This window comes from Chenopodium quinoa, unplaced genomic scaffold (genome assembly GCF_001683475.1).
Source record: "Chenopodium quinoa cultivar QQ74 unplaced genomic scaffold, ASM168347v1, whole genome shotgun sequence".
NCBI lineage: Eukaryota > Viridiplantae > Streptophyta > Magnoliopsida > Caryophyllales > Amaranthaceae > Chenopodium > Chenopodium quinoa.
Genome location: NW_018742204.1, coordinates 16,391,663 through 16,463,751, shown reverse-complemented (window position 1 = coordinate 16,463,751; position 72,089 = coordinate 16,391,663). Strand labels below are relative to the sequence as shown.

General features: G+C 34.8%; 5 protein-coding genes across 7 annotated transcripts in view; 2 read left to right on the top strand and 3 right to left on the bottom strand.

Annotated features, from left to right (window-relative positions):
* Positions 1–4,798, top strand: part of LOC110720200 — a 4,833-nt gene extending 35 nt beyond the window's left edge. The window contains exons 1-9 of the mRNA XM_021899211.1: positions 1–276; positions 366–463; positions 1,547–1,719; positions 2,508–2,601; positions 3,174–3,284; positions 3,383–3,472; positions 3,772–3,857; positions 3,962–4,026; positions 4,344–4,798. The exon at positions 1–276 is cut by the window's left edge and continues 35 nt beyond it. Of these exons, the coding sequence (XP_021754903.1) occupies positions 42–276; positions 366–463; positions 1,547–1,719; positions 2,508–2,601; positions 3,174–3,284; positions 3,383–3,472; positions 3,772–3,857; positions 3,962–4,026; positions 4,344–4,450 (1,059 nt within the window). The 5' untranslated portion in view covers positions 1–41 and the 3' untranslated portion in view covers positions 4,451–4,798. The remainder of the gene's footprint in view (positions 277–365; positions 464–1,546; positions 1,720–2,507; positions 2,602–3,173; positions 3,285–3,382; positions 3,473–3,771; positions 3,858–3,961; positions 4,027–4,343) is intronic.
* Positions 4,799–5,723: 925 nt separating this feature from the next.
* LOC110720193 (piriformospora indica-insensitive protein 2-like) lies at positions 5,724–9,352 on the bottom strand. The gene is made up of 2 exons (XM_021899206.1): positions 8,582–9,352; positions 5,724–7,189 (listed from the first exon to the last, which is right to left on the bottom strand). Exons 1-2 carry the CDS (start codon positions 8,798–8,800, stop codon positions 5,918–5,920), a joined length of 1,491 nt encoding a protein of 496 aa, XP_021754898.1. The 5' UTR covers positions 8,801–9,352; the 3' UTR covers positions 5,724–5,917.
* A 3,789-nt stretch (positions 9,353–13,141) lies between these two features.
* LOC110720178 (protein CROWDED NUCLEI 2-like) lies at positions 13,142–22,390 on the bottom strand. 2 transcript variants are annotated; one of them, XM_021899193.1, is made up of 8 exons: positions 21,826–22,390; positions 20,032–20,241; positions 19,462–19,715; positions 19,072–19,342; positions 18,908–18,991; positions 15,938–18,030; positions 13,709–13,889; positions 13,142–13,630 (listed from the first exon to the last, which is right to left on the bottom strand). In XM_021899193.1, the coding sequence occupies exons 1-8, from the start codon at positions 22,117–22,119 to the stop codon at positions 13,343–13,345; spliced, it is 3,675 nt and encodes a 1,224-aa protein (XP_021754885.1). In that variant the 5' UTR covers positions 22,120–22,390; the 3' UTR covers positions 13,142–13,342. The 2 variants fall into 2 exon arrangements, with proteins under 2 accessions (XP_021754885.1, XP_021754887.1); XM_021899195.1 differs by lacking the exon at positions 21,826–22,390 and adding an exon at positions 19,816–19,892 and having other exon boundaries at positions 20,032–20,124.
* A 1,613-nt stretch (positions 22,391–24,003) lies between these two features.
* On the bottom strand, positions 24,004–34,644 carry LOC110720164 (oligoribonuclease-like). Of its 2 annotated transcripts, none has more exons than XM_021899187.1 (9): positions 34,452–34,644; positions 34,117–34,235; positions 32,496–32,639; positions 30,112–30,188; positions 28,319–28,400; positions 28,055–28,110; positions 26,941–27,027; positions 25,519–25,609; positions 24,004–24,456 (listed from the first exon to the last, which is right to left on the bottom strand). In XM_021899187.1, exons 2-9 carry the CDS (start codon positions 34,205–34,207, stop codon positions 24,344–24,346), a joined length of 741 nt encoding a protein of 246 aa, XP_021754879.1. In that variant the 5' UTR covers positions 34,208–34,235; positions 34,452–34,644; the 3' UTR covers positions 24,004–24,343. The 2 variants fall into 2 exon arrangements, with proteins under 2 accessions (XP_021754879.1, XP_021754871.1); XM_021899179.1 differs by having other exon boundaries at positions 34,117–34,230.
* A 3,963-nt stretch (positions 34,645–38,607) lies between these two features.
* LOC110734869 lies at positions 38,608–40,817 on the top strand. The gene is made up of 4 exons (XM_021915019.1): positions 38,608–39,696; positions 39,829–40,277; positions 40,420–40,529; positions 40,621–40,817. The coding sequence occupies exons 1-4, from the start codon at positions 38,608–38,610 to the stop codon at positions 40,815–40,817; spliced, it is 1,845 nt and encodes a 614-aa protein (XP_021770711.1).
* The last annotated feature ends 31,272 nt before the right edge of the window (positions 40,818–72,089 follow it).

Genomic DNA, 72,089 nt, shown 5'->3' with positions numbered 1-72,089 from the left:
CACCCAAACTACCTTATTACAGTTGCAGACTTCATTCTCCAATGGTGATGACAACCACCCACGCTTTCTGCGCCATTTCTTCTCTCAAAGCATTTCGACATTCTCACTCCAATTCCCCCAAATTTTCTCTTTCTTCAAATTACTGGACCTCACTCAATTCTCATCCCCAATTTCCAATTTCAAACCCTAATTCCAATTTTCTACCACCACCATTGTCATTGTCTTCGTCATCAATGGCTTCCACTGTTCGAGCAATCTCTTCCTCCGCCTCCGTTGGTGAGCTCCCCTTTCAATTATTGTTCTGAATTCGACAATTTGCTGGAAATTAAGAAGTTTCAATTAATTGACACTTTAATGTTAATCAGGAACATCATCATCATCGTCTGTGGTAGTTGGTGAGAATGATTTGTTAATCGTCGGACCTGGTGTTCTTGGTCGCTTGGTAGCTCAACAATGGAGTCAGGTATAATCGCCATTTCTATTGCATTCTTACCTCGTATTTGTTTCTTATGTAAAATATTTACTCTAATTTCTCAAGAACTGATTAAGGCAAATTAATACTTTGTATGTGAATTGTGGTATATTTTGGCTTGATTCAACAATACTTTGGTAGCGAATTGTGTACACTACACAAACTTGTAGTGGGCTACTGGCATATTTGATGACAGTTTTAGTAACTATGTTTATTTAATCACATATGATTCCTGGATAATAGATGTTCATCTTGCTGGATTCTGAATTGTAAAGGTACAAAAATTACTTAGAATTTATGGCCATAACCCTTAACGCCCGTTTGGTAAGTGATAGTAAACATTGGTAATGATTTTTCGCCTTAAATTGTCTCCACATATTTCCATTGCCATTTGGGGTGATATTGGGTAGTTTTGGGCATTTAGCTACGAAAACAAAAGTTTGGGGATGATACTGCATTTCCATGGATATAAGGATGTCATTTATCATGTCAAATACTCTTAAATTCATTCCCGTAACCAATTTCTGTTACCTACTACCAAAGAAGCCATTGCTTCCAAAAACAAATCACAATTGTATACCAATCCAAGACAAAAATAAAGGACGTGATAAAATTGAGGCATAGGAAAGTTAGGTAGCTATTTCTGGAGATTAAGCTACCCAAGGATTTTTCAAGAAGAAAGCTACTGCTGTGAGAAGAGTATATTTTATATTTATAAGGTTTATCGGAGACTGGTGTAATCTTGTACACTAGTTTCAGACTTTGGATTATCGGCATTTTAGACTTATTATTGTTTAAAAAGGAAAACTTTGGATTATTCAAGGTTGTTTTTCCCTTTAATATTGAATAAATGATATTTTGGTTACTTTATATCAAATCCTTGCATGTGCTTGTGAAAATTTGACTCTTATTTTTTGGTACTGTAGTTAATTGTTTGGTTTTTCATTTTGGCAAGATATTGTTATAAGATAAGTGTTCATAGGAATGATGAATGACAATTCAAAGTTATTGTGTTTTCGATATCCATTTATAGAAGAGGAAAATTCTGATACAAGTGGTCATTATGGTGTCTAGGATCATCCAGGATGTCAAATCTACGGGAAGACTGCAACTACAGATCATCATGATGAATTGATGAATATTGGAATAACTCCTTCAGTGAAGGGAGCTATGCTACCCTGTCAGTTTCCGTATGTTATTTTTTGTGCTCCTCCATCAAAGAGTCCAGATTATGCAGGCGATGTTAGGTAAGTGTGTACACCTTGAATTTCAACATCCTATTCTATGATGAAGTGATTGTCTCATAATGAAATCTATGTCAAACCTAAATCTAAGGACATCAGCAAAGGATATAATGTCAAAGACTAAAAAGAGTGAAGATAAACAGGACGAAATTGGATCTGGCTTTAATGCTAGGCTTAATCTACTTGAGGTGAGATAAAATTGGATCAAATCTAATTTTTAAGATCGTATCCTGTATTATAAATAATTAACATAGTCTACTTGTCTGCTGCCTTGCAGCCCTAAAACACAAACCATCCTATAACCAAATATTTTGTCATGCCAGATTACCAGCACAAACATAATACATGTACAATCAGTTGCATCAAGTGAATGCCTGTGAACAATCAAGTCCCATATGTCGTTATTGAACATGTTGCACTATTGAACATCTTGACCTTCAATCCAGACCTAACAGAATAACATAATTCCTGTAAAGTTTCCAGCTTGTGTATGTTGCTCTATTGAACATCTTGAGTCTTGAGTTCTTGACCCACACTCTGCACAGGTAATCATACGACCCAATATGCTCTCATTAAGTGATTCCCTAGGATGAGTAGGATCTAAGGCATTAATGTTACTGTGTTTTGATTAGCAAATTTTATGTTCATCATGGGCCAACTCTTTCCATTACTAAATAACTTTTTTTTTCTTTGTTTCTTTTTACTTGTTGATATGCTGAAGTAAATGAATTTACAACTACCTGAACCTTATATAATTGCTGTGCCAATTGTTTCCATGGCATTGCAAGCAGGGAAGCGGCATCAAGCTGGAATGGCAAAGGATCATTTGTTTTCACTTCAAGCTCTGGACTAGTTGACTGTACTGACAATGGGGATTGTGATGAGGTGTTATATCTCTTGTACTACATTGCTGTTATCATCATATGAGCTAATTTTTCTATGTCAAGATTTGTTGTTGAGATATATGACTCTTATCTAATCTCTTTTTTTAAAGGAAAATACCTCTACATACCATTTGCATATTGATCCAGAACTATGTATTCATATACATCAAGATAGCCATGTTTTTCGTATCATATTTTTTTTTCAACAATGCTTTCCCAGCTGTCCCCATGGATTATTCTTTCCCGTTTACATCATTCCAGTACATTTCTTGAGTGAAGCAAATTCCTCAACGTGGATTGATGGAAGAACACAGCCGTTTAGACTTGTGTTAATTGCCTAAAATGCAACAAGACTTTCTTCAAATTATTCAATATAGTCCCATTTCATTAGAGAATGTTGGCCCAGGCCTCAGCTAACAATAGCGACTGGAATATATTTGTCCATTTCTTGCAGTTTTTATATGTCATTAGATTTAGCTCTCGGATTTTTGAACATTTCAATTTTCTTGCATTTAGGTACCTTTCATATTTCTGATTTTAACGGAGTCTCTTTTTTTCTTGATGGTTTTACAGGAAACCCCTACTGTACCAATGGGAAAGAGCCCTAGAACAGACGTCCTTCTAAAAGCAGAGAACGTTGTTCTAGATAATGGTGGTTGTATTCTTCGATTGGCAGGACTCTATATATCCTTTATCAATTTCCTTTTATAGATCTGCTGATTTGCATTTCTAATTTTAAGTATATAATAATTTAAGTTGTTTATAGCCTCAACTCTTAATACAAAGCTGATAGAGGTGCTCACACTTATTGGTTGAAGCAAGGAAAGAGTGATCTTCGTCCAGATCACTTTGTCAACCTTATTCACTATGAAGTAAAACCTTTAACTCGTGATAACTTCTGCTTTTTTCAATCATGCTATCATCATAGTTTAGTGATTACTTTTTTGATGCATGGTTACATTAAATTTTGAATATCATAGGATTCTTATTTTTTAACTTTATCGATCATCGTCTATCAATTGAAGGTTCATGCTTTTTGGCATACTGACATTTTGTATGCGACATGAGATGTATTTTAAACACTTATAGGTGCAAGTGCCACTTTATACTGTATTTTGCTTTGGTACCCCTTGCTCACTTCACACTTTTTTTTTTGGTAATTTCCTGTTAGGATGCTGCATCACTAGCAATTGCAATCTTGAAAAAGAATTTACGTGCGAGGGTCTTCCTAGGTTGTGACAATCATCCTTTGTCAAGGTATTCTCCTTATCTTGGATCATCGTAGCATTCTGCTGTACTGATCTATGATTCAGTTGTTTTCTTTTCCTATTCTTGTGAATTTACCATTCTATACTGTGCAGGCAAGAAATTATGGACCTGGTTATTCAGAGTGGAAAATTCAGTGGGAGGTTTGAGGGTTTTACAGGTAATGGGACTTGGGACAACAAGCTTCAATGGTTGATGTCTAAAACTAATACAGTAAATTGCAAAAATAATATTTCCCCAATAAAGTCTATACAAGTAGCTATCTTCGTCTCACCAACTGAAAGAGATTGTATCAAATCAGAACGTTTATTTCCTCTTTGCTTCTTTAGATTTGTGAAAATCAGATTTGGTTGTTTATTGACTCCCCCCCCCCCCCCCCTCTTAACTACCGATTAAGGTGGCAGCTTCAGTTGCCTCTTAGCAATTATGCACTCTGGAAAGCCTTGTTTAACTAGTATCTGGAATTTCTTGTCTCAGGTGCAAACGATTCACTTGGTAAAAGATTGAACAACTCTAAAACTCGTGCTGAAATTGGCTGGGAGCCAAAATACCCGAGCTTCGCTGAATTTCTTAAAGTAATGTAAATGTCACCAAATGACCAGAGATGATTACACAAATATGAAGCAGCTTCGTTTCCCTCACTTGATCACCATTTCTTGCTGACTGGCTCCCTTCTCTTTTTTCATTTTGCTTGGCTCTGAATGTGGTCATAGCACTGTTTTGATCTCATATTTTGGTGTTAAAAGTGAGTTTTTGGGGGTTGGTAGATAGGATTTCTGATGTAGTAAAAAACAAGTTGATTTTTGGAAGGGAAAAAAAAAAAAAAAAAAAAAAAAAAGCTACAGAAGTGTTTAAATTTGTTGGCATTCATGTATTGGACTTGATTTATGCGACTTGTTTCAGTATGACTAATGCTTTCATTTGCATACCAAGAAAAAGACTAATGCTTTCATAGTTTCAAACAGATGAGTTAGGTAATATAGCTAACCGTGAATTTAAGGTGCTTAAGTTATAGGAAGCCTACAACTTTCACTCTTGTTAGCCAGTATTAAATTGGGTTAGAACCCTTGCAAGAGTTTAAGACTTCTGCCGGAAATGATTTACTCACCTAAAAGTGATTTTGGGAAACCTTTCAGTGAGACGAGTACAAAAAGTTGTGCTCTCACAATAAGTGTATCAAAATCAGCTCTTTCACCCAAATACATTGCTTGATAAATGAATAAATTATCAATGGTAGAAATCAGTGAAAATAACCGCAGATTAATTTAAAGATTGAAACTTACTTATACAGATAGAATTTGATTGTGACTAAATAGCCTAACCAAATTTGTAAAATAAAACAAGGGTATTATCAAATTGTCTGTACTTGGAATTAAATCTAGTAAACCAATCATTAAAAAGTTTGGCATTATATACGGCAGGCTTTATCGAGTATCTGCTCATGCAATAAAGGCCTTTTGTGCAGCAGAAGCCTCCACGATGATCCATGGTCCCCTACTCTCTTGGAGCGCCTAATCATTTTTATCTTTGCCAAGAGGCCTTACACTACAAGGGTATTTTACACTTGCAATACTAGTCTGTTTTCAACTTGTCACATTTTGTATGTTTGATAAACAATTCTACTGTAAATTATAATCTTAGTTATTCTAGACTGCCTTCAAACAAAACGTATGAAGAATTTGTAACAAGCCGACATCATGGCATGTACGCGACATGTGCTCATCGAGTCATTGTGTGTCATACTAAGTCGTACATGCATTGGGCATATTGTATCGGGTGTACAATAGATGCTTTGGGCGTAGACTTGAGCTTAACGTAAAATAAAATTGAAATAATTGACAGCAAGATAGAAGCAAGTACTCATCAACAATAGAGCATACGTGTGATATGTCTTGTTTGACTTAAAATACTCTGTAGCAAGAGAATATATGTTAGTTTCATCATTTATGACATGATAGAGATCAGAAGAAAAAGCATACTTCTACATTTTCCCTTTTTGTTTTTGAAATGGTTCTATTTTTCCCTTAAGCATCTAATCTAATCTTCCTAAATTACAAGAAATAATTCAATAACGTAACTATCATTAATGACTCTACTAGAAAACTCCACCAAAACCCTTCAATTTTACAGCTTGACAGTCCCAAAGAGGATATAATATCCGGATTTAAGCTGTTAGATGCAGTTGTTGAAGGGATCCAAGCTGCATGTTGTCGTAGAACATTACCATTCTCACTACTCAACTCGTATTTCATAGTCGTGTTTACAAAGATGTCCTCCGACTTACAAGGTTTCACACCAATCGGACTATGCCTGGTTGACATTAGCCCACTCGTGTAACATAGACTTGGGTTATTCCAAGCCCCAAATCTCCTCCCTAGTCTTTGATAAAAGACCTCAGAAAATTTCAGCTCCCCAGTCAGATTATTCCCATTAACATAAACTGCACTTACACCAGACATATTTGCAATTTCTGAAGGCAGATAACCTGTAAGATGGTTGTTACCAAGGCCCACATATCTCAGCTTCTTCAACTTTATCATAGACTTAGGAAATTCACCTGACAAACCCAAATTTGAGAGGTCCAAAATCATTAAATTTTGCAACTTCTGCCAATCAATTTTACTAATTTCACCTCCTATTGGATTATCAGATAACACTAATTCTTGTAATGACTCCAATTCTTCAACTGATTTTGTCAATCCACCAGTAATATTGTTGCCTCTTAGATCCAACAGAGTTAAATTCTTCATATTGCCAATATTACTAGGAATATCACCCATCAACAAATTGTTGCTTAAATCCAGCTTTAAGAGTGAATTTAGGTACCCAATTGAGGTAGGAAGGTACCCAGATAATGAATTCCTGCTCATATCAAGGATCAAGAGCTCCTTCAGACTGCCAATAGTCTCAGGAATTCGGCCCGTAAAGTTGTTCCCAGAAAGGACTAGTCTCTTCAAATGCACCAAGTTGCCTATATCTGTTGGCAATGTTCCAGTAATTCCATTTTCGATCAACACCAAGGATTGCAGCTGTTGGAGATCACTAAAAACAGTAGGCAGTGATCCAATAAGGCTAGGATTCGAGCGAAATTCCAAGGTTTCTAGTCTTGTAGCCAACTTCTCCCAGTTGTTAGTAGGTAAGGTGATCAAATTTTGAGGAGAAATGAAACAATTGTAAAAAGATAGAGATTTTAGATACTTAAGTTCAAAAATTTGTGGTCTAAATTCAGGGTTTTTGGTACATGTAAGAGAATTGTCATGAAGAGGTCCAATACTCAGATCAGTAACATACCAAAATTCATTGATGAGATCACATGAAACACCCTGCAGAATAGAATATCAGAAAAATGTTACCAAAAAAAGTGGATATTTTTGAAATTATTTCAACATTACCATATTTGTGTAGCAAGTTCAATAATGTAAAATTTTAAATGTAACCACCACAAGAAATTGACATGTTTCACAAGAATAGAATAAAAATTAAAAATCACCTTTAACTGTATAATGAACCAAAGTTTGGAAATTTGCATGAACAAAGTAATGGATTTTTTTGAGTTTCAAACTTAGTAAAGTTGGAAACTTTTGAAAAATAGCAAATTTTTTACTTCTTTTTCAAAGATATGAAATAATCATTGCACAATATAACACCCAAATGATGAAAAAAAATTCATCTTTTTTATGATGATGAGTTTGTACCTTAGAAACAAAATTGGCATAAGAGACTTAACAAAAGAAATAGAAAGTAGGGACTCAAATTATATGAACAAAATTGGAAAATGAAAAAAGCATAATCAAGGATGCAACTACATGTTAGTGTTACAAACATTGCACATGCGGGCATCCATAAACCTTATAATTGGGGTGGTTATTTATTGCCCCTTGTGCATGTCACTATTCTTATGCATGTCACTATTCTTGTGTTACTCAATATCCTAAGTTCCTAACCACTTATTAAAACCCTATTTCTATGAAAAATCAAATTTTGAAATGAATTAAGTTGGATTTACTGCGTAGGTAGAAGGTACTAATCCGAACTTGTTTGATTAGGAAGAGGTTATTAGACAAAAGTCGATAAAATTAATGCTAATTAGGGGCTACCCCTCTAATCCTCCATCGATATTGAACTCGTCACGTTATTAGTGAATAAACACTATCAACTTGATAATTAATTTCGGATAGAGTAGTATCCCTAATAATATTTGCAAACTCCTAGACACTTTGGGGCTATGAGATAATATTAAAAGTTTGATACTCTATGTTACAATATTTTTGATCATTTACAGGAGGAACAAATATTTTCTCTTTTAGTGTTCAACAAATTTTAATAATATTCCAAAATGTGAAAAATTAAGTGAACATAGAAGGTTCACCAAAAAAGAAGGTTCACCAAAAACTGTACAAGATACTAGTCAAGATTAAAGAACAAGCTTTCATAAAACTTCCACACAATATATTGGTATATTTGGTAAAGCCCAAAAAATTACTCAAATTAGTGAACAAACAACAGTGTTTTATCATTCTAACTCCATTAATATACAAAAACCAATAAAAATGTATCACAATACACATAAAATCAAGAAATAATAGCAAGATATGACAACATTGAAGTACATACATATATTTAGTAGGTAAAAGTACATTATACTCTTCCAAAAAAAAATTAATAAATATGATGATAATGCTATAAAATACATTAAATATATAAGAAAATAATACCTGAATAGGAGTCCAACCACAAGGATCAGGATAAAGATCTGAACCATTCCATGAATTACCCACAAAACCTTGAATTGCATTGTAAAGTGCTTCTTTCTCTGTTTTCTCCATTATTGCTTCTTCATCCCCTGTTTCTTCTCCATTGCACCACTCACTTTCCATGGAAAATATGAGGAGGGAGAAAATCACAAACCATAATTTTCTCAACAAAAAATTCATAATTTTTTTTATTTACTAAAACCCAGCAAAATTATGGATTGAAAAGTAAAAAAGAAACAAATTTCCTCTGTTTTTTTTAATAATTTGAGACCTATTTTGGTGCAAAATTAGAAAAACCCACATGGGAATTGAATAAAGATAACATTTTTATGAAATGAAATGGGAGAATAACTCACTGGAGAAAGAAAAATGCATATAATATGGTTATTATTGAATAAAATGAGGGAGGAAAAAAAAAAACAGAAATTCAGAAAACAGAGGAAGAAAAAACAGAGGATGTTTCACAAAAAGATGTACTCAACTAGAAAAGGCACTGAAGTGTAAGGAAGAAGAAGGCTAAAAAGCAAAGAGAAGAAATAATGCACAGTTTTCAAAGGATGAAAATGAAATTATAGCAAATAAATGATAATTACTTTGTAATAAAAAGGGGATAATTAATAGGGTAAAAGAGGGGGTTGGGGCTATGAAAATGAAAGAAATGTGGTTTTTGAGAAATGGAAAATAAACTTTAAAAGTGTACTACAGTGTTGTTGTTTTCTTTAGGGCAGACTTGTGATCTTGTTTCAGAATGCCTATATATCTCTTCATTTATGTTTTGTTACTATTCCCCCAAGGAAATTAATTGGTGGGAGGAGAGAGAATGTGAACTAATTGTCTAATTTGTACGAGAATAGTTAGTATGAGTAATTATTTTGTTGACTAGGGTATAGTGGTGGTTCTCTTGCAAAGTTATGACTTAAAAGTAAATAATTTAAGGTTTACACCTAAAAGTAAGTGTGTTTTAAAACTATAACTCTTATTCGTATTAAATAAAGAGTAACACTGATCGACACGTAATTTTGTGATTCAAGAGAAAGAGAGGAATTAAGGCTATTAAGCTTCTACAAGTATTTTTATACCAGTATAAAATATAACCAACTTCTACCTTGTCCTCTATGATGTAGTAGAAGTATTACGGATGATATTTCATTGGATTTCTAAGCTTGATGTAAGTTGATTATTTTAGTAGAATGAGCTTTATACTTTATTTCAATTTGTAGAATGGGATTTTACAAGACAATGTATACTTTCTACCCAATAATGTTCGACCTAGTGATAAGCATTTGATCTCATGACTTAAAAATATATACATAGTACTTTCATGTAATCAAATTCCACCATTGACTTTTTTTAGGAGTAAAATCGGAGTTCATTAGATTGTCAATTTGGTAAAATCTTTCTCCTTTTACAACATTAAAAGTACATAAAGTTAAGTTCCTACCATTTTAGCAATAAGTATTATACAGTTGTATAAAATTGTACACAAAAGAGTAATTACTAATTAGATTTACATTAAAGCAAATTTAATTGTATTAGGGGGAGTAGGGAGGTGGTGAGGGGACCAATGGACCACTTGGTTTGTTTGCCATGCAAAAACAAGGAGATAGATGCAAATGTAGTTATTAGATCAAACACAGGACAAAGGAGGGATTTAAACATTGATAAAGATTGGTATTTTCTTTTATTTTGGGCCGTTTGAGCTCTTTAACAATATCAAGGCAGCAGTGAAAACTTTTGGAAACCAGAATCTGAGCATATATTGTAAATATATGGTCCAACCAAACTAGTTTTTTCATGTAAGGTTTGAGTAAGAGTTTTATAGAGTGCCAAACTGCCAACTATATTTCCAGCTTCAATCTTTTGATATTTTTATATAACCATGAAATTTATTTTTGGACCAAAGATATGGTGTGGAATGTGGACCAAAGGTATGTTTTTTAAGGAAGATTGACAAGTATAATTATAAATTAAAATTACTACCTAATTCTAATTTTAATATATTTGACAGTTAAAAAAAATATAAAAGGTGATTTATTTTGTTACTTTTTATTACCTGTAAGACTAAACTCCGATTTAAAAACCTGTTTTTATTTTTTATTTATTTATTATAGATGTCAATTAATTTAGTTGGTAAAGTCATTGGGGATCAAAATTTGGGATCAAATTCCTTCTACATTACTACCAGTCTACCATTGCATCTTCACACAAAAATTTAAAAAAAAAATAAAAATAGATAAATCAATGTGATAGGTTTGGTGGTGGATGGGATGGGTGGTAACACTGGTAAAGTTGTTGCCTAAGCAAGTAAGCATTGGTGAAGTTGCAACACTACAATTATAAAACAAAGACAATGTACAGTTATGATGGTAATAATGTGAGGAGTAATTGTAGCATTTTTCTTTAGGGCAACAGTAATTATAAACACATTTTTTTTTTTAGTATGAACAAGGGGAATATGAATTGTTACATACTATTGGGTGTGACGGGTGTGAGTATGAAACATGTCAAGTAAAAAGAAATACTACGGATTAGTTCTTTTCAACTTATTTCAGATACTTATTCAGATTTTTGTTCAAATTGAAAGTAATAGACCATATCAAAATATTCAGATCATGACAGAAAAATTCAGATCAGATCAAATAAGATAAACAACCTAAACAATGATAATAACAATCGCACATACCAGACGAGATTAGACAAACTCATACCAGACTAAACAAGATTTTAAAATATTCAGATCAGATCATCTTTTTTCAGGTGAAGAGAACAAGTCTTTACGTATTAATGTATTACGGAGTAGTGTATTATGTTTGACTCATCTAATTACTCCTGTTGTAGGTTAGTCTTACTTTATTTGCACCAATAAATTTTTTTAAACTACCCCTCAATACATTAACTCCATCATAGCTGAGAAACAAAAAGTAAAGTTAAGTAAAGTAAAGAAAACCAAAGAAAAAGTAAAAAAAAGTTGGTGTAGTAAATGAAGAATATCGAAGGCTACAAAAGAAAGATAGGCGCAACAGATCGAGGACCACGTACGGTGTTGGCATCGGCGTATGGCGGACGGCTACTGTGACCAGGCACACCCACACTATTGTCTACTGCTTGCTTAGCAGGCCTATGCTCGTTGACATGTCTTTTTCTTGTCATTTACTTTCCTAAGTTTATATTAACAACTACTCATTTAAGTACCTTCTTTTTTACTTGCCCATTTTCATTGTTTTGTGTTGTACTAGATTTTACCTCTTTCTTTACCTTTTAGGGTTGGATTGCTTATTGTTTATAGTTAGTGGTTTAAGCTTAGTTGTGAATCTTGTGATAGGTGGATTGGAAGTTTAGTCATCATTTCTTAACTTATGGTTATGTGGTTTAAGAATTTTAATGTGCATCCTCTCTTGTTGTTAACATGGTTGCATCAAATAAATGTTTATCTAGCTAGTTTGTCAATCATGCAATATAGATTTTTGAACAATCATTAATTGGTCATAAAAGTGACTGGTGAAAAGTTTCTTTTTTCTGCTGTATATTGATTGATTTTATTCGCTTATAATTATAATGATATCGGATTTCATTGAATAGTCATCAATTTCTCTGCTCATTGGACAATCAATTTCGAGAGAGATAAACTACTTTGCACTTAGCAATCATTCTATAGAAGCAAGTAATTAGCTTAAGCGAATTGAGGCAGTTATGCGTATTTTTCAAAATCTTTTGTCGTATGCTGCTGAATGTTAGTTATTCGCCGTTTGTTAAGTGTTATCATTTGTTCTATACTATTTTGAATATTATGATCCTACAATTTGATCTATGTATCTAAGAAACATTAATGACATCTAGCTAGGTCGACTGTGAACAAATCATTACATAGATTCAACTATAAGGTGTCATTTTAGATTTATGTGGTTAAGACTCCTATCAATATCTTTATTGTTTGCAATTGCAACATATAATCTCCCCTCTACTCTTAAAGATGACTTATGTAGCTAGGTGGGTTAACTTGCCCCGTTGATTCTGTAGAGTCCTTCATCTTTGCTCCCCAATCCCAACCCTTAAAAAAACTTGCAATTTCTCTAGTCTGTAAAACACAATTTGTTTCCCTGGTCATTGCTGCTCGCCATTAATCATTGCTCCTGAATCTTTAGTCGGCATAAACACAATTTAGCAATAAGTTTGTGGGTGATAAACAAGTTCATAGATTTAGCACATTAGCTACATTAATACAAATTTCCATTACTTTTGTGATTCATTGATCCATCAATGTTTTGAAAGTTTCTATATACTACGTATTACTTAATAAATTGTAGATGAACTCTATAGTAACAGTATTCTAGCCTTAAGATGCATCATGACATTAGCAAATGACTTGAAACCAGCAAAATGATGAATCCCTTTTGAATCCTGCCAACACAGGCGCCAAACGGCCCAAGACTCATCATTCTTTACCTTGTTTTGCCTGCTTCCATTACGGCTAGAGGATTGAGAGAACCTAGTTATACTTTTTACCAGGCGAAAGACAATTTGTAAGCAAGAATTGAATGGCCTATTTCATAATATGAAGTATAAACCACAGGTGGAGGGATAACCAAATATCCATGTTTTATCACAGATTTATGGGACAAAAAGATTGTCAGACAATACCTACTGATAACTATGGTACAACCCAACTAAACTAAGCTGCATGGGTTTTGTAATTACAACTAACAGCTACGGACGACTTGTGAATCATGATGTAAGAAATCTCCATAGCTTCTTTCCCACTGAGGCTTGACCTGGATGATCATCGTCATCGCCGTCATCATCATCATCATCATCATCCACGTCACCATCACTGCCATACTCATCTTCGTCATCTTTGTTCTCATTGACCATGCTTCTGCTATCTTCTTCTACATTTTCTGATGTTCCATTGACCTCATTCAACAATGTAATTTCAGTAATCTTTTCTTCTACATTCTCAGCCGGTTTTGCAGCATTGCCTTGATTTTCAGCAACATTGATTGCTGCATTAGACTGCATTGAAAAATATATATATGAGCATATAAGACAGGCTACACATGTCGGATTGAGCAACAAGAATAATATCCTCACCGTATAAGATGAAAACTCAACACTTCTAGTGGTTGAAACTTGCACAAAATGCATTCTTCTGTCACTCTCAGCAGCAACATCCAATGATTGAGCAGGTGTTTCATCAAGGTTTTGCTCTGCCTGTTCGGCGTCTTTATGGCTAACCACATCATCATTATCAGGTTTACCACTTGAGGCTGGACTGTTTGATGTTACACAAATGTCAGAATCAAAATGCAATCTAAAAAGTGAAGCTACTAAATACTAATCACTACAAGAACAGTGCTACAGTACCACTGGCTACTTCCAGTTTGCATATGTATAATTTTATCATGAAACCTACAGGAACATGACAAACTACAGCCGATGACAGGCTTTCAAATGCTTCTATACCTAGAATCAACTCGCCCATCAATAAAAGTAACGGCAAATCTTCATAGATGTGCATATTGACAGCAACTATTGCACCGTGCAATTGCTCAAATTTGAATTAAAAAAAATTACCATCTTTTCACAAGTTCTTTACATTTTCTTTTTGTTTTAGCAATATTCACAAACTCCACTTTGACCATCGCAAGTAATAATGTTTGTAAAGAAAAATATAGCCATTTAAGGTCTTGTTGAATTCGTCTCAACATGGATTATCAAAATATCAAATCTTTAAAAAAAAATAATTTTTATAAATTCAGAATTAGAGATATACAAGCTCAAAGTTTCACATTGGCACAAGGTAATAAAAAAATGTTGAGAACATTATTAAACAAAGGTTGCAACTTATAACTGCATACTATATCAAAGTAGCACATTTGAAGTTGCAGAATCCAGATAAAGGCTGGCAAATTGTTTAGTTTCATGAGATTAATTCAACCAATCAAACTTTCATGAGATTTGTTATTTTACCAAAAAAAAATGCGTCTATAAACAAGCATTTTAAAAGGCAACAGTTTGTTTGGTACTGCTTTTTTTTTTTTTTTTTTTTTTGAGGGAAAAGTTTGTTTGGTAATGCTAAAATAGGGTATATAGTATATACTCTATATTATATATATATATACTAGTTTTGTGCCCCGTGCGATGCCCGGGTTGTTTATGGACTTTTAAGATAAAATTATATTATGATTCAATTTAATTGAAAATAGAATTCTAATTTAACTTTTTTTTCTACAAAGTCTATCTATATTTATCCAACGTGGTACGACACTTGGTGCGTGAAAAATTAAAACGCTAAATGATGTTGTCTTGTGGCCTAATTATAAGTTTATTATTTGGTATTTTATCGAAAATAAAACTCTAAATTAACAATCTTATTCTAAACTAACTTTTTATCTTATGAAGTCTATCCAAATATATCCAAGGTGGTGCGACACTTGACGATTTTATGTATGAAGTCTATTAAAATATATCCACGGTGGCGTGACACTTGGCGAAAAGTTAGAACGCCAAGTGTCGCAACGTCGTGACCTGACTAAAAGTTTAGCTTTATATATATATATATATATATATATATATATATATATATATATATATATATATATATATATATATATATATTTTCTGACGGGGGGTATATACTCTATATAACTGCTGAAAAAAATATCCAATTTTCTGCTTTATTTATCATAAAATAGATAACACAAAACCAAAAAAGCATACTTGAGCCACCCCCTCATTGGTTCATTGCCAATTGAAAGGTCATCAATACACTCAGCTCACCTAAAGTATACATATGTTTCTCAATAATAAATATAAAACTCTCTTCCCATATGTCTACACCGCTCTTGGGAGTTTACTTTTAAATGAAAAGATTCTTCAACACAAATCAAATACTACCTCCGTTAATTATTATGTGCAACAAAGGAATATTTTATGTCTCACATATAATACCCCTTTGTTGCACATAATAATTGACGGAAGGAGTGAAAAGATAGCAATGATAAATACCCAAAAAGTCTTAAACCAGTCACTTGTTCATCTATTTGGGGAAAAAAAAAAGAAAAGATATGAAAAAGGTGAGCTTTGCTGCGATAGAGATATTTTTATGCTAGAATGAATCTATGTCATCCTTTTTTAAGGGCTTTTTCGAAATTACACTCATATGAAAGATTGACATTAATCCCTGGATAGAAGGAATATTAAACAGCTAAGACAGATATTGGAACAAGAAGGTTGCACTATTTTATATCATCACAGGGTTAAACAAGAATCCAGTTGTCAGTTGCTTGCAAAGGAATCAAAAAGTGATAAAAGGCTTACACTGCATGACGCCTAAGATTGTATCTCCTTTGACCAGGAGTGGGTAAAGCAGAGTCAACCGTTTGTCGCCTCTTCCGCCGACCACCAGTTGTCACACTATCAGCATTTCCCTCACTATGTTCAACATCCTGCTCACTTTCAGTCACTTTAGAAGCCTGAGAGCGACTGCGTTTACGAGCACTGGTAGAATGTGTCATGTCAGCATGAAGAATCTTTCCCTCGTTCACATTTGCAGCCACGGAATCATTTTGCTTCACCTCCATCTTTCCTACTGAGCTATCCTTTAATATAGCCTTCGCATCTTCAACCACTGCTTTAACAGAATGTGTCCTTCGTACTCCAGGACCACGCTTCCTCCCAGGTTTTTTGCCCTGTCCATTCTTTAAACCAGATTTCTCAGGTTTCGAAATGTCTTGCACTTCACTGCCATTATCAAACTCGTCAACTGTCTGAGAATTTTCAACGTTATCATCTCTAACATCAGATTGGGAAATATTCAAGGCATCGTATACTTTTGCAACTACTGGATCCAATTCTTCAACAGGAGAAGTTTCAGCCCTCACATTTACTTCATCAGTAGAAATTTGTTCCCTCATCACATGCTCATTTGCTTGCATGTATGTAGCAGATTGTGAGGTTTCTTCCATATCATGATTATCAGAATGTTGAATTCCCTTTTTAGGAGATAAATTATAAAATATTGAAGCACACTTCCGGAGCACACTCATCTGCCCACCTAAAAGGTGAGGAGACTCTGCTTTATTTAAATCTCTAATAGAAGCATGTTCATCTTTAGCATCTTTCTGATCATCATGAGAAGGCCTTGGGAAATGAGAAGACCCCTCCACAGTTGGTAGCTGCATATTACCACTAAGAAATGCTTGAGCAGAATCTCCACAGCTTTTGCAACATTTGATCTTCTCAATTATAGAACCAAAGAGCACCCTCTCACTAACCAACTGTTCTCTCTGTTTCTTCAGCTTTCTACTAAGATCATCAAGAGCCTTAATATCCTTAGATATCTCAACACGAGTTTCTTCAAACTGTTTTTTGTTCAATTCCAGTTCCTCCTTTTCCTTCTCCATGCGACGCCACTCAATTTCCATTTCTCTCTTATTATTCTCAGCATCTTCCTTTAAAAGCTTCAGATTACTCATATCTTTTACCCTCGTTTCTTCCAAAGCTCTCTCCTTTTCTTCCATAACCTTCTCCCACTCTTCTCTTCTTTTCTGCATGTCATTATAAAGATCCTGTTTCTGCTGCTCAAAATCTTGATACATGAGAGCCTCCTGATTTTTAGCATCTTCAACTAACATTGACTTCTCTTGTTTCATCGTAGCTTCAAATGATTCGATCTGTAATTTAATGCTCTCTGACTCCAAACGCAGGCGTTCCTCATTCTCAGCTCTTTCCCTTTTCAATCTCTCTTCTTCTGAGTTTCGAAACTTTTCAAAATTTGCTTTCCTTTCAGCTAGCGTTTCAAGATCATTATCCACAATAGATCGTTTCTCATCCAAAGCCTCCCAATCTTTCTCGAACTTCTCCCTTTCAAGCTTCAAATCTGCAGCTTCCTTCTCTATGAGCTCACTCTGACGCCTCACATTGTCTATCTCCTGCTTTAAACTCGACTGCAAGCGAAGATACTCTAACCTTTCTCTCTCTGCATCTTCCAAAATTTTTCGTTCTTCCTCAATATGCAGTTCCTGTTCCCTTGTGTTGATTCTCAAAATTTCAATGTCCTTTCTTAAAATTTCCAAATTCTCTTTCTCAGCAATAACTTGTTTCTTCTCTGCCTCCAGACTTTTGGCTTCAGCTTTTAGACATTTTTCTTGTCCCTTCAAATCTTTATTCTTTACTTCAATGTCTTTTTCTTTATCTTTCAACCTCTCAGCCTTCTTCTCCAAAGCTTGTTCTCGCTTACCAAGCTTCAGCTCAAGGTGATTGATTTCACTTTCCTTTTGATTCAATGTCTCCTTTCTGTTCTTTATTTCCTCTTCAAGAGCTGATTCTTTTTGTTTTATCTCTAGCTCAAATTCATGCATTTTGTTATTTAGCATAACCTTATGCTCATTAATAAGCTCCTCTAATTCAACCTGTGACACAAAAAAGACAATGACAAAATTTCAAGGATCTGACCCCTAAACTAGCATAATTATTGAACATGCCTCAAAATTAAAATTATAAGTTTCAGATGTATCCATTCTATCAACAGAAGAAAGCATCACAAATGAATTGAACAGAGTCTCTTATCACAACATCCCCATAATCCCCAATACATATGTTCCAATAATTTGCATATTATATGTATGGAACAGTATTCCATTTTATGTACGGATAAACCCAAAAATTTGGAGAGCACACTTCTGAACAATACACGTAAGTTTCTGTGCAAAACTAAATTCCAAGTTTTAAAATAGTACATAGCTAAGTAACCTCTGTGAAAGGTACAAATTTGCAATCTCATAACACGGTGACACTCCAGAAAAATGCCCCTACCATCGCAAGGACACAATTATACTCCAAAGAGGTGGTGATGGCAAAATGGGCAAGATTGCAATTACTTCTGAATTTGTTAGTGAAGCAGAAAATATAATTAAGCAATTTAAGTGTGATTTCTGCACTTAGAAGAATCTGAAAGAAATAAAAAGGTGTTATTTTCATAGATATCAGATATGAAATCTGTAGCAGAGAAGAATGTATAAGGATTACTGTTTAGATGAACGAAAGAATGGGAATGCTTCAAAAGAAGCTCCTTCTCTCAAAACTTCAAAAGTAAGCAGTCTTATCCCAAACCATATAAGAGAGGCCATTAAAAAAAAATGACAATTTATCAGACATGCAAAGTTACCTACTTCAAATATATAAATAGATTTAATGAACGAGTTTTCTCTTGGGGACTTCATTGGAAATGGATATTATAAAGCAACCAAGATGATGATACAAAATCCACCATTGGAAGTTACAACTTACATTTTCTCTTGCATTTAGCCTCTGCTCCTCTTCTTGCAGCTGTTTTTCCTTTGCTTCCAATTTGCATTTTAAAGCTTCAGCTTTCTACAAAAATGCAGAAGATGAAAATGAAAATTTGAGGATGTCAGGTGAATACAAATATGAATAATGATGATGAAATCCACCTTCTCCTTCATATCCAACTCTGCTGATTGATTCTTTACATCATTTTCTACTTTTTTCAAAGTTTCATTTGCCAAGTCAATCTTTTTTTGCAACTCCTCAAAGTTTGACTCCTTAACTTTGGTAGAGATATCAATTTCATGCAATTTTTCTTCCCTCTCATTAAGGATTCTCCGACTCTCACACAACCTTTGTTCCCCTTCTTGTAGTTTCTTCTCCCACTCAAGCATATCTTCCTTCTGCTTCCGAAAGTGTAACTCATGGGATTCTCGCCTGAAAAGTTTTATAACAAAAATAAAAAGTATCAACATGGACTGGAAGACACAAACCCATCTGGGTGACCTAAAAAAATCAATTCAAAGCATACACCACCCATTTATTAAACTGCATACTCTTGAGTTAACGATAATTGCTCTCTCTGAAGAATGTCTTCACGAACTTCCAAGTCTTGAAGCTTTCTGTTTAGCTCAGAATTCTTTCTATCTGACTCAGCCAGCTTAGCATCCACTGAGCGAGATCTTTTCTCAACATCCAAATTCAGTATTTGAAGTTCCTCCATACGAGCATTTAAATCAGCCACAGTAGTCTCAGATGTAGCTTTGCCTTTAGCAAGTTCTTCATTCATATCACGCAAAGCTCTCTGAAGCTGTATTAGAAATTAGACAATTGCAGGCCACCAATGTTAGATGTATGATGCAAGAAAATTATAATGATGTGAAAGAGGGTAAAATTAGATATAAGCTTACAATGCACACTATGAAGATTAAAATTACAGATTTCACTTGGTCACATTGGTTCTCCATTTGAACTAATAGCTGTCTAGCTACAAACATAATCCATCAGAAAGAACCATAAACTAGTATACATATATATGGGCAATGCACAACTTCAACCAAGAAGATTAAAACGTCTAATACTAACAAAAAAAGAAAGAGGTAGAAATAAATAAAGGTAGAACGTACATCAACCAAAGATCGTCTTTCAACTTGTAAAGCCTTCTTTAAATTTTCCTCTCGCTTCTCAGCTTCAGAAACAGCAATCAGATGAGCACCCCGCTCGCGCTTAAGAATCTCCACAGCTTCAGAAACTTCATGCCCTAATTCTTCGGTTTTGGAAATTAAATCTTTTTTCTCCAAGAGCAAAAGCCCCATGTTGTATTGGTAGTCAAAAAGCTATTCACAAAAAGTAAAACAAATTAGAAGAGACATTCACACCAAGAATAACACGCCTTCGCTAACAAGTACCAAAACAATGACATAATATTTGACCATTATGTGCCAAACGTTGAGTCAAAATTATAATGCATTGCCGTCCTAGGTTCTTTCTGAAAAATAAGGTGATTGGGCTTCTTTTTTTTTTTTTTTTTTTTTGAAGTGTTAATGATTTTTTGCAATTTGTTTACTTCATCAACTAAAAATAAAATATCAGAAGGTCAAAATCAAAAATGAACATTTTTCTGTTTGAATTTACTTTGTGGTGTTGATTATTTATGATTTAAAAGTTAGTTTTCCTAATTATTCCATTGTTGAGAATAAATAGAAAATAGTATATAATTACTAAATTTCAAATCGAAATTATAATTTCTTCTCAAATATAGAGGATTTAAAATTATGGACTTAGGATTTTTGTTATTTCCAAACAAGTTATACGGTATTGAATGTAACAACTAGAAATCAGGTACGGATTAATTACCATGAAGAATTTTATATCAAATCCTTGTATCCAAACACTACCTTAAACTTCGTATAACAATAAATGTCATATTGTAAATTGCCAATGGATTTACCTCAATGTAGGTTTCCTATATCAACGTCTCATTTTTCACTAATACATAGTTAAAAAGATTTGAGGGAAATTTGGTGAAAGTGAAACAACTCTTGACAAAAGTACTCGTAGTTTCAAACATAGCCACTTTTGTCCCTTTCTAAGATGAATTCCAAACTCGATTAATTTGTTGGATCGAGAATACACAATACACATGAAGAAAACCAAAAGCATTACTAAATCACTTTCAAAATGTTACGAAGTACACCACATTTGTCTGTCATGATTATGCACTGACTTACAATGCAAAAATGTAATCACTTTCTTCATTTTGATAGATTTTCACTTACGGTGTGTTTGGATGGTAAAAGGGGAAGGAAAAGAAGAGGAGGGAGGGGAAAGGATGAGAAGGGAAGGGGAGGGGAGGGAAGAATGATGAGTTGTCCTTCCAAATCTCTCCATTGTTGTAGAGATTAATTTCTTAAAATTAATCCTTTCGTTTCTCTCCCCTCCAATTCCCTTCCTTTCCTCATTTTTTATTCAAAAGACAGATAATTTATCCCTCCATTTCTCTTCCCTTCTTTTCCCTCCATTTCCTTCAATCCAAACAATGTGTTAATCTTAACACTTACACATCCTGCCTTTGCCTCCAAGCATTGGCAACAAGGCTTACGTTTCATATCAAATATTCGTAGTAGTTTATTATAATTCTCCATCCATATAAACACAGTGAATGCTTCATCAACAAGCACAAATTCAAAACTACAAGCATAAATAACCAAATACCCAGCACTAACAATGTTAATTAGCGGCTCATAATGGACTTAAAGCACAAAAAATCAACAAGTTTCAACAAAGCCCCAGAAATTCAAAACCAATAAACAAACTCCAAAATACTTAAATACCCAACAAATATCAACATTCATCAATTTAAAAAATCAACAAAATCAGCAAATTTACAACAATAAACAAAATTAAAAACATAAATAAACCTCTTTTTCAAGGCGAGAAATCTTGCCAAGCATAGCTTGATGATCCTTCCTCTCCAAAGCAGACTCATCCAACAAACCCACTTCCTTAAACCTCCTCCAATCCTCCATATGACACCCATCAAACTCGACACTTTCCGGCGCCGCAAGTGAATTCGTCGGCGGAGGCGCATCCAAGAACGACGTCGTTTTCCCAGTAAAAGAAGGATTAAAAGAAGGGGTTTGAAGGTGTCTTGGCTCTGTTATTGGTGTCGATGTTGACGGCGTCCATGGCGCCTTACGTTGAGGAGTGAACATTTGGGGAAATTGTTTTAGGGTTTTATTTTATTTTGGGATTCAAATAAAACCCAAATTTAATATCTGGGAAAATTGCAGAAATTTAATTTCAATTTGAATAAGAGAGAGAAAGTTTACCGGCGATGAAGAGTGGGTTATAACGGCTAGCCGGTGGTAGTTGTGCAGTGATGAAGTGAGGAAAGAGATGAGTGACAGAGTGTTCAGAAAGATTTTGAATCAGAGAAAGGAGGGTTTTTTTTTGTTTAATCTTTTGCTCGTAAAAATGAAGCTGTCTTTTTTATTATTTTTTCCTTTTTTGCTTTTTTTTTTTTTTTTTTTTGAAGGCAGATAAAGGATTAATCGAATTTGATCTTAGGTCCTACTTTTTCTATTCTTTTTTACTTGACCTGTTTCTTTTATCACGCTTGTCAATGCAAAACTTTAACGATCAATAACTTCAATTCTCCATGAGTAAAAATTATAAGAGTTATATATTATGATAGTACTTATTGAGACGAATTCAAAAATATCATACATGATTATATTTTTCCTTACAAATTATTCACAAAAGACGATCAAAGGAGGGATGGTGAATAGTGTAAAAGTCAAAGCGGGTCAAGTAATAAAGAACGGAGGAAGTATGAGCCTATGACTCAGATTATCTATATATCACGTTCAATACTTTTTTTTTTTTGAATACTTTAATCAACTAAACTATGGATACATTGAATTAAATAAATTAGAACATGTTAAACTATATTTTTTTGTGAGCAAAGAGGAATCGATATCTAAGAATTATATGAAGATGTTACTTTTATACTTGTAATCTTGTATATAACTTCTAGATGTGTACTAGATGTAAAAAAACTTGCATGCATTAAATAATTGTGCCATAATTTCATCTCATTGCATGTAATACTCGTATTAGGCTATGTTCTCTTCACTTTATTTAAATAATATCGTGTTTAATAAAAATAATTTTTAATCAAATTAGTAACTCTAAAGATCAAATATAATAGAGAATTAAAAATTTAAGTCATCAAAAAGGTAATTTAAGTCGAACAAAATTTAATTTCAATTCAACAAAAATGAAGTACTATGTAAAATTTTCTTAAAAAAAAAGTACTACGTAAAAAGAACATATTAGTTGCCAACTTGCCAAAATAAAACATTGCAAGGTAAAACTCAATGGAATAAAAACCTTTTTAGAGAGAATGAGTGTGATTAATTTTCTAGGGGGCGTTTGGTTTGCAAATTGGTATGGAGTGGAATCAGGAATGAAAACATAGTGGTATAGGTTTAGAACTTGATTCTTAATACCATATGTTTGGTATAATTATAAAATGCAATTTATTTTTTTTCTTTATTTGATACCTAAATATGGGAATGAGCCAAACCCACCTCCCCCAAGATTTCTAAACCCCATATCTTGAGGGTTACAGGTATCAAACACTCCCTAAATATCTTAATTAAGTGAACCAAACACCCCCTAAATAAGCATTGGTGAATTGTTTAATTAAATACCTTGTTATGAAAAACTTGGAGAAATAAAAACATGATCATGAATTTGGTTTCTCCTTTTCATTTTAGTTGACAGAATTCTTTAATTGAGCTCGTTGGTGCATAATTAAATAATTGATACTTTATTGTTTCAAAAAGGAAAAAAAAATGATACTTTAAAATCACACATAAGCAATAATGATGCAAATTAATAAATAATACAAGTATTTAGACCAATCTAACTAAATCCTAAATGGCTATGGTTTTTTTTTCTCAAGTATAAATGTATAATGTATAATAAAAAAATACTTCTTATAGAGCATAGGCAATTAGGCATAGAGTGTCAAAATCAAAATATTTCAAATAGAAACAAAGGAAAATAAACGAAGCATAAAAACTCATATCTTGCAGGAACAAGTTTTTCTGTTATTGATTTAAAAATCTGTCTTTAAATTACACAGCATACAATCATATCCATCACAACGGTTCAATACTGTCCGGTCCTCCTGAACAGATGAGAGAAAAAAAAATGAGAAGGCTCAACTCTTCAGTCCTCATAGCCATCTTCAAGCATTATGCAGCAATCATCTCACAGATAACCGTATGATTCAACTGATGGGATCAAAGTCATCTTCAAATATGTGTCTACTCATGTCTGTCAAAAAGCTGGTTTCGAAGAAAACAGCACTCCACCAAATTGTCTATATGCTTATAATTACATAAACATGGTTCAGAATACAGCAGCTCATTTCCTAGATTTAAATATGGCATCTTTGTAATATTTGAGTTCAAGTATGCTCTCTCTGATATCATCCAAAGCCCTGTGTTTCTGCTCCTTTGAAGGTGCCTTTCTGTGAGCTGGACAAGCAAAGACATCGTAAGAACAAATTGTATTACAAAATTTTTGACCAAATTGTTAAAGATTAACCTGAGTTGTTGTCTACGACATAATTTTAAATACCTTAGATCTGTATAGTGAGAGTCAAATCATGATTTTGACACAATTAAAACATAAGGCTGCTTGGTAGTAAAGGCCTAACAGTGAATTTACTGCCAGTGGCACTGCTTATCAATGATGGGGGCTGTGACACTACAATCAACCCCCGCACCTCTTTACCTCTTCTGTTTTTATTATGTCGGTATGGTTTGGGTAGAGGCACTGCTTATCAATGACGGGGATGTGAAACTACAATTAGCCCCCATGCCTATTGCCCTCCTCTGTTTTTATTGTGTCAACTGATTTGATGTGGGTAGATTAAGCTACATCTCTCCCTCTCTAGCAAATCACAAATTAGGTCATCAGGCTTCGGATGCCTAAATTTTTATCCTTATTGTATTCTGCAATACAGAGTTAATTAGTGGCCTAGAATCTAGAGGTACATAAAATAAAGTGGATCAAGGTAATTACAGATTCCCTCCCTCTTTAACAAACACTATCCCGTCAAAATTGGAGAGCTTTAGAGGGAAATTAAAGCTTCACCTACACCCTCCCTTCATCCTCTTTCCCTCCCCTTCATTTCCCTTCTATCTTGAGATCCAAACAAAGTAAAAGCTTCTTTCTCATAAAAAGATCAGAATTGGTTTTGTGGAGGTAGAAAAATAAATTTTAGAGACAATTCAATACTCGAGCCTAAATATATCCCAGAAGGTATGTATTGTATACTCAAACTAAATATACAACCCGAAAAATGGTAAATTAGGATACTGAGGCTACTTCTCTTTTTAAAATGGTTACAATTTTGGGTTTATAAATGTATCTTTTCCCTTCAAAGGAAAATGACTGCCGGGCAATTTGATACTAACACCCAGATAAAACGTAATTACAGGAACATGAGTAGGGGGTCTCCCAAACCACCGTGTACAAAATTAGTTTACTGCAAAAGATGAGCAACTAAATTGAATATGCAAAGGAACATTTACCTTTAGGATACCACCGAACACATAAGGCCTTCACGCTACTAACGTCTACAAGGACATGAGAGAACATACTTGCCAAGTCTGGCATATATTTCTGCAAAGAGAATAAGGTTAGTATGGAAGATGTTCATAATAAAAAAATAGAAAAAAATAAAAATAAATAAAAAAATAAATAAAAAGCAAAGGAATTTGAAAGAAAAATGTGTGCTACAAATGTTATTTAGAAGTAATAAATAGATTCTAATGGAAAAACAGTAAAATGCTCGTCTAAAATCCTGCATACTAGTAACCACAGTTCAAAGTACTCTCATCAACCCAAGATACAGGAATTAGAAAGAAAAAAAATGCGAACACACACACACACATACATCTCCAAACCTTCATGAACTGAAAACTTTGAGCATAGAAAGAAGTATCATTTCTGATGATTCTCCTCAGAGTACCAGAAACACAATGGTATAAATATGGGGAACAGATAACAATCATCTCCATGAATGCAGTATGCTAGCCTGCTAGGTCTAATATCTAGTCACTACCCACTATCAAAATTCTGATACTACGTAAAAAATTCCTACCTTTTTTCAAAAGATATCACGCAAGGGTTAACCTGGTATCCTGTTGACTTCTTGTGTAGTTATTATCCTGGTTCAAGAGCCGCGGCTGTTTGGTTCACATACTTAAGGACTAGGTACAAGGTATGGGTTTAGAATGGTTTAAACCCATACCTTATGTTTGTTTTATGATTTTAACTTTTAAGAGTTGCAAGCCCATACCTCAAACCCCCAAAGTATGGGGTTTAAAAACCTGGGGGGGGGGGAGGAGGAGGAGGTGGGTTTGGCTCATTCCCATACTTTTAGGTATCAAATAAAAGAAAAAAAAAAAACTGCATTCCATAATCATACCAAACATATGGTATTAAGAATCAAGTTTCAAACCCATACCACTATGATTTCATTCCTGATTCCAACCCCATATCAGTTGGGGCGAACCAAACACCTTTGCTACATTCACTCTCAAATTTTCAATATCAAGGTTGGTAGTGACCCACAGTCGGATTGATAAATTCACCTCAATATCTAGGCTCAAATTATTCTCCCCTTAATGTAATTTTGTTCCTTGTCAGATGGGAAATTTAAGTCAAATCCATAAATAAAATTAACCTTGTGTTGCGTAACTAACTAAATTATGATCAGGCAATCAGTGGATACATAAGGACATACTCTATAATTCCCATCTAAATGAAAAAATTACCATATTGACAACAATAATGGGAAAGATAATTAAGGAAAATATAAAGAAGCATGCTTAATCATTATTGCTAATATATAGTTGATGATAAAAGGGATGGTGAAAATAACATGATTTATACCAATTCCTTATATAAAGCAAGGTACAAGTGTTTACAGTAAAACCATATCAGAATACCTTGAGAAATATAAAATCTGTATAAACAGAGTTTCCTGCAAGAAGGGGCGTATATGTACCAACATGTTTCTTGACAAATTCTATAACCTGCACAATTTGTAAAACATCGCCTATAAGCTTCAATAAGGAAATACATAATACATATTGTGAACAATCACATGTAGTTCAAACTTGCACTGTTTACTTTGTACAGCTCACCAAAAATGTTTTTAACACATTCAATTTATTTATTCTTAGGGTATATTTCTGGTCACGGGATGATCTCATGAAACCTGTAAGCCATCATACAATCTAACGTGCAATGTCAGGTAAGTGATTACAAGACTAAAGATACCAAGAGCATGAAAAAGCCCATATTTCAGTACTACTTTCCTAGGTAGAAGTAGAAATTAAATAGCCATTCCTATTCTTTACACCCAAACTTTCAACAATTACTTCGTATATAGGTTTAAAGTAATAGACATAGTCCTTAAAAAATAAAATTCTGGTACTAGTTTCGAACATCCAAAGAAGAAGACCAGTTTTTTCATTTTGAATATTGTAAAGTTTTATGTATTCTCAGATAAACTCCGGACTATTTCTTGAAGAGAAAAAAAAAAAAAGAAAAAAAAAAACACTCCGGAGTACATACCTCAACTAGTCACAGGACTTTGATACACAGATTCCATACCAAAGTTGAAGAACTTTGTTTTGAATAGTAAGAGTAATTTGTTTTTTTACAAAAATAAATAAATAGATAAACCCACATACTCACGTGAAATTTACTCCCCCCCCCCCTCCGCCTCTTTTATAAAAAGACCAAACCACATTTTGAAGACTATGCATGGTTCCAACCCTAGATATGGGTGGAGGAATTTCAGGAGAAGGGAGGCAATGGAGTTGGGAGACTTTATCTAAAAAGCTAGTATGTAAAGAGACAGATTACATTTCCAAAAGAAAAAAAGTTATATCTAATAAACCGTCAGTCAAGTCACAATGCTTCCCAATTCCAAGAGTGACTGTAACATAATGTACTTGACAGGTTGACCCGGTCTAAAATATCCAAAGAAATAGCAGGAAAGAAGACAGAAAGAAATATGCTTTACACAATCAATGAATCAAATTTTAATCAAACCTGTTGCTCGGCTTCATGTTCAGTGACTGTACTCTCAAGAACCTTCTTTGTCAACCCTGAATTCAATTTTGTGTCAGTCAATAAGCCTAGCAAATCCAAGCGAGCATTTGAAGCAATACAGCCAACTATAGTTGGAATGTAAAATACGATACCAAAAATGGACAAACAAAATGAGATATAATTGACACATAACGAATTGCAATAACATTTCATGCATTACAAGATGACATATAGGATGCAGCAAAAGGAAGAAGCCTATCGTACCACTAGCTGCATGGTGATCTTGACACCATTCGTTCATCTTGTCCAAACATTCCTGTGATTGATGGATAACAAATTCCGGTCCCTGCATAAGTGCACATAGTATCAAGAACAATGAGAAGAGTACATCTATATTCAAACATATTGTGCAGCTAACTAAACATTTCCATTAAACATTAAGCCCATTTAAATACCATAGAATCATAGATATTCTTCTACATGTGAAACTTTACACCTATCTATACCAAAAGGTAGTAATTTCTTGGAAGTTCTAATTAAAAGCTTACAGATATTATTAAGGGCAATCCGGTAATATGAGCAGATTAAAGTTCAAATAAATTATTATCTTGAATACCTCGTAATAGATACGTGTCTTTCATTTAGGGGCGGATGGAATACTAATTTATTTAGCACATGTCAAAAAATGCATTAAGCACAGAATCGCAGTCCAGAATAAAGGATAAGATATCATCAGCAACATTCAAAGAACAATAAAGGCAGGTGGCAACATCAGTTAAAACTTTAAAGTAAATCACAAATTCTTGAAATTTGGTCAAAACAGCTAACTGAAGCCAGTATGATAAACACGGGTAAGATTCCCCCCACTCCTACTACATATGAAAAAAAAAAAAATCAAAAAAAGACAAACTAGACAGGCTAAAGAAACTACAAACTGAAGCCAAAAGAAAGACTTAAAGAAGAAAAAGAATAAGGAAAAAAACCCACAACGATCGATGCATATAGCATGGTATATAAGAGTGCAATGCATAAGTTGTTAGATTTTAAATGCAATACTAAATCAGTCAAAAATCACAGTCAATTTCCTGTTCATTGTAGCCAAGTAAAAAAGTACAAAACTAAAAGAACCAAGATCCAAGACTGCATAAAGAGAAAATATTCCACACAAAAAATTCAAATATTTTGCAACCTATGGTACTACCTCCGATCTTTTTTATTTTAATTTTTTTTTAATCTTCCTACTTACTATACCATGAAAAAGAGAGAGTAAGTGGAAAGTGGGTCTCTTTTTTGACTTTTTATTTTATGTAGTAAAGAGAAATTACGTAGAGACAATGGTATTATTATATAGTATAATGTGGACCATGCGGTAGAATAAGGAGGGATAAAAATGAAAATTTTCTTCTCCATAAAAGGAATAAAGCAAAAGTAGGAAGATAAAAAAAGAACATATCCAAACGGAAAGTAGGAAGGAAAAAAAAACAAGAGGGAGTATACAATAATGTTACAGTTTCACCACATAAAGCCTCCATGGTACAGCTAGAACTAGAAGCCTAGAACCCATATAATGGTGCACTTCACAATAAAATACTATAGGAAAAATAGAGTATGTATCATCAACACAGAGCCATATTCTGACACAACAAAGAAACAAACCTACAAACCACAGACAGACAGCAGCAACAGAGTTGTTGATTTAATATAATGTCTTTCACCATACAAGGTATGGAACCACAACAGAGGCTGTGTTGTAGTAAACTCCCAGTCACAATTTTATCCCAAATAAGAAGCAGAGAAGGACAGAAGAAGAGGGACAACTATAATGCATACAACAATACCTCAACTCAAAAAACATGTAATAAAAGTAAAAAATCGCACAGTTAAGCAGGAACCAAGTACACTAATATACCAAACCACTACCCCCACCCCCACCCCCCTCCCAAAAAGAGAGAGAGAGAGAGAGATGCCCAGAAAGTGGAGAAAAGCAGTTCTGATCATGCAAAAGATGCTATTTAACACAATAATATGAGAGAAAAGACAAACTTATAAAGTCTTACCTCCACAGATTTAGACAAGTTGCCATCTGTTATGATACAAGCTATCTCTAATATTCGATCAACTTCAACATTTAAACCTGCATAGAAGCAAAGACAATAAAGTCGTGACCTCGTGTTATTGGGGAGTGCTACTTAATTGAAATTCAACTGATGCTTAATATTTAGGTGAGTGGTGTCTATAAAATTTAGTCATATCTTACAAGCTTTCCATATGCACCACCTTATCCTTATTATTACCATATTTATCCAACATTATGAGGAGGCCCTCAGGCCACTCAAAGATGACAAAATTCGCTTACAGTTGACAATGCAAAGGTAGATGATTCTCCGCCTTACAACTCAAAAAAAAAAAAAAAAAAAAAAAAAAAAAAAAAAAAAAAAAACACCCAGATATTGAGGATATAAAGACTTATTAAATTGAAGTCTATAAATTGTCATTAGTACTGATCCCCGTAAAGTACATTGTCCAAAGCAATGAATAAAAAAGGTCAACGCACCTCAAGGCGTTTCAGAGTTCCCTGCGCCTTGTTGAAGTGAGGCACATATAATAGACAATAAAAATAATAAAAAAAAAAAAACTGTTGTGTGCCTCAAGGGGGTGCGCCTCAATGCGCCAAAGCTCAATACCACTTCTCCTAGACCACAAAAGGCACATGACCCTAACGCGGAGCGGTTTTTCAAATATTAGCTCGGAGAAAGACCTTTGTTTTCTTAAGGACCTTGGAGCTGCTATTGCAAATAGTAAATGTAAAAGGAGATACCAATGCAGAGAGCCCTTTTTGTTCTTCACTTTAGGCAATAGATGAAAGGAACTTTCTCTCCATCTCATTCTCCTCTTATTGCAAGTGTTTCAATAATGTTTCTAGTCTCTACTCCCTCGAACAATAATATATCCAGGTGTCAAGAAATAATTGATAGTTCAGTATTATGTAAAAGCACTTTTCTTTTCACAGGTCACTACTTCCTTTCTCTAAAAAGTAATTTTCATAATCCCTTAAGAAATAGTCTTTCCATCCATCAAGGATATAAGCTTGCATAAATCTATCTACCTAATTCTGGGATATCAAGAGATTCATATCATGTGCTGATTCTTTATTCTATTTAAAATATCAATTAGTCATCTCCCATTGGTCATCATTCTAGTACTGAGTTAGCTAATAAATATGAGAGAGCGAGATGAGCCTATATGAGATACTGAAAGTAACCTACAAAGAGAGAAAACTCATTTCCTACAAAAGATTTCCACAATGTCTACAAGGACACAACAATTCTCACCTTCCAAATTACCACGGTAAAAACTAGGGCGTGTTCGGTAAAATATAGTTGTGAAGGTAGTTATTAGCAGTCAACAAGCTGTTAGCTGTGAAGATAGATAATTTAGGTATGAGTGTTTGATAAAGTAGCAGTTGACTAGCTGTTACATATAAGAAATTAATAATTTTTTTTTAAAACTATAGATTAAATTTTCCAACATCTACCTCACGAGCTACTTCTAATTTCAAAAACTAATATTTCTAACTTTTGAAAAAAGCTACCTCCGCCACTAAAAGCTACCTGAACCACTACATTGCCAAACACTAATAATAGTGGTTTGACATGGTCAAACCACTAAAAGCTACTCAAAAGATAGCCCCGAACATGCCCTAAGGTATGCAATAATAGAAAACTTCTTTCATTTGTGGACTAGGGATTAAATAGTCTTGTACTTGTCTACATTGTTAGATAATACTGGATAGCAGGTTTTTCAGTATTGCTTTACAGTAAAATAAGCTTTTTATTTCTTTTTAAGACAGGAACGCTAAAATAATATCAACATTATCATCTTATTTTGCATAGATCGAATGGATCATGATAAAGGAGTCAGAAAATAGAAACAAAAGTACCTAGAAGGTTAGAAGTTTTGGAGTTGGCAAACGCTTCCTGTCCAGGAAACAGGCTACAATTTACTGTGGCATTAAACTTGAGCCTCTACATATTTTAAAATAATGATTTTGCAACCCAGCATTATTCTTTCAGCTCCAAGTCCTTTTTTTTTTTTTTTATTTATGCAAAGGCTGTTTGTCAATTTTCTTTCAAAAAAAAAAAAAAAAAAAAAGGATGTCTGTCAATTTAAACTTTTAGCAAACACCTACGATTTTTTTTTTTTTTTAAAGAATATGGCTGCATGCAGTCTGACAGAAATGAATAGAGAACAGGAATTAAAGTTGAGACATATAATGAGTCCTAAATCAATGCATTATTTGTGCAGCATCCATATGAAAAGCAACTTGGATGTAAAAAGGCAGGGAGAAAAGAGAGAAACCAAGAAAACTGCAAAGAAAACATATAAGAAAAGAAGTTGTACTGTCCTCACTACCATAATTAGACGTGCCATGGAAGCTTACCAGTCATTTCTAAATCAATCCAGACAAGGGGTAATCTGTAATCTGATACTACACCTAAGTCATGTTCTTTGTTATTTCCATTGTCCACCACCAGCTTGTCATCTGAGCTTTTGCTTTTACTTTTACTTTTTTTACCACTCTCCCCTGCATCATAATACATTTCATCAGCAACAAAATCATATTATTCAATAGGTATAGCATATCACTTTTGTGGTTCTTACAACCGAAACACTATGGCCCTGTTATTTCAGACAATCTCACTCGCATATAAGACAATTTCAAACATTTTTTCCAAACAAGTAAGGAAAAAAAAAGTTCACGAAAAATTATAAGAATCTCAGATGAGTTAAGATAATATAAATACATCAAAAAAAATATATATGTTTAATCAAAAAGAGTTAACCCTTTGCTTATTTTGCAACAATATTAATGACGTACTAGAAGCGAGACAGCAATTGGCATTGATCTAAGCGATCTTATTTAAGAAGATAAACCACCCTATTAGATATTCAGCCTCTATAGACAAGAAGAACAATATTGAAATTAATTCATTAGCTCTACTATTTAGAAATCATACAAGACAGGCAGGGAGAAAAGATAAGTGTAGATTTTGAGAAAGATCAAGCAAAAGGAGAGTGAAAGATCAAGATATGACACAGGAGAGAACGAGGAAGAGACAACACATACACGAAAAAGGAGGGAAAGAAACAATTTAGAACGAATCAGCGAGAAAGAAACGGTCATAGAAAGGCAGGCTACAAAAATGGCTTCATGTCTAGGGAGCTTTTAGTAGATCTCAAGTTTCAGCCATACCGCCAATCAAAATACAAGATGAGTACACAGGATGATCCCTCGAATAAGCCATGGCTCATTTATATATATAGTACCTGGGGGTCCATGAAGCACCAGCTTAGTACTTCAGGAGCTATACAGGTTCACTTTATCAGAGCCATGCATATAACTTCAAGAAAATCTAAGGGGGAAGGGAGGAATAATTTTCTTTCACCACCTACAATAAGACTTCATAAATTGGGAAACTTTACACTCTACATCAATGAAAGCATATTATCACCACCACCAATCCTTTACAGGAATTGAACGCTAGTTATTACCCTCATATAACCTTGTGTTTAAGATGCATAATAATTGGTTAGCCAAGACAAAGTTAATCAACCTAGGAGACATTATCTAATACATTATTGTAGATAGACCCTTTAAGCTCTTTCACCAAGTATCATGATCTCAGAAGTCTCAAACAGAAATGGAAGTTGATACCGAAAATGTTCTAGTAAAAACAACAAATCCCACTACCAACTAACTCTAATGATAATTGACAAGAATCACAACCTTGAAGCACAAATTCAGTAAAATCAATTACATGGAAACAAATGGGGGTATGCACAAACCAATCCAGACCTAAATTGGTCCGGGTTTAGACCGATTTTAGCAAATCGTATCACACAAGCCATAATCTTTGCTTAACATGGTTCACCATTCTATACTTAAACCAAGTATATCATAAAACAAATCACAAACAAATAAATATTAAACCCTTTGTTTTACAGTTAAACCCTATGAAATTATATAAAAGGCAAGTGCTTTGAAGAACAAGAAAAGCTACCTGCTTCAGAAACGCTAGCCGAAAGCAATTTAGAAGGATCCTCGCCATCATCAAGCGCTAATACTGAGAAAGCATTTGCGACAAGGTCCATTTTTTAATGCTTTTTCAAGTGAACTGTTCTTCAATTACAAGAATTAAGTTAGGTTTACAATCAGATATTGCATGAAACTATAGACCAACAAATTAATTGCATAAGACTTATGAGTAATAATTTTACTATTTTATACACAACTATAGTATTTATAATTGTATAAAATTGTGGGGAAAAAAAGGGGTGTGGAATTGTAAGAAACTAAATAAGTGAGAAATTGTTGGAAATGGAGAAGTGGGTTCACCTGCTACTATTTCCTCCGCAAAGAGCGAGTAATGCCGGAGGTTGTCGATAGAGTGGTGGTTCCGGCGGAAAAGGATCGCCGGTGGTGGTGGTGTTGGTGGTGGTGGACAGGTGGTGGTTTGAAAGAAGAATTGGTACTCTACTACTCTTGTTAAGCGCACTTTTCTTTTTAGTATGTCCTTCAAAAAAAATCTTTTTTCTCACTCTATATATATATATATATATATATATATATATATATATATATATATATATATATATATATATATATATATTTTTGGGTGAAGAAGAGGGGCAAGCCAAAATAAATGAGTTAATTACACTTGCAACAGTTTTGGTTTGCGTGATTAAGGACTAAGGAGAACACTAAGGGTATGTTCTTTTCAGCTTAATTGCATTTTATTTTAGTTTCAATCAATTTAGTTCAGTTCTTAATTTCCTTCTCTCATAAACAGTTCAGTTCAGCTCAGTTCAGTAAGTCAGAACATGCCCTAACTATTTCACCTACAGCTCTACTTTACTCTGATGTGCCCTGCCCACAAGCTCAAAAGAACAAGGCCTAAAACTATTTTCACTTACCGCTTATGCAGTGTATTATCTTATCTTTTTTTTAGGGAATAGTTCGTTGGTATTCTTATCTTATTGTATTTGAACTTAATTGATGTTAATTATTTTTATTTTTTCGAACAAAATAAATTCATTAATAAAAAGGCATATACATTCAAGAAATTAAAATCAACAAATACATAAAAATATAATCAAATAAAGGCTGAGACAATCTAACGATTTGTTGTAGCGTAAGGATGAATAATTCACTTGAACTTATTTGAGAATTCAACAATCGTTGCAATCCCGAACAATTTTTACCAACAAACTGGAGAAAAAGATGATTACTTTATTGATAAGCCTTAACACCCATATAAACCCTAACGAAAAACAAACAGCTAAAAACTAAAAAAAACTAACGACTCCACCATACACTTCGTCGTAGAGAGACGGTTAGACGGGCGAACATCTACACTACGGCCCTATTCTTTTGAGCTTTTGGGCATAATAGAGCAAAGGGTAGCAGAGCATAGCATATTTCAGCACAGCAAAGTAGAGCAAAGCGGGCATTCCAACATTGCAGAGCAGGGCAGGGCAGAGCTTCCAACACTATAGAGCAGAGCACAGCAGAGCTTCCAAGTTCCAACATTGCAAAGCAGAGTAGGCAAGGCAAAGCAGAGCAAAATCAGCTCAAAAGAACATGGCCTAAATTGCAAAGATATATAAAAACTAGAGAAAAGGTCAAAAATACTCTAATTTCTGAACAAATTAGACTAAATCCAATCTAAATGACCAAAAAATTATAAAATCCAAGAAGAGAGGAAAGAAGAGGGGTTGGTCCAACAGTTAACATCAATGGAAATTAGTTATATGAAAGACTTCAAATATACACATCAATTGAACTAGAACAAAAGATGAGTACTTTAACGTTCAAATATTGGGATAAACTACTCGGGAGCTAATCGAGTAGACACCTATAATACTTGGGAACTTTTATTTTTAATTTTTTTGATTTGATTTAATCTGGACTTACTTATATGGTTTGATCGATTGGATTCGAACTTATCAATATCTATTTGATCTAAAATAAGGTGAACAAACACATGGGGGTTATCTTTCGACCTTTCCTCTCTCCATGTCCAAAAGGCTATGCCCACTATTCTAATCAGTATTAATTTATGAGAGTTTTTTATGGACATATTTACCGAGTGATTTTCATAAAAATTGTTAAAAAGAAACTAAAATTCCATGATTTTGCTACATTTTATCAAAATTTCCTACATACCGTCCACCTCACCTAAATATACATCCTACTACTAAACAATATTAGTTTTTTTTAACTAAACAGTACGAAATCGCTATTTAAGGGCTTTTTTCATCATTTTTTGCTTTTATTTTCTAATTTTTTTTAAAACAAAAAACCAAAACAACAAGAAAAAGGTGTTTCCATTTATCTATTGTCAATTTTCAAAATTATCATGATTTAAATAAGTTTGACCAACTTTTGATTCATTATATGACTATATTATATGGTTTTACAAAACAAAAACCAAAAAATAGTAAACCAAAGCAATACCAAACGGACCCTAAAATCCTAAATTAGCATATTTCCATCTATTGTATGCCCACTAAATACAGACAATCTTCTCTTCCTCCCAAAAAAAAAATGATTAGACAATCACCGCTAATATTAAAAAGAAAAAGGCTAACTTGCACCATTAGACATTACTACGTTAGGACTTGGGACTTTAGGAGTACATTACTATTGCCTTGGACGCTCGCCCACAAGATCTTATATAAAACAAAATTTGGGAATTAAATAAATTCTATTCATATTAAATTAAATACTCCCTTTAAAAAAAATGTTTTTCCTATTTTCTTTTTTGTTCTCAATGCAATATTATACTTCAAGTTGCATTACATATCATATGTGTCCAAGGATAGAAAGACCCTGGGAATTAACACCACAAAAACCATCAAACCTCAAAGGGGCTAACTTTCTTACAGCAGTATCTACATCAACTAACGATTCCATAATAAACATAATATTTATAAAGAGGGAGCGGACAAGAGACACCAAATTAGCGGAGGTTTGGTTGTGTTTTGGTTTTCTCCGCTTAGGGTAGTTCCTCTTTTAGTCTCTTCTAATTTAATTTTGTGTGAAATATGTACTCCAACTACTAATGAAATAAAGCATATCATGTTTGTGTACGGATCACCTCATCCTTCGGGACGAGCTGTTGTTTGGGAGGAGATTTCTCAAATTTTGCAAATTTATACAGATATTCTACTTATTGGTGATTTTAATCAAGTAGAATATTTTTCGGATAAGGTAGGGGGTTCTGCACACATAGATGGGTTAAATGCTTTTCAGGAATGGAAAATAGAAAATAATCTTTTGGATGTTCCCTTTTTCGGTCCTTCCTATACTTGGACTAATGGTTGTTCTTCTGAAGATGCAACGTTCGAGCGCTTGGATAAAGCCTATGCTTCACAAAAATGGATGATTGATCATCCGAACGCCTTTTTGCTCCACCAATCCATACTTTTCTCAGATCGTGCGGTCATTGTTTATCATGAGAATTCCCCTCCTGTTTCTAAACGTCCATACCGCATAGATAATTGGTGTTTACAGTCGAAGGATGTTTTTAGAATTATTGATGTTATCTGGGCTATGATGCTTCCAGGTTCTCCGATGTTTGTTGTCTCGAGGAAATTAGAGCAAGTACGTTCGAAATTACTTTCGTGGTGTGTTAATAATAAAAAATCATGGGGTATCAATTGGAAAGAACTTCATGCTTCTCTAGATCCTTTGGCACAAAATTTGGATTCAAGTCTTCATCGTCATCTCTTCATCTCTACCCGCGAGGAAAAAATTGCTCAGTCCTATACCACTTACCTATATTGGAAACAAAGGGCGAAGGTCAAATGGGATAAGTTTGGTGAATCTCATTCTCACTTACTTTTTTCTTATGCTCAGGCTCGGAAAAGAAAAAAATTTGGTTCATGGTCTTAAGGATTCAAATGGGTTTTGGGTTCATGATCAACAGGGTATTAGTATTATGATTCAAAATTATTATTCTCAGTTGTTCTGTTCCCCTCAGCAACAAGTTTTTCCTTCGGATTTTGATTGGAACGATTTAAACTTACCACAAATTTCAGATATGGAGTGTTTTAATCTTTTGCAGCCTGTTTCTGCAGAAGAAATTAAAGCTGCTATGTTTCAGATTGATGAGTCGAAGACTCCGGGTCCAGATGGCTTTTCTTCTGCTTTCTTTCGTTCGCATTGGTCTACTGTGGGTCAATCGGTTATAGATGCAGTGCAATATTTTTTCTATCATGTCCATATGCTTAGAGAATGGAATAGGACCTTCATCACTCTTATTCCTAAGGTGGATCATCCGGAGTTCGTCTCTCAATTTCGTCCAATTGGTCTTTGCAATGTTCTATATAAATGTATAGCAAAGTGTATTTCGGTTCAGCTACGGAATATTCTCCCTCAATTAGTCTCAGACTTTCAAAATGCCTTTGTTCCAGGTCTGCTCATGTCTGATAATTGTCTTGTTGCGCATGAAATTCTCTCCTATATGGATAGGTTGTGAGGTCGTACTATGGGAGCGGCGTTGAAAGTAGATATGAATAAAGCCTATGATAGGATCAGTTGGGATTTTCTGTGGCAAGTTCTCAAGGCCTTTGGTTTTCCCCCGAGTTGGATTCACATAATTCAGCAGTGCGTTTCTACAGTTTCTTATCAGGTTTTGGTTAATGGTAATCCCACGAAAGTTTTTCGTCCGATTAGGGGTTTGCGGCAGGGTGATCCTTTATCTTCATATTTATTTGTTCTGTGTATGGAGGTGTTTTCAGCTATGATTCGTAAAGCAGAATCCGATCGTCTGTTTCGGGGTATTAAGGTTTGCAGGCGTTCTCCTTCGGTCTCGCATTTGTTTTTTGCGGATGATGCCCTTATCTTTTTCCAGCCTTCCCCTGTTACCTGTTTAGAGGTTAATAAAGTGCTTCACAATTTTTGTGATATTTCTGGACAGATGATCAATCTTCAAAATTCCTTCATTCGTTTTAGTTCTAATGTTCCGGATGATTATCGGGATTACTTAGCTGCTTCTATGCATGTGCGGGTGGAATCTTCTATTGGCTCTTATCTGGGTCTTCCGGTTGATATTAGCAGACACAAATGTAAAGCTTTTCAGCCTTTAATAGATAAAGTTGTTAATCGGTTGAGTGGTCTCACTTCCCTTCATCTATCGTCTGCTGCTAAATTGGTCATTATCAATTCTGTGCTTGTGACTTCCTTCAATCATATTTTGTCTGTGTTTAAGATTCCTTCTACAGTTATAGACAAAATCAACAATCTTCTGCTTAGGTTTTGGTGGAAATCTTCTTCCCACTCCAGAGGTATTGTTATGGCTTCCTCTTCTCTCCTTTATAGGCCTAAGGGTCTTGGGGGTCTTGGTCTTCGTCATCTGGGTTTTTTCAACTCTGCGATGTTGGCAAAGCAGGCCTGGGGGGTCATGCATAATCCTCAAATTCTTATTTCTCGTATTTTCCAAGCGCGGTACCCTTCTATCTTGGATCGTCATTCCCATTCTAGTCTCTCTCGCCCTTCTTGGGCGGGTAATAGTTTGATGCATGGGTTCCGCTCTCTTCAGTCTGGCCTTACTTGGAAAATTGGCAATGGTTCCAAGGTTCGAATTTTTTAGGATTCTTGGGTTCCGGATTCTGTAGTGTCCCCTAAGAATTCTCTTGTTGGAACAGTTCACCCGATTCTGGTGTCCTCTCTTATCAATTCAAGCTCTAACACTTGGGATTCTTCTCAGATTCATAGATTGTTTGATTCCTTTACTGCGGCTAAAATTCTGAGTTTGGAGCGACCGGCTCAGTTAATGGATGATTTCGTCTACTGGATATTTACTAGGGATGGGAATTTCTCTACCAAGTCCGCCTATGCTGCTTTTATTCAGGGCTCGTTCCCTGTAACTTCTGATGGGGATTCGATCCCGTCCTCGTGGTGGAAAAAATTCTGGGCCTTTCCCATTTTACCTAAGTGGAAGATGTTTTTTTGGAAGTTGTTACATGGGGTCACTCCTGTGGAAGCCTTATTATGTACCAAAGGTATTCCTGTTGATCCTTTGTGTGCTTTTTGTCATACTTCTCAGGAGACGATTGATCATTTATTTTTACACTGTCCGTTTACTCGTCGCCTTTGGAGTTGTGGTCCTTTGGGTATTCTCCTTCCTCCGGAGGATTTCTCCTCGTTTATCCATTGGTTTTCCACTTGATTACTCACTCTTTGGCTCATGGAGATTGGAGTACTCTGGACTTTATTTTAGCCTTTACCTGGGCTATTTGGTCCTGTAGGAATGGTGTTCGATTTCAGGGATTAGTTCCTAATCCCTTTGTGTATTCAGGATTGCTCATGAGTGGAAGTCTCGAAGTTCTTCGGTTAGAGATTTGGATGTTGGGGTTATTTCTCCTCCTCTTGGGTTTCATCATCGACCACTGTTGGTTATTCTTCGAGGTTCTTTTACCTGTTGTTGATTTACTCTTTGACGGGGCTTGGGAGTCTACGGATTGCAGAGCTGGTATGGGTTGGTGTTTTTATTAGGCAGGATCTCTTCAGTGTCTTGGGGGTGGAGCACAGGCATGTTTTGCTCTTTCGGCCATTCAAGCAGAGTTGTTTGTCTGTCTTCTAGCTTTGAGGATGGCGCAAAATCGTGGTTTTGCTCAACTTCGAATTCATACTGACTGTTTGGGTGTCCTTTTTAGTCTTCGGGATCACTGCTCAAAGGACATCTTTGCTAGTTAGATTTTTCAGCAGATTGAGGGTACCATACCTCTCTTTTCAGCCTGTTCTATTCAGAAGGCTTCCAGGGACTTTATTAGGCCTGCTCATGAGTTAGCTGTTTCAGCTAGGAATCGTCATTCTCTTTTTCTTTCTTTCTAGTTCTTTGTTTGTTTTTGTGTTGATCTTTGTCAAAAAAAAAGAATAGAAAAGACATTAAAGTATAAAAATCTATTTGCATCATTATCTTTCAAATTTTCAAAATGGATAAACAAAAGAAAATGGGGGAGTAATTAAACAAGAACACTTATACATAGTAATAATTAAATATACTCGTAATATATAAGACTATTGGATAGAAAATTTATGTAGGGAGAACCCCTAACTTAGTTTTAAAATTTTTGTTAGAGCCAAGAAAACAACATATGATGTGAGTAATTATTCGGGAAACTCATGAGTTTAACAACTAATGTTGTAATTCTCTGTTATTGAAAGTTCTATTTAGTTATAGTAAACTCTTGTTTCTAAGAAAATCTGAAAATAATGAGCGGGTGTAAGAAAAATAGGGATGAAAATATTGTAGGGTAAGGAGGGTAAGGGATAGAATAGCGAATTAAACTTTTTGAAACGGCCTTACACTAAGACTGAGTTGATCTATCATGAACGATGAGGTAATTGAAATTTTACAACCTAAATGGGTACTTGGTAAACTTCTGGTGCACGGCGATGATAGTGTAACATGTTTAATAAAGCAAATGTTTCTACTATCGTGCAATGCATAAAATTATGTATGTAATTGCGGAGAGCCCAAAAAACGACCATCAAGAAGCTAAGGAACCAGATGATTAGTGCCAGCCATCCTAGAGATTTATCTAGCATATATAAGAGTATGCTATTTGCTAGAGCTCCCAATAGACAAGTAATATGGTTTGATATTGAAAGGTACTTATAGCATCTAGGTTCATGACTAATTAACATTGCTAAAACATAAAAAATCAGAACAATTATGAAAGAGTACACTATTATTGGGTGTTCCTCAAAGATATTGGTGACTTCTCCTTGATATTTCACTTGTAGAAGCATGCCTAGCACTTGTATGAGAAATGCAAATGCTCCTGCAGTCCATGTTAGTCGGGTTGGACAATTGTTTTCCTCACTACAATAACAAAAAGGAATTAAAATAGGCAAGTTAGAGTGGAGTCATAAACACATAATACATTGGATCAAATCTCATGTTTATTGCTATGGTTTTCAGCTTATTCTTTAATAATAAAAAAAAGGGCACATTTTTTGAGATAGTAACTTTAACTAAAATATTTATAGGAAAGGTTAGTTTAAGTTTTTTTTGACGAGTAGTTTAAGTTGTCAAAGTTATAATTACTATGATTTGTGGAGATAATATATTGGGTTTAAGAAAAATGGAGGAAGTATCTGAATTATGAATTCATTATTTGTACATACTTCGTATTTAAGTTTTTTTTTTCTCTTTTTTTTTCTCTGAAACATACGTACTCCGTAGTATTTACTTAAATTTCCTGATGTAAAGTATAAATATTTTTGGAAAATTTTTATTTTTTTTATTTTTCTTTTTGGTGAATTGTATAAAAATTTATTATCTTTGTTAATATTATAATATCACACTAAAGTTACTCATGACATTAATGATGACTTTTTTGTTTTTTTCTATCTTTTATTTATAGTTACTTAGGGCCTGTTCATATTTACTTATTTTCAGTTCAGTTCAGTTCAGTTCAGCTACAATCAGTTCAGTTCAGTTCAGCTCAGCTCCAATCAGTTCAGTTCAGTTCAGTTCAGCTCTTAATTTCCCCCTCTCATAAAATATTCATTTCAGCTTAGTTTAGTTTAGTTCAGTTCAGCTCAGTTCAGTAAATATAAACAGGCCCTTAGTTAGGTATTTTTATCATAAACTTCGTATATAGGAAGACTCTCGTCAAAACCCCTTCTATAGAGAGAAATATTTATGTGACAACACTCTCAATTTTTAAATTTTAATTCTAATGCACTAAATTGTTATTGAGTTGTTCTAAATTAAATTAGATGGTCTAAATTAGTACTCAAATGTTCTAAACCTTAAATTAGTTAAATTTGGTATTGTAAATTTTGAATAACTTGTTCATAAATTTAAACTTATATGTTCTAAATTTTAAAATATGTGTTCTAATAATTTTAGACATATCTTCTAGATTTGAAAGCATATGTTCAAATTTTTACTCATATGTTAAAAAATCTTACTCATATATTCTATATTTTAGATTAGTTCTCATATAAGTAGGAGTTCTCACATATATGGGTCTATTCTCACAGGATCCCACTGCACTAGCACCAGCCCAACCCCTTGGAAATCGTGTAAAAGAAAATAGGACAAACAAAAGAAAAAGATGGAGAACTCCGTATCAATTTTTTATAATTTATATATATTGGTAATTAAAGGTATTACTAGTTACAGCTTTCTTTGGCAGGTGGGTGCTAATTAAGCGAGTCAATCACGAGCTGAGGGATCAAAAACTTTTTATATGTACACAACTCGTGCTCGTTAAAGTTTTGAATCTAGTCAAATAGCTCACGATTTACTCGTTTAAATTTTGGTCCTTCTAAAATTATAGGTCATTATTATTATTTTTTTGTTCACTTTATATAGTTTATTTATTTATTATTAAAGATTTACTCTTTCTTTCGAGCGTAGATTATATGTTAATAAAAATATATTATTAAGTTGCTCACGAGCTTATCGAGTCAAGTTACAGCTTGCTCAAGTCATGCTCGTTAATTTCTCGAGTCAAGTCAAATTCGAGTCGAGCCAACTTGAGAGTCGAGTGTTGAACAAATTTTAACCGAGTCGAGTTCGAGTTGTTCGCAAATTGCTCAACTTGATTACCACTTTTAGACAGTTATTAGATAAGTCAGATACAAGTGTACAACCTATGATACAATCCCGCATTCCCTCATTAGTCCATTACCCCCACACAATTTTCATACCCTCCCTGCCACTACGGCACTACCTAACAAAATTGGAAGTTTAGGAGAGTGCAACTAGGTGCATAGCTGCTATTTATTTAGTATGCATATAGGAGGACTAATTGGAATATTAATTTAATTTTTATGATTTATTATTGCCTAGAGTGGTATTTTTAATGTACTATTATAGTTACCGTGGTATTTTCTATATACTGTTACACTTGTATTTTATATTACTTGACTATAGGTTGTTTTAGTAGTACTATTTATAGCGTTGGACTGTCACAATTCTCCTTTATTTTACCCACACTAATATCTCTATTTTGAGTTTTTGACTAAGGAATATTGTCCTTGTTTCACTCTATTGAGCTGTGAAAAGGAGAGATTTTGCAAAAAAAAAAAAAATACCATGCCCAAACCTGTTAATTCGAGCCAAATTAAGTACGACATATGAAATTTTGAGATGTCTAAAACTCCAAAAAAAAAAAGAAAAAGAAAATTGGGTATGCCCAAAGTTTGGGACTTTGGGCCCTAAACATCACCCAAATCTGATATTTTTTTTGGGCTAAACTTGTTTTCACCAAGTCCAATGTTTTAAAACTACAACAATTTAACAAAATCAAATGAATATATTATTTTATTATATTTATTAAATATTTTTCATTTCTATAGATATTGAAAATTTCATGAGACAAACAAAAAGAAATGAAAAAAGTACTATTTTGTAAAGTACAAATTCTTACAAGTCTTGTACTTAGCAACTAGTGTGCGATTTGAGGTTTGAAAATTGTGGTGCGGATTTTGAAAATGCCAAATCACGCGAGCTCTAAAAAATTTAGACCAACCACACCGCAAATCGCAGTTTGATGTGGTTGCAGTTTGCAGTTTTAATACAATATTTTTATTAAATAAGTATAAAATAATTTTAAAAAATAATTTTAAAAAATAACTAATTAAAAAAATAACTTAAAAAAATATGAGCTAATCGTTTACTATGTTAACTAACTAAAGGTTAAAAAAAAGAGTTTAGTATTTGAATTATAAATTAATAATCTCAAAATAAAATATAGTTTTGTTTTAAATTTGTTTCAAAACATAGATTATTTTGAGATTATAAATTAATAATCTCAAAATATATGAACGGTAACAAGTTTGATGTGGCTTGGTTAGAAGTGCGGTTTGAAAAAATACAAATCGCGCCGCGAACACCCTGTTGGTTACTCGATCATTGTTATAAAATTACTCATTCAGATGTACGAGTAGGGATTACCTTGTTCTTTTTACAAGCGGCCACTTGGTGTGACCAACCGCACACAAAACACACTTTTAGTAAGAATAATTTAAATTATGCAAAGCTAAGGCAAAGAGAATATAGCCTAATTGCCTAAGTGTAGGCAAATAGAATATAGCCTAACTGCCTAGGGCCTGTTTTGATTAACTGAATTGATTGGAACTAAATTGAACTGATTGGAACTGAAGTCAAGTGAATGTTTTATGAGAGAAGGAAATTAGGAACTAAACTGATTGGAGTTAAGCTGAACTGAACTAAACTAAAATGAAAATAAGTTGAAGAGAATAGGCCCCAAGTGTGTGTATTTGTTAATTTCTCTCATAAAAAATTATAGTATTTGCTATTTTTGGTATGAATGGATTATAAGTTGGTAAACCCCAAATTTACCTACAAGGGGTTTTTCTTTTTTATTTTTATTTTTTTTAATCTTACATAAAAAAATAAAATAAAGTTATTAAAAAAGTATAAGTACATGCATAGGTAACTAATCACATTGTTTTTCTATCTCATCAAGTAAGCTTAACCCAAAAAAAGTTAAAAAACTAATGAAACACGGAGGGAGTCCTCCTTACCTAGTTAATTCTAGATGAAGTTAATAAGTACGAGGGAAATTTAGCTAATATCGGAGATTAACATTTCAATTTATCTCCTTTCACAACTTTATACATTGATTTATGTGCCACTCTATTATTTTACTCTTATCATTTAAGAAATAAAAGAAAAATGATTGAGTTGTGATAGGAGACATACGAGTATTTACATATTTATCTCAGAGAAAATTGAACTTAGCCAATAAGTACTTCATCCATATTTAATTATCTATTTCAATTTTTCATGCACGGAATATTATTAGGAGAATAACAAGTACTTTTTTTTTATAAGTGGGGAGGAAGATGGTAAATCCTCACCCCTTAAAAAGTTTCACTATGTCCCTTATGAACAGTGCTCAAGCATGGGAATCACATGTGTGAGAGCATGTGCATTTCACATGCATGAAACTTTTTTTTTTTTTTCAAATTTCAAGAAAATCACATGTTTTTACATCTTCCCTTCTCTTTCTTTCTTTGATGATTTATGTAACCTTGTTTTTTACCTTGGAATTAGCCACTTTGTTTGTTTTACTCTTTTCTTCTCTTCCTTGATCTGACAAATACGACTTGCATTGCCAACAAATGATCTTCACCTTTTGAATTCTAATATAGCAATTTCACATCTTTTCCAATTACCCAATGGTCTGATCTAAAAATTCAAGAGCAACATACGAAGAACAACATTGATCGGTTGCTTGTCATTGAAAGAAAATGTCGTAGCATCTTAATCTTGTCGTTGAAAGAAAATGCTTGGGGAGAGGGTAAATAAAAAAGAAATAGAAAAAAGAGGTCATGAAATCTTGTCGTTGAAGCTCGCCTCTTGTCTTGTGTTGTTTCCTTTATCATCACTCGCTCTTCTTGTTAACTGGAGGCATAGGAATCTTGTTATTATCAATCAAATGTTGGATAGCCTCCTTTAGCTTCGAACAGCTCTCAGTAGTATGAACCCTACCTTGATGGTACTTGCAGCGTTCGTCTGGATTCCAACTAGGCAATCTCTTTTTAGGTGCGAGATCTTGAATAGGTCCGATGGGAGTAATGAGTCCTTTGGCATGGAGTCGATCGAAGGCAGTATCGTAGCTCATCCCAATGGGGGTGAAGTCTTTCCTTAGTTTCTTCTTAGGTCCTTGGTTATCAATGGCTAAAACTTCACTGAGATCAAAGGTACTAACATTGTTACCAGAGTGGGCGTTTTCGGAAGAAGAAGGATTGTCGTTCTTCTTTCCTTTCCACCCACCGTGGTTACTATTGTTAGTAGCTTTTTGCTTTGCGAGGTCATCTTCGATTTCAATTCCGTTGTCATAAACGGCCTTGAAAGTATTCAAATTGTGTTGATATTTTAAATGCTTCGAATACTTCTCTTGGAGATTCTTGATAAACATCCTCACGGATTCTTTTTCAGTGGGGACCTCAATCATCTTGGCGGAAGTTTCCCCCACTTATTAAAGAAAGAAGTAAAGCCTTCATTCTCTTTTTGTCTTAGCATCTCAAGTTGTCTATTATTGGTTTCAACTTGAATATTGCACTTGTATCTATCAATGAAAACGTTTACTATCGATTCCCAGGTAGAGGTTTTCTCTTTGTCAAGGGAGAAGTACCACTGTTGGCAAACGGTTTCAAGAGATAGTGAGAACAGAGAGGGGAAAACCTTCTTATTGATACTCTTAATACTCATTATGGTTTCGAAAGCTCTTAAATGGAAGTAAGGGTTATCTGTTGCCTTGAATTTAGGAATGTCAGTGGCGTTGAACTTATGCGGAAGAAGTTCCTTGTCCAGCGAGACCCCTTGTGAACTCATGCCCTGAAATTTGTAGTCACTAGATAGGTTGCTCAAGCTTTCTTGCATGAGGTTCATTTGTTGTTGCTTCACGGGATCATCGATCTTGAGTGTGAGTAGTTCAGTGTCTCAGTCACGGTAACCAATTGGTTCCTAAGCTCATTGACTTCCTCTTGAGTTGCCATTATCTTCTTAGCCTTCCTCTTTTGACGAATCGGTTTATCAAAAAGTAAGACTTGAACAAAGAGATTATCCTTGATTAATCGCCCTTCTCTCCTCGACCAAGTACTGTGGAAAAGGAATTTGGGGATATTCATTGTTAATTATTTGACTCAAACTCTATTCAACATGCAATGGATGGAGGAAATGAAGAAAGATGGGAATAGAATGTGAAAAAAGATTTAGATGGAGGGATATGAAGAATTAGGAGTAGAATGTACCCCCCAACTCAAATGACGGAAAAAACCGACTCATGCATGAACCTAAAACATGGTCATGGTGATAGGTGTATTCAAAGTGTGTGCTAAGACTAGTGAGTGTAGGTGGTACATTAAGACTCGTGTCATGACCAAGTGGCTAGACTATGTGACTAGACTCAATTAATGGCTCAACAAGGTGTTATTAATAGCGAAAATTAATCGAATTAAATAGCAAACTAGTTAATTAGACATTAGATGATGACTCGACCAATAATCGGAACTGTCGGCAAAACGACAGAACTGGCATCACACTGTGTAGCTTGGCGCCAGACGACAAAGCTGTCGCCAGGCGTCACACTCCACAGGGTGGCGCTGTAGCTCAGATTTTGGCGCCAATACTGGAGCTTCAATCTGGGACTGTTTTCGGTGTTATTAATCAAAAGGGGAATGCCTAAAGTCGTACTAGGTCAATTCTGATTAAAATAATAGACTTCATTGAATCAAATTAATTAATTAATTAGGAAAAGTTCTTTAAGTCATTAATTTATTTATTCTCAACACAAGTCAAACAAACAGTTAAGAGAAACATAGAATATATGCACAATTAGTCAAGTAGGCACAATATCATGCAATGAGTTTGCAACCTAACCATGACTCTAGTTCTCTAAAGTTCGGGATATGGTTTAGTCAATAGAAGGTCCATGGTTAATTGTCCGGATGCACCGCGCGGAAGCCTAACCGTGAAGGGTTGGCGCGAGTGGATGGGACACCGCGAGTTTTAGAAAAAACTCGCTTCCATGGTTTGGTGAATTCAACATCTCGGATGTACCCTTTGTTGCACAAAGCTTTCAATCAGGTAGATGGAGCATGAATTCCCAGAGGGTTATGTCCATATGTAGAACACACATGGGTTTCAGAAAAGTGAGAAAAAATTCAATCAGGAAGTAGGATCGAGCAAACAATACGAAAAACTGGTCGAAATTGGAACGCATATTTCTGGCTCGGTATTGGGGGAAATTGGCGCCAGCAAACAGAGACTGGCGCTAGGATTTAGCTGTAGCGCCTGGAGCCAATGCTGGCGTCTGGCGCTACAGTTAAATGCCTGGCGCCAATGCTCTGGTCATTGGCGCTACTTCCCACATGCCTCTGCAGCTTTCTGTGCTCGATAAAATTTTCCAGTTTCGCGCGGTGTTATTTCGGTCCTAGTTGTGAAAGATATTTCTCAAATTTCCTACGTGTAAAATCCTATGTTTTTAACTCATTACGGATGGTCTTTCCAATGAGATCTTTTTTATGCATATGACAATAATGTTAATCAAAATTACGCACATCAAAATACTTAGAACGTTTCGAGTCTCATCCACTCATTCTAAATCATTGCCGAAACAAATTCAGGAATTAAAATAGAAATCCTCCCCAGTGGAATCGCCAAAAACTGTAGGGAATATATTTCAAGCGTTAATCCCCTTGCTTGAACCCCACTGTGATCATACACTTAAGTACGGTGGCATCCAAAAGGGAAGAAGATAGAGCAAAAGAGTCGCCAACAAGTTTTAGGAACTTGTAAACCGTTCACAGGGTAAAGGTTACACCCCTTAACGATTTAAGAGATCGTCAACTCCATAAGGTCTTAAACCAAATAAGGGTTCGGGGATGAAGGTACAAATCCAACCTAAAAGAGATTGAACCTGCCCTCATAATAGGCCTCTACTTTATTCAGATCGTATTCATGTGCGCTTTCTAATTAACATACAATCAATAGGTTTACCCTAAACCTGTTTATCTACGTTGGTTGAATATTAATGCACAAATAAATCTATTATTGGCGATCACTTGAATTATAATCAAATTAACCCTAACAAGATTATTAATATCTTATTAAGCGTGATTACAAATACAAATTCCCTTTAAACATGCATAAAAGATGTGATCAAGCAATAACAATAAACATCAAGCAACATGATAACAATCATAAATAAATATCATAATAATAAAGATAATCATAAATAATAATTAAAATAATAATCATAATAATATTCATAATCATGTTAAAGCATAATAATAACAAGATCCTAGGCATGATACTATCAAGATTAATAACAAACCCTAGCATGTCACTAAGCAATAAAAATCAAATCTTTAACCCTAACATGATACTAACAATCATAAATATTAGGAAGAACATAGGAAGCATCATAGCAATCATATTTAATATTAAAGTTACCCTAAACATGATACTAAGAATATCATAATAACAATTTAAACATGATTTCTACATCATAATATCAATAAATCATTAAAGTACTTACTTTGATGCCTCGTACCTCTTTCTAATAACAAAATACACACGTTAGTAACTTCAAGGAAAATATAAACAAACAATCAAATTAAATAATTGAAAGAGAGATTTGGGACCAAACCCTCAGAAATGAAACCTTTCACGTCTAGGGCGAAGGCAACTTCGAATATGGCTAGGTGTATCTAAGTCTTGCGAATGCGGAATTTTGTATGTAAAAAGCAAGTTTATAAAAGAGAAAGAAAAAGAGAGATGGATGATTAAGGAAATCTTGATGAGAATTAGCGAATGATTAAAGAGAATGAAAGAGAATTGAAAACTGGTTGTAGGTGAATGAAAACGGAGTTTTTAATACGTTATTTATAGAGAAAATCAGCCAAAAAGATAAAATATCAAAACAGAGCATTGGCGCACCTAAAACAGAGCTGGCGCCAGGCGCCAACACTAGCGCCAGGCGCCAATGCCTGGCGTCAGGCGCTAGTCCTGTTTATGACGCGTTTTCTAAAATCAGATAAATTTTGCCGTACAGGAGGATAAAATCATATCTTTTCCTAAAATATGTTCTTTGATTTTAATTTAAACTCTAAAAAGTCAACAAAAGTCAATTTATCAATGCTAATTGAATTAGGAATGAAAAGAACCTTCTAGAAGAATCTAGAAGACTAAAACCCCTCCTAATTGCATTAGGAATGATAAATCATATTAGGCCCTCCCCTAGATCATTGGGCCGCATATAAGGCTCAAACCGGGCCCAGTTTAGTAAATTGGCCATAACTTCCTCAATATTCATCGGAGTTGGGCTTATAATATATCGTTGGAAAGCTCTTGTCAAGCCCCATCCAACTACACTACTATTGGACCCATATCATGGACCAACCAAACTGGATTGGCTATTTTCTTAAAATAAGTTTTCAAAAACAGAGAGAAGCGAAAAGAAATTAAAAATATCCGCAACACTAGACTTTCCACACTTTCACTTCATTCAATTATGATTCGACGCAAAAGGTACTCATCACCGGGTTTGGTTTTGGGGAGACACAAATGGGTGTCTACACAAATATACGTAAGGTATAAAGTGAACCAATAATAATTCTTCTTAAAGGGCTAGCCATATTGCGCGCGTAAGAATCCTTAGTCACTAATAAACTTGAAATGCAAACTAGGGGTATTATGGTAATTTTACTTATGAAATTAGGAAAACTTTGTAATGTTCACCATTTTCTTCACTCTTTTCTTCCTCCATTCTCCGTTCCCAGAACCCAAAAAATCGCTTCCTTCCTCCACCCGATCCACTGCACACACTAACGCCACCACCGCCTATGTTAGTTAAAATGTTGTCGCGAATGAAAGGCTATTCCCTAAGGGGTTGATATTACCCTAATTTACACTCTTTTCTAGTAGGTTGTCTTTTTGTTTCGCCGCGAAGCATACGTTGTTGAGGAAGAAGAAGAGAAACACATTTATGGGTTTGGTCAACAAAAGGTGAAGAGATGGCGGTGGCTATAATGGGTTTTGAGTTTTGGTGGACCAGATGGTCGCTATGGTGGTGGAAGATCAGAGAAGATGGCTTGATTTATTTTTTTAAAAAAATAAAAATAAAAGGAATTGTAAAAAAAAAATAAGACTAATTAATAGCAAATTGTTAATCAGCTTGATTGACTGAGGTAGGCTCAAAAACTTATGTGTGACCTAGACGGGAGACGTTGCTCCGAGTGTTACAATAAACGATTTGTCTTGTATGCGGCTGGCAGCTGGCCACACCATGTGGCTAGTTATAAAAGATCAAAATAACCTTTATAACACTAACCGAGTAACTCATGTAGCACTGACCAAGTCGCCCCTATAACTAAGGGTGTGCATAATTGGACCTGAACCAAAATTAGACAGGGTAACCGGACCAGATTGACCCAAATGATTGATTACAGTCCAACCTCAGTCCCTAAACATAAGTGCTTTCGGGTTTTCGGTCTTGCTGGGTATAAACCGGAATAATCCGATACTCTCTGGAAACCCAGTTATTTTTTTAAAACTATGTATAAGTATATATTTAACCCTAATTTTATAAGTTGCCTAGCCGTCTCACCAAGTCACCATCATTCTTTATCTTTCAATATCTCGCTCACTTTTTTCACTTACTTTCAATCTCTTTCTCACTCACTTTTGAAGTCCTAACCTTCCACCCACCATAACGGAGAAAGGGCCCAGCAAGGATGTAGCAACCACCACATCGGACACGAGCAGACACTGGAAAATGGAATGAGCGTGAGCGTTGTCGGAGAACCCCAACTTGCACGACTCCACTTGTTGGTTGTTGCGACTCTGACCGGCGACTCCGCCGGCCGGCCTACTTCCTTCCAGCAAAGCTTACAACGACCTACTATCCACCAATCTCAATTCTCGTCCTACCAGCCACAAAACTCGTACCTCAGATCTTGCTAACGAGCGTCCCAAGGCGTTAGATAAAGAATTATTATATTGGTTGAAATAGTATTAAGTTAAAAATGCATGACAAAATCACGCGTTGTTCGGTGTAATTAATATTAGTTTTATTCTAATATTTCCACTTTTAATTCTCTAATCTGATGCGCCGGGGGCACTCATTTGCTTTTTGACTTTTATTTGATATACTATGTAATTACTTTAATTTTGAATGTAATCTTACTGCATTTGTTAAATATCATGTTAACTTTAAAATTTTCATTTTAATTTTTAATACATCTAACAATTCTTTTATAAAATGCTGAAATTATAAGATTTGAAATATTGGAATAATTCAAATTGGTGGATGAAAATAAAGGTGGGTTTAATGACAAATTGGAGCAATGTAGGCAAAGTTTGGAATCTAGAGGGTTTAATCTAAATGGAATAAAACTGAATATTTGGGCTTCAAAGAAGGAGCACGTTAAAAAGATGGACGTTACGGAGATGCACATGCTAAGGTGGATGTGCGGGAATGCTCTAAGAGATAGAATCAGAACTGAGGTTATTGGCAAGAAAGTAGGCGTGGTAGGCATTGCTGATAAATTAAGGGAAAATCGTCTACATTGGTTTAGGCATGTAATGCGGAAACCCGATGGTGCACCGGTACAAAGAGTGGAAGAGTGGGACCATAGAGGGGATAAATGACAAAAAAGAAGACCAAAAATGACTTGGTTGGAAGGAGTTAGGAAGGATATGAAGTATATGGATTTGCATGAGGATAAGACATTAGATTGTAAGGGGTGGAGAAGGAAGTTTTTGTCGATGACTACATGGAATAATCATTTTTGGTTCATCATGTAGCTGATCCCACTTATATTTTGATTGATTGACTGATTGAAATAATATTGAGATTTCCATTATTGGTTTTAAAAGCATGTTTGCTAATAAATTGAGTTTACTTATCTTGCACTTGAATGTACTTGACATATTTTGCTTATCCATATTATCTATTTGTTTTGGTTCGCCCTATTTACCGTAATGGTAAGCATTGATGGATTTTTCAAGCGACATCTATGATTTTAACATATGGGAGTCCCAGGATTTGCTTCACCTAGATTACGAATGTTGGTTTTGTTTTCATTATGAGTACTCATAACAATGGTTATTATTATTATTAAGTATTAATAAAAGAAAGTTGAGTTTTTTGCTACAAGTTTGTTATTGAATTAAGTGTTTTTAAATAGCCTTACGTAATCATGCGGCGGTATGTAATACGCCTAATTCTAGCTCTACGATATAATTATATTTATTATACTAGTATTTCCGTAGAGGGAGATTGAAGGGTGTTGTTATAGATAATTTTGACTATGAAGAAGGAAGTTCCGGTGGATGGGGTTAAGTTGCTGACAGTGGGTCACAACCGGTGGTTGTTGGGTTAGGGTTTAAGGGGTTTTTTTTGTTAATTATTCTTGTTTAAAAACCAATGTCTTATTGACACATATCTAGAGTGGGTCCCACTAACATATTCCTTCCAAAAATCCGTAAACTGGTGGTAAAATCTAATTTTATGTGTTTTTGATGGTTTCTAATAAAAGTTTTTTTTTTTTTTGAGGTGTCATTTTGCAAATGTTCGTTTTATTATTATTATTCTTGTTTACTAGTACTTTGTTTTTATTTAAATGCAACAAATCTTTAGGCATGCAATTTTACGAGTGTAGACACCCATTTGTGTCTCCCCAAAATCAAACCCAGTGATGAGTACCTTTCACGTCGAATCATAATAAAATAAAGCGAAAGTGTGGAAAGTCTAGTGTTGCGGATAGTTTTAATTTCTTTTCTCTTCTCTCTGTTTTTGAAAACTTATTTTAAGAAAATAGCCAATCCAGTTTGGTTGGTCCATGATATGAGTCCAATAGTAGTGTAGTTGGATGGGGCTTGCAAAGAGCTTTCCAACGATATATTATAAGCCCAGTTCCGATGAATATTGAGGAAGTTATGGCCAATTTACTAAATTGGGCCCGGTTTGAGCTTTATATGCGGCCCAATGATCTAGGGGAGGGCCTAATATGATTTATCATTTCTAATGCAATTAGGAATGGTTTTAGTCTTTTAGATTCTTCTAGAAGGTTCTTTTCATTCCTAATTCAATTAGCATTGATAAATTGACTTTTGTTGACTTTTAAGAGTTTTAATTAAAATCAAAAAGCATTTTCCAGGAAAATATACGATTTTATCCTCCAGTACGGCAAACTTATCTGATTTTCGAAAACGCGTTAAAAACAGGCCTGGCGCTTGACTCCAGGCATTGGCGTTTGGAACCAGGCCTGACGCCAGCCATTGGCGCCTGGTGCTAGCCATTGGCGCCTGGTGCCAATTAGCTAGGGTTGGCGCTAGTTCTGTTTTTCGTGCGTCAGACTCTGTTTTGATATTTTATCTTTTCGGCTGATTTCTCTATAAACAACGTATTAAAAACTCTGTTTTCAGGGACCTACAATCAGTTTTCATTCGCAATCATTAATTCTCTAATTCTCTCTTAATCATTCACCAATTCTCATCAAGTTTTCTTGATTATTTCATTTCTCTCTCTTTCTTTTTCTAAAACCTTGCTTTTTCATGCAAAATTCCGCATTCACAAGATCTAGAAACACCTAGCCATATTCGAAGTTGCCTTCGCCCTAGACGTGAAAGGTTTAATTTCTGAGGGTTTGGTCCCAAATCTCTCTTTCAATTATTTAATTTCATTGTTGTTTATTATTTTCCTTGAAGTTACTAACGTGTGTATTTTGTTATTAAAAAGAGGTACGAGGCATCAAAGTAAGTACTTTAATGATTTTTAATTGATGTAGAAATCATGTTTATATTGTTATTATGATATTCCTAGTATCATGTCTAGGGTAATTTTAATATTAAATATGATTGTTACGATGCTTCCTATGTTCTTCCTTATATTTATGATTGTTAGTATCATGTTAGGGTTAAAGATTTGATTTTTATTGCTTAGTGACATGCTAGGGTTTGTTATTAATCTTGTTAGTATCATGCCTAGGATCTTGCTATTATTATGCTTTAATATTAACATGATTATGATTATAATTGTTATTATGATTAGTATTATTATTATTGATTATGATTGTTATGATTATGATTTTGATGATGATTATTTTATTTATGATGATTATTATTATGATTATGATTATAATTATTATTTCGATTATTTATGATGAATTATTATTATGATGATTATGATTATAATGATGATTATTTTATTTATGATGATTGTTATTGTCATGATATTTATTATTTATTATGTTGCTTGATATTTATTGTTATTGCCTGACCACACCTTTTATGCATGTTTAAAGGGAATTTGGTACTTGTAATCACGCTTAATAAGATATTAATAATCTTGTTAGGGTTAATTTGATTATAATTTCAAGTGATCGCCAATAATAGTTTATTTGGTGCATTAATATTCAACCAACATAGATAAACAGGTTTAGGGTTAATCTTATTGATTGCATGTTAATTAGAAAATGCACATGAATACGATCAAAATAAAGTAGAGGCCTATTATTAGGGCAGGTTCAACCTTTTTTAGGTTGGATTTGTACCTTCATCCCCGAACCCTTATTTGGTTCTAGACCTTATGGAGTTGACGATCTCTTGGATCGTTAAGGGGTGTAACCTTCACCCTGTGAACGGTTTACAAGTTCCTAAAACTTGTTGGCAACTCTTTTGCTCTATCTTCTTCCCTTTTGGACGCCACCGTACTTTAGTGTATGATCACAGTGGGGTTCAAGTTTAGGGGTTTAACGCTTGAAATTATTCCCTACAACGGGTGATTAGTGAAAGTAAACGAACAATTTTGTCAAAATAATTTTAAAATCGTAAATAGGCCGGGAAGGGTTAAGACGCTAAGTACCCCGTGCAAAAGTTGTTTTGATTGATCTATCTGTTTTCATGGTATAATCTCGATCTTAAAGTATGTGTCACAAGGCTAAATTGCAAGTATTAATAAAAACGGATGAAGTATATTTTACACTCCATATGTAATCCCCCGTATTTTTTTAAATATTTTATAAATGGAATTTTATTTTATTTATAATATTTATTTGTCATTTTTCGGAATTTAATTTCAAAAGTTTCAAATTATTAATCTGGGTCGAAAATTATTTGAATAAATTATTTTATGCACCTTTATTCTACAATTTATGTCCAATCAAACAAGCCTAACCCATTTGTTTACTTAATTGACCCATTATTTTTATGAGGCCCATCTTCCTATTTACCCTACAATTGTCTCCTATAAATACCCCATGAATCCCCAAAAATTTCCCACACAAAAAGGTTAGTCTTATTTTCTCTCTCCTTTGTTTTATTAATTTGTATAAATATAATTATTGATTTATGGATTTTGATTTTATTGTTTGAAAGTAATTTAATTAGTATCAAGTTGTATTTTGATGATTGATCTTTATAATTTCAGATTTTATAATGTCATAATTTTTAGATTTTGTAAATTTTATAACCTAGGGTTTTTAATTATTGAAAATCATGATTTTAGGGTTTTTATGAACAATTGATTTAGGGCTTTTATAGTATTGATGTTCAGAAATTTTGGTGATTATAACTACTGATTAGTTTAACTTAATTCCAGATTATTTTAAACACTTAAATTCGTGTTTTAATTTTAAGATTTCCGTTCATTAATATTAATCCCGTTTTAATCCCGATCAGGTTCTGAACTCATCCGATTTTGATGAAAAAGTAGTGGTTTTCATGTGGAAACAACGTTTTAAGAAAGAACACTACCTTTGGTAGTGTACCACCCTCTCGTGGCCAAATTCAGCCTGTAAATATGATTTTCGGGCAGTTTTTGATTTTAACGAAGTTTTTTTATACTTAAAATATTATCCTTGAGTTTGATTGATAAAATTAGTTATGTTTAAAGTTAATTAAGCATAAATATATGTTTTTATTGAATTTTTAAGTGTTGGAAATAGTTTCGAAGTACTACTTTTGATGTTTTATAAAGAGGGTTTAATCACCCATTAAAAAGGGAGATTATTAGGGGTTTTTAAATAATTTTCAGATTTTTATTAGACTTTTAACTTGCTGTAATTTCATGTATAAGAGTGTATTTTAAGGTTTTTATGAAGAAAATTTAAAGAACTATATATAAGCCTTTAATTTTAACTAAAGGGAAGGTTTTAAAGTGTTGTTTGATTTGGATTTTGAAAGTTTTAAAGTAAGTTAGTATTGCTGTAAATTTAATTGATTGGGTATTGATTGAGATTTTATTATTTGGTTTAGGAGAGGAGTTTATTGAAGGTGATTTCTAGTTAGTAAAGTGGCATACCAATTCGTTTGCTCAAGGTATGTACAAGTTACGAAACCTTATTGCTTGTAGGTGCATGTTTAAGGACAGATCGAGAACTTAGTATCATGTATAGGATTGACTGAGTTAAATTGTTTGGTTATACATTGTGAATTTCAAATGATGTGCACTATTTTATATTGCAAGTATTATTTGTGCTCTAATTATGCAAGGTGTGCTTAGAGGCAAATGTATGTGATTGGTGTAAAGATTAATTTATTACTCATTCATGATTATGCAAACAGGATGAGTAAAGGAAGAATTCAAGTCTTATAAGACAAGGTTAAGGTTTTGGGGTGCCTTATGCACTCAAGGTGTTTATACACCGAGGTAGTAAAGGAATAATTAATAAATGTTGCTTGTCACTAATAAATCAAGAATTGAAATTGAAAAGTTGTTTTACTTAATTGAATTGATATTGGATTGATTGTATTGTTTTCATATGAGTCATCACCAAGTCTAAACCTGTAAATCACGTAAAGTGCAAGATGGATGAGCAATAAAACTATGGATTGGTGCACATCTGGAGTAATGACAATCAGGGGTTGGGGTACACGGGGTATTAGCCGTGTACTTTTATCGAGGTCGTCTAATCTACGAGTCTCCTATTTCAAATATTTTTCAAAACTAGGAGTTAGGTGAGATTCCATACTAACTACGGTCACAGAGTCGCGCCCGTGGTCGTTGGTGTTTATTGATGTTTCCGAAAGGAGGCATGGGGTTTTTCTTTTATTGATGTTCCAAATGGAGCATAAGTTGGACAACCTTGTCTATTGCAAAATCCAATGAATAAAAATAATGATTTACCTATTATTAATTAATGGAGTCTTAGTAATATAAATAGTTGAGTCATGTGCCGAGTCTATAAACTAATGATGCATAATGGTTGATTATTAGTAGCATGTTATAGATTTCTTTTATGTTTTGCAGCTTGTATTTACTCAGCTTTGCTGATTGCGTGCTTTGTGTGTCTTTCTTTAGTCATGGCCTTCGCCTTTCAATGACCCTGTGACGATCCAATTTTTACACTTGTAATATTGGCCTGGGGAGCAGATTAACCACAGGTTCTTACATACGCAGCATTCGCATCAGGGTTGTGGGATTTTGAGTAGAGAGTTGGTTATTATTCGTAGTTTATTTCTTTTCATAAGTTTGAATTTATTTAAACTCTGGTTTTATTTATTTACTACTTTTGTTGGGTTTTGAATAAGGGCCTTAATGGTTCCAGCTTGTATCATTTAATTTGGTTTTGGTTATTGGTTTTGAAACTTAATTATAAATGAGTTAGTTTTTCCGCTGCTATTTTCTGATAAAGCTTTAACGTTTGAACACGTGGCGGTAGCACGCCAGTAATTCTCTTGGATTTTGTTCAGGGTATTTACAAGTTTTAAGAGAGAATTATTGGGGTGTTACACCATATTATAAAATAAAAGGAAAATTCACTTTAATAATCTCAATTATGTGTGATTTACTTCTAAGAATCCCAATTATGGATTTCAATCTAATAATCCCAGCTTTGACATGAGTTTGCCTCTAATGATCCCAATAACCGGTAACCTGTTAAAAGGGTAGTTTTTTTTTTCTTTTTTAAAAAAGTTGTGTGTCAGCACGTGACTGATCTAAAATTATAAGAAAAAAAAAAACCAAAAACCATTCCCAGCCACCACCATCCATCCCCCTCTTTCTCCCCTTCCATGTCCTCCACTGTGAAACCCTAGGCCCAACCCCTAGCCCACCGAAAACTGGCTGACCAACTCCCTTAACCCCTCGAAACGGCCGATCATCAGTCTCTCCCAACTCCCAAAACCACCCCACCCCTTCCCTTCCCCCCTCTTCGGGTTAGCTTCAAATCATAGCCCAATTCAATCTGATCGCCCGCTTTAACGCCTCTGCCATAAGTCCTACTCCGACCTCTATTGCACCGTCGTTTCAGCCTTCGTCGATCAACCTAAACGCCAAGCTACCGTCGTTTCGACCTTTTAATGCTCCTCCTCTGATGCTCGTTCCTCAGTTTACTCCTAGAGTGAGTCTACTCCGGCCGGCTGTTTTCAAGGGTTAGAAGAGGCGGCTAGTCGTTTTCTAGTGGGCTGAGATTTAGGTTTTTTTGTTTTTTTGTTTTTTCTTTTTTTAAAAAAAAAAATTAAACCAATCACATGTTGATATGTGTCATGATTATCTATTATAACAATTCTTGACTTGTTGTTGACTAGTAGGGACTACTGGAGGCAAAGTTGGGATTAATGAGTACTCCCTCTGTTTTTAAATATTTGCTCCACTTCTCAATGTGCGAAGTTTTAGGAGAAATTGGAGAAATTAATAAAATATAGAGGTAGTGGGGTTTGTGAAAGAATAAAAAAAACTATAAAAAAATTAAAAACCAAAAGTAGTGGAAAGAATTGCAGGAGAGAGAATATGAAATTAATATTATTGGGTCCACTTGGTGAGAGAAATTAATTAAATATTGTAAAAATCTTTCCAAATAAGGAAATTGAGTAAGTATTTAAAAACGGTCAGAAAAAGAAAGTGGAGTAAGGGCATGTTCTCATTTACTGAACTGAACTCAGCTGAACTGAACTGAACTGAAATGAATATTTTATAAGAGAAGGAAATTAGGAGCTGAGCTGAACTGAAATGAGATGAACTGAACTGAACTGAACTGAACTGAGCTGAACTGAAATGAACTGAACTGAACTGAACTGAACTGAGCTGAACTGAACTGAACTGAACTGAGCTGAGCTGAGCTGAACTAAACTGAACTGAACTGAATTTCAACGTAAGAGAACAGGCCCTAAGTATTTAAAAATGGAGGGAGTAATAATCTATAGTTGGGATTTTTAAAAAGTAAATTTCCTATAGTTGGAATTATTAAATTGTATTTTTTTTTTCTAAATAAAAAAACCCGTATATTCTCTACCTATGGTTTTCCTAAAATTGTGCACAATGCCTAGTATTGCAATTGCTATTATGTAACAAATGGAGTATTAAAAATTAGGGTAATGTTATATGTAACCCTTACGACTATAAACACATACGAAGTATTAATTATCTTTCCTTAATTGGTATAAGTTTAAAAATGCATGACAAAATCACGCGTAAATTGGTGTAATTAATGAGTATATTTCATTAATACTTTTCATTTTTAACTTCTCATACATTGCCCTTAGGTTATGATAGCATTTTCCTGAAACTTATATAGGGTGGTCAAAACCTTTAATGACTATATAGGCCCCGTTCACTCCATCATATTTTTCCTGCACTAAAATTACTTTTACTGAAATGAAATTATTTTAGTTGAAATTAAAGTACTTTACTAAATTGAAATTAATTTTACTGAACTGAAATTATTATTACTAAAGTGAAATTAGTATTACCGAACTGAAATTATTATTACTAAACTTTAATTTTGTTGAACTGAACTTATTTTTATTAAATTGAACTTATTTTTTATTAAATAGGAATTAATTTTACTGAATATTATTTTTTAACTGGTTCTTAGATTTTTTATGGAGTTAGCTTAAAAAAAAAAGGAAAAACTAGTCAAAAAGACTACGTCGCTCAATGGAATAGTAGAATTAAGAATGTTTTACATTGGAAGATTTGCATCTTGCCGAGCATGGTGGAGACTTGTATTTTAATAATTTATAGGAGAGGACAGAGGATGCATTATTAAGTAATTAGGATGCATTATTAATTAACAAATAGTTAATTAGGAGCTCAGGTCTCAGGACTTGGAGTAGTTTTTATTTTTTGGTGCTAAAAGGGCAGGGAGTCGCCAGGGACTAACATCATCACATGACACACAATAATAATTAATAAAGTCTTAAAAGTACAGTTTAAATGATTTTTTTCCACCATTATTGGTTGTGAAAAAAAAAAAAAAGTAGATATGGTTTGCTTAAAATTTCATCTTTATTAATAGGGGGGTTTGGCCGTTAGGGGCTTAGGGCCTAGGTGAAAAAGCCTGAAAATGTAATTTTTTTTATTATTATTTATTTATTGACAAACTAATATTAAAGGCTGTAGAAGGAAAATTCTCTTAAGCATCCCCGGCAAATAGTAATAAAACAATTAAAAGTGAGAGGACAAATCAGTGTTGGGTCAGCACATGGTGTGTACTTTTCCATCCTATACTATAAACTACTACGTATAAATATGGAGACAGGAAACGAAGGAACAATAGAAGTATTGTCTTCCTCTGTTTTTATGCGCTACAAAAACTTCCTCAAGAAATTAAAAGCGAGTAACATAAAAAAAATCTAAGTAGAGAGATTAAAATGACTGAAATTATTCCCATTGCAAATCCCATCAACAACACTGGAGATTTTCGTTGTCAAAGGTTAGTTCTCAGTTCAACAATCAATTATTTTTTTAAGCATTTTTTATGGAGTAGTTGTTTTACTACGGAATATTTCCTCCGTATTTTATTACCTACACTGTATTTTCTTCGTACTATATTACCTGATCCACTTTTCTTCTGCGTACATGTTTAAAAACTTGTTTTGTTTCTTTTTATGAAACTTTTAATAGGAGTAATATTTTACTATTTTTTTTTCTCTATTGGTGGTCCCTTTTGACCCTTTTATATCATACTAGGGTGGCTTCACGCGCGCGTTGCGCGCAAAGTAGTTTGTAAAACCTTTATAAAACAAAATGCAATTGTGTAGCTACGTTTAGGGTTAGTGTATGATCGTTTGGGTCACATGTGATAGTGCAATTGTGTATTTTGGTGTTGAGAATTGTGTTGCAAATAACGGATTGTTGTGGTAGTAAAGTTGTCTATAACAATATGGTAATGATATCTACAAAAATTTATATGTTTTTGACATGATAATTAAAGATAATGTGTTGGATAACTTGTTGTGATCAAGGTTGTGCACTTGTGCATGCTATTAAGTGTAAGGGGTTGTGTTTTGTAATTTGGTTTTATGCTTGTCCAAAAAAAAAGGTTTTATGATGTATACGTTTTTAAATTGTTTGACAATTCGTTTGAGTCTTTTCTCTTTACCTGTTCGCTTTACTTGATTACGGGTGTCTAAAGTGGTGCAATTGAATAGTCTTATTACTAAAAGAAAAGCAACCTTTTGTTGTTATTTGGGGCTTTTGGGCCATGTTTAAGGGAACAATTTGGTGCAACAAAACCAACAATATTAATAGCACTGTCAAGAGTTTTTTTTTTTTTTTAATGAGAAGAATACTCATTTCACAATATAAGAATCAACGAACAAACTAAATTTGCAATGTCTTACAAGGAATCAATGAAAGCAAGTGAAAATATCTTCTTTATAGGGAATGATATAAATTAGCACATTTTGGACTTTAACGCTACTACTACGCACAAGCAATTTAAATTGTATCTTCAACCTTTTTTTCAGATGCTGCCTGTGAGAACACTGCTTATAAGCACCAATTGTAGCCAATAAATTTGCATTGCTGCCATCATATAAGTTGAACATTTCACTTTTAATATCTCTTCATTTAAATATACACTATTTTTAGTCTTTTTACATTCATAATACGAAGTAATACAAATAGTCCAGAAATATGATTTGCTACATTGGTAAAAGCAGGAACTGCTAAAACATAGAAAATATTTAACTCAATAACCTCAAATTCATTGATTTTGTGTATACAAACTACATTTCTTACAGTATATCTTGCAGTTTTCAACCTTATTACCAATGTTCAAAGAATAAAAAATGCCACATCTATTATAAAAAAAATACAACAATTAATCAAAAGAAAACCTCATATTTTTGAGGTTTGGTGAGTCCGACTCACCGCGGAAACAAACCCAAAAACAAGACCGCACTCGCAATAAATAAAACCATAAACATAATTAAATTAATCACATGATTAAGATAAGCTAATTACCTTTGACGCGTGCTTCGCTCCAATATGAGCTCTTACTTGAAAGCTTCAAATCCCGCTCACACGGAGACCTCCAACGAAGTCCACCCGCACCAACAAAACCGACTAGGTCAAATGTCTTGGGGTTAGCAAGACCCGACCAATAAAACCCGAGTAATTGTATTGAGTTCAAAGGTTTTCACTAATTGTGATGCCTTTTTCAACTTTTACTCAAGCCACATTCCCAATGCCCATACTTGGGTATTTATAGGAAATGATGGGAGTATCATTTACTCTCCCATCAATGTGGGATAGTATGATTTTTCCATTTTATTTTAAAGCTAAAATAAAATTAATAATCAAGCTAGTAATAAATTAACAAGTGGCAAGCTCATGAGAGTGGTTAGGTGAGGACCACTTGGAGAAGGGGGGGACCAAACTTGCTCCCCACTCCCTCTCCCATAACCGGCCACCTCACTCCACACACACTCAAGGACCACAAGCCACATGGCACCCACCCTTGGGCACCAAGGCAACCAAGGTGGGCTGCCATGTGTTGTTGTCCGTGGCAGCCACGCCCAGCAAGCCCAGCAGGCCCAACACTTGCATGCGGGCTGCCAGGCGCTGCTGGCCAGCAAGCCCAACATGCTTGTGCGGGCTGCTGCTGGCCTTGTGCCTTGGCCAGCACTGCTAGGCAGCAAGCAATGGCCTAGCCATGCTGCTGCTAGCTGTGGCGAGCTGGCGCGCCTAGCGTGCTAGCTGCTGCAGCTTGTTGCGGCATGGCTTGCTAGCCATTGCGCGCACAAGGCTACACCTAGCATGCTAGCACGCACTAGGCAGCGCCTAGCCTTGCGATGCTAGCATGGGTGCGCTAGAACGCACCAGCCAACCTAGGCTCGGCTTGGTGCGCATGCTAGCCACCATGCTAGGCCATACGCCCTTAGCACTCGGTTTGCTTGGGCATTCCGATGCTAGGGGTTGGTATTTTGTTAATTTATTACTATTTCTCGTCTCGTCTTTCACTATTTTTCGACTCGACTTCCGACGCTCGGTTTCGACGCTCTAAGCTCGAATTTCCGACGTCTAAATAAATATTACTCGGTCGACTCATTAATTCCTTCCGAATTAATTCATCGGTTCGGTTTGTTGAATGCTTGGGTGTGACCTGAAGGGTTCAGTCAAGATAAAGCTGTAATATTAATTATTCATTAATATTACTGATCGGAAGCGGCCTCCACCCAGGCATTCCGATCACTTGACCTCAATGAATATATTAGATTTCTAATAATTTTGAACCTACTAACGGAATAGTACACTTGTTCGAAGGACACCATTCCTTTCAATCTCCCACTTGTCCTTCCGGACAAGTGCGCATTTTGTGTACAACCTTTTTCCTATGTCGCTTAATGTCTCTTCATGAACTATAAGGTAAGATTTATTTTGTCATCCTTATTACGTCCAGAGGTGTTTCCCGATTCCGAGTCCGACTGTCAATAAACAGATGATTTCCAAAATCCATCCGAGCACGGCCATGCATTTTACAGTCTCGCTCTACGAGAGGCCTTGTATACAACAAAGACATCTTCCCTATTTTAGTAGGGGGACATTACCAGTCTTGTAATGTAGCTCCTCTTACTGAGAGGACCTAGTCGCCCGAGTGTTGCCGTTATAATCCCCTATTACGGCAGACGTTTGACAACATCAAAGCGAACTAGTACTCAAACAAGAGAACTCACAATACTCATGGTCGAGGAAATAGGTTCCGATAGCCATAGTGAGAAGTATACTTATGACAAATTTTTAATTTCTTAAAGTATTCTCATAGGTTGATCCAGTATGGTTCTAAACCAATACCTGTGCAAATGATTTATGACAATCATTTCCTTGTAGCACATGAAACGGTGCTATAAATCAGACTACACACTAATCTCAATTGGTCATAAATCGTCCATCGTTTAAATGACCTTGATTAGGGATAATTTTTTATTATAATATTCAATGTTCACTTAATAGGTGTTTCCTTACCAAGACTGGTCTTGATACCCTATTTTGAATATTCTCAGAATCGAATGCACTCATTATTTAATCCTAAACCACAATTAAATAGCATAACGGAGTAATAAAATATTGCATGAAATTTTATATTACTCCAAAACTTGAATGGTTTTCCTTACCGTCTTACATTAATTTTTCTCAAAATTAACTAAAACACTAAACAAGGAAATCAAAGCCAGTCTCCTACATGCTTGATTCCCATTGCCTCAACGTGCTTGTTGTGCTTCACTTGAGGCAAAGGTTTGGTAAGTGGATCGGCTACATTGTCATCCGTTCCAACTTTGCAAATTCTGATTTCACCCTCTGATTTCCATTCTCGAATCATGTGAAATCGCCGCTTGACATGTTTGACCTTATGATGTTCCCTAGGCTCTCTGGCCTGAGCAATAGCTCCATTGTTGTCACAATAGAGGGCTATTGGACCCTTTATAGAGGGTACAACATCAAGTTCACCAACGAACATACGAATCCAAACAGCCTCCTTAGTTGCTTCAGCAGCTGCTAAGTATTCGGCTTCAGTTGTAGAATCTGCAGTTGTACTCTGCTTTGCGCTCTTCCAACTTAACGCCCCTCCATTTAGACAGAACACATATCCAGATTGCAATTTGAAATCGTCTCTGTCTGTCTGGAAGCTTGCGTCGGTATAACCTTCCACAACTAAATCCTCTGCACCATCATACACCAGGAATTTATCCTTGTTCCTTTTCAGGTACTTTAGGATATTTTTGGCCGCAGTCCAATGCGCCTCTCCTGGGTCTGATTGGTAACGGCTCGTAGCACTCAAGGCATACGATACATCTGGCCTAGTACATATCATGGCATACATGATTGATCCAATAAGCGAAGCATATGGAATCTGATTCATTCTTACCCGCTCATCAGGTGTCTGTGGACACTGCTTCTTCCTTAGGGTTATGCCATGTGACATTGGCAGGTAACCTCTCTTGGCCTCCTCCATGCAAAATCAAGCAAGTACCTTATCAATATAAGTACTCTGACTCAGTCTAATCATCCTTCTCGATCTATCTCTATAGATCTTGATGCCTAGTATGTACTGAGCCTCTCCCAAGTCTTTCATTGAGAAGCACTTTCCAAGCCAGGCCTTTACAGACTCTAACAACGGAATCTTGTTTCCAATGAGCAATATGTCATCGACATATAAGACTAGGAAGGCGATGTCACTCCCACTGACCTTCTTGTAAACACAAGATTCATCTGGATTCTTGATAAAACCAAACTTACTGATGGCTTCATCGAATCGCAGATTCCAACTTCTGCTTGCTTGCTTTAATCCATAAATGGACTTCTTAAGCTTACAAACTTTCCTAGCATTGTTTTGGTCGACAAAACCTTCAGGCTGTGTCATATACACAGTTTCTTTCAAATAACCATTAAGGAAGGCGGTTTTGATGTCCATCTGCCATATTTCATAATTGTAATATGCAGCAATCGCTAGGAGGATCCGAACGGATTTAAGCATTGCGACTGGTGAAAAGGTTTCATCGTAATCAATACCATGAACTTGTCTGTAACCTTTTGCCACCAATCTAGCTTTGTAAATGAATACATTTCCATCTTTGTCGGTTTTCAACTTGAAAATCCACTTACATCCAATAGGCGTATAACCTTCGGGTAAGTCAACCAAGTTCCAGACTTGATTTTCAAACATGGAATCCATTTCAGATCTCATGGCCTCTTGCCATTTAGCAGAGTCGGTGCTTGCCATCGCTTGCTTGTAGGTTGCCGGTTCATCTCCATCCATAATCAGGATGTCCTGATTCTCGGTTAATACTAAATCAAGATATCTATCAGGTTGAGATCTCGGCCTCTGAGACCTACGTAGGGTAATGGATTGAGCATTTGCATTGTCGGTTCGACTTTGCACATTTTGATCATTTTGACCCGCGTCAACAGATGCTGTTTGAGCACTTTGACTGTCATTATGATTTTGTTGCTCATCCTCACGAACTTCGTCGAGTTCGATTTTCCTCCCACTTGTCATTTTGGAAAGGTGCTCCTTCTCCAAAAAGACACCATCGCGAGCAACAAACACTTTGTTCTCCGATTTGTTGTAGAAGTAATACCTTTTGGTTTGTTTTGGGTAGCCCACAAAGTAAACCTTGTCAGATTTGGGATGAAGTTTGTCAGAAATCAATTTCTTGACATATGCTTCGCATCCCCATATCTTTAGAAAAGATAACCTAGGAGGTTTCTTCATCCATAATTCATATGGAGTCTTTTCTAGAGCTTTTGATGGAGCACGGTTCAGTGTTAGTGCCACAGTTAGAAGAGTGTGTCCCCAGAAAGAGATAGGAAGATCACTAAGACCCATTGTTGATCGTACCATGTCTAACAAGGTTCGATTTCTCCTTTCGGACACTCCGTTCCATTGTGGAGTTCTTGGAGGTGTCAATTCTGAAAGTATACCCTTTTCTTTCAGATGGTCATCAAATTCTTGGCTCAAGTATTCACCACCTCGATCCAATCGAAGGGCTTTGATTTTCTTGCCAAGCTGATTTTCAACTTCTCTCTGAAATTCTTTGAACTTTTCAAATGATTCAGATTTATGCGACATGAGGTAGACATAGCCATATCTACTATAGTCGTCTGTGAAAGTGATGAAATATCGATGTCCATTTCTTGTGGTTGAGCTCATTGGTCCACATACATCGGTGTGTATAAGACCCAATAAGTCACTTGCCCTTTCTCCCAACTTGGAGAATGGCTGTTTAATCATCTTGCCTAATAGACATCCCTTGCAATTCTCAAACTATTCTAAATCGAAAGAGTCAAGAACACCTTCTTGTAGAAGTTTCTTGATGCGTTTGATGTTAATGTGGCCAAGACGACAATGCCACAAGTAAGTCTGATTTGACTCTATGGTCTTAGCTCTTTTGGTATCATTATAAACAATTTTTCCAAAGACACAAACGTGTCATTCCATAAATATAAACAAGATGTGTCTTATCAAGTTCAAAATGACGTCCAACGCCACAAGATCAAAATATGGTAGATAAAACTAAACAAGTTTTAAATCTAGACAAAATATGAGATTACAAGCTTTCTTTGAAAGATTATCTTCTTCTTCCACTTGTGTATTCATATCCACTTGAAAAGCACCGCTCACTTTGTTCCTTAAACAGGAGCATATAGTGAGCCAATTTTTCGGTATCTAATACCTTATAAATGGCTTATGTTCAAGTGTAAAGATGATACCTGAGATTGAGGTTACTTTTCTTTTCGCCTCATGTTCTAGATACATGCTACATTCTCTTTTGTAGTGTCCGGGTCTACTACAATAGAAGCAGCGCATCTTAGCTTTGTTCTTGAACTCCTTCTTCTTTGGTCTCAGAGCAACCTTAGCCTTCTTGCAAGAATAGGTTTTCTGGAGCTCTTGAACAACTTCCATCAAGGACAGTTTGTTCCGCTTGGCCGTAAGTTGCATCTTTAATGCAACATACCCCGAATAGAGTGAGCTTAGTAGCATGAGAGCCGCTTGCTCATCGTCCACTGGTTTGCCAATTATCTCCAGATGGGTGAATAGCCTTGTCATGTTGAGCACATGAGCTTGAAGTGGCATCCCGGGTCTAAGTCTTGCATTATAGACCTTAGCCCATACTTCTTGTCTCTCTTTCGTGAGACACCCATCTTGCGGTGGCTTGATCCTCATGTTCGAGAGTGACCTAGTCACATCTTCCACAAGTCCATCATAGTTGCCTCTGGTACTTTTGATGACTCTCAAATTGACTACATCTTCTAGAGCTTTGAGCATCATGTCCGGAAAATAGTTGGAGAACTTCCCCTTCCATTGTACCGGGATGGAGTTTGCCATGAGTCTGGAAACTCTTTTACAATCCACACTCCATACCTCATGTGCCTCATCACTCATAATCCCCTTTGAGTAGAAACTTGGGATTTGAGTGTCCAGAATGTGCTCTAGGTAGCAATTTCGGAGGGTCTTTCGGAGTTCCTCTTCCCATTCCTTAAAGTTTACCAAGTTCAGAGAAATTGGCAACTTTTCGGGCAATTCCGGGAGCATAAGGTCGTTGACATTAGTTGAAGACATGATTCTACAATTGAAAGAATTTGAAATAAAAAACCATTCATTATACTTAAATAAGATTGAATTCAGCATTTTAATCAAACTTATTTAAAACGTCTTATTCACACATTAAAGATTGTCCCTATTTTAGGTGAGAATAAGTCGATTCCAAGATCCAAAGAAACAAAGAGTGGTTAAGCATGCTTTGGCTTGTCTTAACACTCAATCTCCTAAGGTAAGCAACGCTTTGCTAATGGCTCCAAGCCACTCTTGGTTGAATAAATCTTCGCATCCAATGCTCTCTAAACAATTTATTCACTTTGCCACGACATGTTAGGACTCAATCACTCATATTGTTGAGTATAACCAAAACCACCTTGCATACCCGGTATGCCTTACGTTCCTTGGAGAAGTAGTGATGCCTCGCTTTGACGTAGCCCACCACTACCCTCGTTCGGTTGGTAAGTGTGTTTTGGAATGGCAAGTTTTACTCAATATTTTAGGGACCTAGGGTTTCTATGTTGGTTGATTTAAGTGAACTTAATTAATCATCTCAACATTCGAAATCCTAAACATGCATCTAACATATAATTCATATATATATAAACATAAATATATATCGAAAACATAAATAGAGATGCATTTGGAAACTAGCATGACCCCTTGAGATCTTCAAGTCTTCAAAAGGTCTTCATTTGCAACTTCATGGCTTTGTCTTCTAAGAACCCCGTCTTCAAGACTTGACCAAAATATTACAATTGCTAGTATCTACGATTAGGACTAATCTAAATATTAAGGTACAAAAATACTCAACGGTTCGCAGACCGTATTTAGATTTACAAAAATACATCACGGATCACAGTCGTATTTTCTATCCTAATCGGGCCCCACTAGTTGCCATTTCATAAAACCTGTGAGAGAATTTACATTCCATTCATCCATTCACTATCTGTGAATGGCCCATGCATTTTACAACGATAAACAAGTAACAATGCATAAAACGCGCGAGAACTAGTAACTAATATAGGTGGTTAATCCAATTAACACGCCTAATTAAACTAGTCAAAGTTGTTTTAACCGGTTATGGTAATAACTTAGAGACGCTCCCACTAAATTCCGCATCCAACTTAACTAATCCAATTAATTAAGTCGGTGAACCCAAATATTTGCCAAAATTAATTTTGCAAATGTCGCTCAAAACCCGAGGCCTAGCCTCAAAATTTTTTAATTAAATAAACAAAATAATTGAAATAATTAAAACGACAATTTAAGCAAAATTACGAATTCCAAAATGTCTAAGTGCCTAGCACTAAGACTTGGAGTCCAAAAAAAATACCCTTATTTACATATTAAGAAACGCTAACATTAACTTTAAAATAACATCGCCTTAATAACCCGGGGTTATTGTGCCAATTATGGGATTGTACGTACCGTACAACAAGCACGTAGTATTCCCATGCGCACCCCCGCAACACCAAGCATGCATGTGGGCTGCTTGTGCTCGCATGCGCTACGCCCAGCCCAGCCAAGCGTAGCAGCACGCACAACATTATGTTGCTGCTGCGCCATGCTTCTGCTTGCTGCTGGCAGCGAGCAGCAGCCCACGCCCTTCCTCGCACACACACACGCATAGCACCAAGCACCTAAGAACGAAGTGCCCAGCAGCCTCGGCAGCCACATATGGGTTGCGTGAGCAGCCAGCTGGCCGAGAGCTAGCTCGGGGCTCTTAGGCCTCGTGTTGCGTGCTAATGCTTCGAAAATTATCGATTTTTGTGTGTGACATTATAAATCAATTCTAAATTAATTTTAGAATCTTTTTGAGGAAAAATGAAAAATAACAAGTCCAACTTAAATAATTCATCCAAATTCAATTAACCAAATTTATTTCCAAGAACCATTCTTTAATAAAATTGGTTTAACTTGGTGTAATAAAATAAATTAGGGCAATTCTCCCTATTAATTTAATCACTTTAAATTAATCTTGAGATTTTGACAAAATAAAAGGGAGTTGGAAAAATGAACATAAGTTCAATAAAGACTCCAACTTTAATACTTGTGACTTCATGAAAAATTATATCTTCCAATATGAAGATAAACCAATTTCAATCACAAGTTTTAAACTTTATGATTCCAATCAACTAAAAAATGATTAAATCAACAAAGTTTAACCAAAATTCATGGAATTTAGTAACTCAAAGTTTCAAT

Bases quoted from the DNA above. Each gene is read 5' to 3' on its own strand.
- LOC110720193 (XM_021899206.1), bottom strand. From the start codon at position 8,800: ATGAATTTTTTGTTGAGAAAATTATGGTTTGTGATTTTCTCCCTCCTC. The intron at 7,190-8,581 runs GTATTATTTTCT...TCTATTCTGCAG, and splicing joins GTGGTTGGACTCCTATTCAG to GGTGTTTCATGTGATCTCAT.
- LOC110720178 (XM_021899193.1), bottom strand. From the start codon at position 22,119: ATGTTCACTCCTCAACGTAAGGCGCCATGGACGCCGTCAACATCGACA. The intron at 19,343-19,461 runs GTATGCAGTTTA...AAAACTTTTCAG, and splicing joins CAATTATCGTTAACTCAAGA to GCGAGAATCCCATGAGTTAC. The intron at 18,992-19,071 runs GTGGATTTCATC...GCATTTTTGTAG, and splicing joins AGTTGGATATGAAGGAGAAG to AAAGCTGAAGCTTTAAAATG.
- LOC110720164 (XM_021899187.1), bottom strand. From the start codon at position 34,207: ATGGACCTTGTCGCAAATGCTTTCTCAGTATTAGCGCTTGATGATGGC. The intron at 27,028-28,054 runs GTTTGATTAAAA...CAAATTGTGCAG, and splicing joins AACATGAAGCCGAGCAACAG to GTTATAGAATTTGTCAAGAA. The intron at 24,457-25,518 runs GTAAATGTTCCT...TTGCTTGTCCAG, and splicing joins TGTTCGGTGGTATCCTAAAG to CTCACAGAAAGGCACCTTCA.
- LOC110734869 (XM_021915019.1), top strand. From the start codon at position 38,608: ATGGGAGCGGCGTTGAAAGTAGATATGAATAAAGCCTATGATAGGATC. The intron at 40,278-40,419 runs GTTTTCCACTTG...TTGTGTATTCAG, and splicing joins TTCTCCTCGTTTATCCATTG to GATTGCTCATGAGTGGAAGT. The intron at 40,530-40,620 runs GTTCTTTTACCT...TTTATTAGGCAG, and splicing joins ACTGTTGGTTATTCTTCGAG to GATCTCTTCAGTGTCTTGGG.